Source organism: Protopterus annectens, chromosome 5.part0 (assembly GCF_019279795.1).
Source record: "Protopterus annectens isolate FY-2018-M chromosome 5.part0, PAN1.0, whole genome shotgun sequence".
Taxonomy (NCBI): Eukaryota; Metazoa; Chordata; order Ceratodontiformes; family Protopteridae; genus Protopterus; species Protopterus annectens.
This window is the reverse complement of record NC_056735.1, coordinates 1508523047-1508595135: the sequence shown is the minus strand read 5'-3', so window position 1 is coordinate 1508595135 and position 72089 is coordinate 1508523047.

Below are 72089 nucleotides of genomic sequence, written 5' to 3'. Positions count from 1 at the left end.
TTACCCATGTCAAAGAAAATGTTACATAACCCTTTTTTATCACGTGATATCAAGTTCTCAGTTCCTGTTCACAGTTTATCTAGAATAACTGCCTACCTTATTCTGTTACCCTGATCTATGACCAAATATACAGTACTTCCTTTTGTCCCTGATCTGCAAAACAAATCTTGACAATAATATACTGTAACCTAGTCCCTGATCTAAAACAGAAAAAAGGCAAATTCTTCCTACCTGAGCCTCTGGTATTGAACTGCCCAAGTTCCGCTTTTCGGCCACAGATCAGAAAGTGGCCAGCCTCTTTACACACGACAATTCAGTCGGAGGACTTTTCACTCAAGAAGAACTATTTCGCTAACTTCTCCTGTGCAGTATTCGACCACCGATACGCTCTGATCTGCAGCTTACCAAGGGAATTCCGTCTACGAAGGACCAAACTGTTAAATAAAATTAAGAATTCAATACACAGGAGGTTCAGATTCAAATGTTTACTAGTGTACACCAGGAGGCAAAAAACGTACAAGTACAGAATTTTGCCTGACATGAAACAGGAAGCACACAGTTTTATATAGGTTTAACATTTAAGCTATGCCCACCTTACTGACGTGATATGTCACAGGGCATCTACATCACTTTAGCTTACAGTCCTTTATTCATTAAATCTGCTGATGCTGTATATTTTAAAAAACTTTTCCTCTAGATACAATACGGCCTTGCTATCCAGCTGGTCAGACATAATGTCTTTCTGTAAAGTTACTACTTCAAGGTTTCATATCAGTTTGAATACAATAGCAGCTTCAGTCTTTTAATACACGTCTTTGTTCTCTGTTACACTTTCTCACACAGCTGCGTGCTATCTCAGTAACACATATACAAGGCCAAATCATTCCAACAGGAAAGAGCAGAAGATTTCATTATTTCACACATTTAATTTCCTGACCCAGCAGATCATCACTTGTGAAAAGCATAAACATTAAAACTTGCTAAGCTAGCATTCTGCCGGGGTCAGAGATCAGCTTTGCTTCAAGCCACACTGCAGTTTCAAAACTACTTACATTTACACATGAATTAATCTGTACTGTTATATGATTAATAGAATAAAATGCATTATATACTACTTTGCTTTTAAACTAGCATTTCTCATATATTCAAATACATATTTTTCTAACACCCAGACCACATCGGGTCCCTATCAGATTATCAAAGTTTCAAAACTTTGAAAGTCATATAGTTGGGAGCATATGATTAAAGCTTTGAAACTTTGAACATTTTAAATGGAGATTGCTGTACAGATAGGTTGTGTGGGAAATGTACCCTTTTCTGCAATGTAGTGCAATCTCAGAGTTGGTATATTTAATTAGTAGGAGCTTTGGGGGTGCAGGCGGACTTGCCCCCCTGCAAAAATGTTAAAAATAGAATTTTTTTTCTTTTTTATCTTTTTTTAAGTTCCATAACTTTGATCATATGGTCTCGGTCATACGAATTTTGAAGTTTTTGAACTTCAGTAATCTGACATAGATCCATACACACACACACACACACACACACACACACACACACACACACACACACACACACATATATATATATATATATAAAGAGAGAGAGAGAGAGATTCATAGATAGATAGATAGATAGATAGATAGATAGATAGATAGATAGATATAGATATATAGATATATAACCAAATTCGAATCCAACAATTCCAGTAAAAACAGCAAATAAAATACAAACTGGAAGCAGCAGTCAGACAAGATGTAAATTCCATACCCGTTTATTTGATAAAATCATATAAAAAGCAGGTTAAGCACTTTCGTCTTGTTCAGTAAAAGACATCATCAGAACCTGAATTTACACTACCAATACACCATTTAAGTACTGTTTGCAAGACACTTTGACACACCTTCATTAGTTACTACAGTCTCTGAGGTCTATGACTGATGTGTTCTCTTTAAAATTTACATTATATTTAAAAATTATAAAGTGATTTATCGCAGGAGACTCAAATTTGCAATTTGACTTTGGCGATTTTATATATGTATGCATATGGGCAACATTTAGGCATGCTAATGTCTGAGGAAGCATGGTATATGAATGCTTATCTGCTGCATTAAATGTGCATTGTTGTTACTTTTAATGTGTATTATTAAGTTGTACTGTTTGTGAGTCAACGAAATATGGGCAGTTAGAAATTGATGGGTGGCAGAGAATACACGGATCATAGCTAGAATTTGGGTTTGAGAAATAGGAATCTGCCACTACACAGTGAACAAAAATAGCTCTATCACTAACCCAGTTTCATTTTTCAAGCTAAAATGCAAAATGCAAAATGATATACAACATTCCCATATTGTTTTCCTGAAGGATTTTTATTAATCCATCAGACGCCAGTAGTAAACTGAAATGTCAATTCAAAAATGCTGGCTTTATCAACATGCAAAGAGTGAACATTTGAATGAGATATGTCATTGAATTTCAAATGACTTCTCATTCTGCACTGGCACTTTAAAACAGCATTATTAGTAATAAGTTTTATACATGATCCATGAAATTGTGCTCAGTATAAACAATATTTTGTTTTTTTAATTATGGAACTTCACTTTTGACAATTTTCACTGAAGTGATAAATTGTTGACATAGATCACACTCTGCAAACAGTATACTTTCATCAGTGCTGTAGTCTTTGTACAGCAAGTATGATAACTGAAGACAGTGGGGTCCTGTTTATTGCTCAGACTGAGGTTAACTGAATAGGAAACTAATTTAGGAGACAGTATAGCATCAGACTGTCAGATGAAGAAGGTTTTAAGTGTGAAAGTAAGAGAGCTTGTAAAGCATGCTACTGCACCCAACTTGTGCATCAGTTGCTTCAGGATAATTTCATCAGCTTAGAATCTCTGTTAAAACTGCATGTTTAAATGCCAGTCACTATATAGCTAATGAGTTTATATGATCTGTATGACATGCACAGGAACACAGATTGCTATTACTTTCTGGGCTTTATGAGTATGTAGCTTATGGCTTTGCATTGCAACCTGGTCTTTGAATTATACAGTTGGAAAGATGTAAATTTTAAATGCAGAGTTATGGAAATATGCATGGTACATAGGTTCATAGGTTCAAAGGTAGGTACTAGGCTATTGGCCCTAGGGCCTGTATAAGCCTAGCCAAAAGGTACCCTGGCTTTTGCACCCAATAAAATTATTTTCCTGTGCCCCTGTCGAGCAGAGCCACAGAAGTGATCCCCGGGGTGAATTTCCTATCTCCCATCCAATCATCAAGATTTTTCTTGAAGAGTGCTAATGAGGAGCTTTGTTTGCTATAGATAAGTAGTTTGTTCCAGAGTATGGGAAGTCTCTGGGACAGGAATCTATCCCCCCAGCATGTTCTGTTTATTGTGGTGACAAGGTTTTGGTCCCTAGAGCATGTAGCTCGCTGGGATTGGGATTTCTTTAAGTGGAGCATGTCCAGTAGCTCTGGGTTTGACATAGCTTTCTATGTTAGGCAGAGATCACCTCTGAGTAGGTGATATGTGACGGAGTAAAGCTGGAGTGTTTTGAGATGGTCTGTGTAGGGCATCTGTTTGAGGCTGGTAATCCTCTTTGTGAGGTATTTATGAGGCCTTTCCAGTTGTTGTAGATGTCTTGTGAGGTACATACCAAAACGGGTGTTGTACTCTGTAATGGGTCTAATGAGTGACAAGTAGAGGGGGGCAATGACCTCTTTTTTCCTGGATGAGAAACCTTTTCTGATGAGGTGTGCCACATAGAAGGATTGTCTGACTACTGTGACATTGTGATTATCAAAGGAGAGACTACTGTTCACCTGTGTCCCAAGGTCTCATCACACTTTTGGTGTTAAGTAGACTACCGCCTATGTGGTAGTTCATGGGTACAGAGTTTTTACCAAAAGGGATGACAATGCACTTTTTGGCATTGAGCTTGAGGCCATGGCTTTGACACCAGGCATCTATCTCAGTGAGACCCTTTTGCAGGATGTCCACATCTGCATAAATTTGTTGTTTTCCACATAGTCCCATGACCAAAATAGTACTCTCTTAATAAAGTGGATGAACAATCAAAAGTCATCACATTTATGTATGTGAAGCACTGTCTGTATGAATATTTGTTTTGCAAATAAGCAGTCATAAATTGCTGCTAGAACCAGATTACACTCTACATGCAGTATCCTTTTGGAGGCATCATGGCCCAGAATTTCACAGGTCAGAAGAGCTTCCTGATCCTAATGGGACAGGCATTAACTGAAAAATGTGATTTATTTTCTTGTAAAATTACAAACATATATACCATATACTGATATACTTACCACAGCAGGGCTACTTACCTACCAACAGCTGTATACCTTGGCTCTAGATGATTGTCACTATTGAAATAACATTCTTACCCTATGAGGAAAAATGGGTTGTGGTATCAAATGAAAAGTTACGTTACGGAGATAAAACACCAAACTGATAATTAGAGTTTACCTAGAACTATGTTGATAAAATTTACATTTATTTGTCAATAAAAGATGCAAATATGCATAAATATCATATGTTGGTAAAAATGTCACATGCAGAGTAACATAAAAGCCACTTTGCTGCAAATTGTAGATGGCATATGTATGAACAAAAAAAAAAACTACTTATGGTGCAGATGTATCTACTTTGGTTTGACAGATTAAGAGCTGTTGAAATAATTGCAACACAAATTAATTTCTGTGCAATTTATTGCTCACTATAAAATCAACTTAATGTTTGGCTGACAAACTGATATAACCATTGTGGATGAGGACTGTGTGCTGAACTTAGTCTCTATCATAACCAACTTATTATGTGTTCAAGACATATATGCCAAGAAATTCACATTAAGAGCAAAGCTTGAGAGGTTAGTCGTGGCATCCATGTTGAGAACAAATAATTAAGGTTTTTGATTGATGATCTGGTCATAGCTCAATAACTCATTGTAGTGCATGGAGCTTTATCTCATCCATGTGCTCACAATCACAGGAAAATAAGTGTTGCAGAACAAAGTGCATTACTGGATTTCAAAGTCATTGAAGGACAATAAATATTTTGGTGCTGTCAATAAACAACAAGCACAAAGTGTCTCTCTGAAGAAGTAACGGTTTTAAAAGCAATTAGACACTTTGGTCTGCCACACCTTTGAGAAAGAGAAAAGATCTAACAGCTTTTAAAAGCTGTTTTTCCTCCTGCTGCTGTTCTTTCCAGGTTGGTATTGCCTGATCTTAGGCAGTAAACCAAGACTGAGCTTAGTGCTTAAAATGCTTAACAAGCTTTTGTCAAATACTTTCTAGCACTGCTAAGATCAGGTTGCATACTAGGAATTAAGTTACATTTATATTTTTCCTAATTTTGAAATGTAATCAACACATTCCATGCACTACAGTTTTCTTATCTGTGCTTTCTTTTTAACTTTTATGGCCCTCAAGACATTTAGATTGTCTTAAGAGGCAGGTATCAGAACTATATTTTCAGGATATTAACTCAGACGAAACTACCAGGTGAGAAACCCTGCAGATGTCAGGGGGAGTTCTACTCCTGCTGCTAGGTGGGAATTAATAAAAAATAAGTATTTTTTAATGTTCTGTAGTTACTGAAATTATATTTGCTCTACTCCTCGCTGATGATTTTTTTCATGGGGTATTGAAGGCATAGATTTACTGCAGAATACTTAGGGCATGACATTTATGTAATTTTGCTAATATATTGTTTGCAGTTTTGTGTACTGTTCAGATTTCTTTGTTTAGATAAGGAGATGGAGAGCTACGAGGAGCTTGTTTTTTTGGGGCCCACTTATGGACATATTTGTATGAGCTCATTGTAACTATGGATAAGTTGCATTTTGTAAGGTCTCTGTGCCTTTACAGATGGCATGTAATCACTCAGTTTCTTATCAATTTTCATATAGTACAGTATAAGTACTCTTCTGCATGGGGTTGGTTTGGGTTATGCAGGGATGATACTTTCAACTGAACAGATTTTAGAAAAGGGAGGAGCTTTAGAGCTATGTACTGAGAAGTTAGGATGTGTATAAATGGGCAGGGGAAGTAATAGCCTCTATGGGGTATTACAAGGCAACATACTAGGGACTGGTATCTGTTAAAGAAGGATCATTAAATGTAAGAAATTGAACTGGGAAGTGGATGGAGTATCATTTTTGTAATTCCGCTAATGACTTATGACTCTCTGCTAGTGTTAAACTAGACAAATAGCAAGATTAGAAATATCAAGAGAAAGACGGGGACAATTTTTAAGAGATTCAGGAAGTTACTGAGGGGCTGGGGGGACTCCTATGAAATATTTAAATGGGAATATAGTTAAATAATAAAGAGTATATGGGGGGTCTACTCAAGGGGAAGGAATCAAGGAGAAGTAATTATAAGTAAGACCCTTGTAGTCTGTGTTTCAGGTCATATGGAATGTGGGAGGTGTTTGGTGGTGACTGGTGGTGATTTACTATCAAATGGGCAATTGGACTTTGTTTGATTTATGTTAGTCCAAACATCCGATTCAACAGTATTGAAAAAATGAATAAATAAATGTAGAAATGCACAACAGTGAATGCACTACAGCATTTGCTGTTGTGAATTTCTACATTTTAATCCAGATCGCACCCTCACTGTAGTGAGTTCTCAGAGTTTGTATATATATATATATATATATATATATATATATATATATATATATATATATATATATATATAGCAGGGGGTATAGGTGGAGCAGCAGGGTTGCACAATAATAGCAGTTGCGGAAGTGTGGTGAATGTTAGAATTGTGTTGAATTCGAACATTCTCCACTTTTGTGTTCGACTTTTTTTGTTGGTTGTTATTTTGTTTTCATTTCCCTGGTTTGTAGAAACAATAATTCACCCATAGTGCAATCACTGAAATGATAGTAAACCACTGGTGGTCACTATTCTTGGAAAAACATGGAATTTATCTTTTGATTATGATCTTAAAAAGACGTTGAGTGATGCACTAGTTATGTATAGTATGAGAGCAATATAAAAGACATTCTTGAAGCACCCTTTACATACAACTTTATACATTCTAGGACAATGTAGTTTCTGTAAATACATCAGAAATGGGCCTTATGTCAGTACAGAAGGCTATGAAAGGATTATTCCATGTCTAAGTTGTTTTGATTGAGGCACCAATGCAGGTGTTTATGTAGACACGTGTATCACATGCAGAGTTTAGCTATGATGAGAAAACTACTAGGAAATTAAGGGATGGAATTAAAGAACATACCTATGACATCAGAAAATGAAAGAACACCAATACTTCCAGAAAACACACTGAGGTTTGTTAAACCTTCAAAAAGTTTATCCCTGGGACTTAATACGCTTTTTTTTCCATGTAGGAACAGTGTAGCCGCTCCTGCATGGAATACGGCTGCCGAGCGATCCGGTAAACTACTGTTCTGACATGCATGAGCATGCTTACACTATTCCTGTATGGACACCACTGCATAATGCTAATTACCTCATTTGCTGGTGAAAACCATGCAAATGAGCTGAATTAGCGATTCAGCAAGCAGGCAGACAATGTATTTGGCTACTAGCCGAATTCATTTTTGCAAAAATTAAAATGGAGGCATGACAGCTCAAATAAAAGCATTTATTATAATCTTTAGGCATTCCAATGGCCAAATATATGGCCATTGGGATGGAAAAGTGTTTCATTTTTATAAAAATAAAATTTTTTTTTGGCCAATCTTGGTTGTTTAAGCATAGAGCAACAGATTGCAAATGGGATCATACCAAAAATAAAAAAAAATGTGAAAACTCAATTTTAAGGGAAATGTATATTTTGCCATTATAGTCTATGGCATGCAGAATCAAAACAATACCAGGGAACAGTGGTTGTTAAGGTGAAAGGCTCTGGGGTAGTGCAATAACTACGGACTAAGGCAATGGGGTATGCAAATGAGGGGAAATTTACTGAAAGTGCCAAACTGCACCTAACTGTGAAGGTGCTATAACATGATTGTGTAAGCAGCAGGAGCAACAGACATGAAAAGGGGGTGTGTCATGCATGGTGTAAGCACATTAGAGCTCTATGGCCCCCAGATAACTTTAGCTAAGCACAGCTAAGCAGGAGGGTGTGTCTGAAGCTGTATTGATTTATTCCATGAAATGAAGAGTGTTTGCATCCAGGGAGGGCCATTTCTTAGTGTTTACATTAGACAAATGGGTTTGCGCGGTACGCACCAGGTCTAAAAAAAAAAAAAAAACTGGAACCCAGAAATAGCAGGACTGTTTACATTTGGGCACCAGATTTGCACGACATGCCTCAGGGCTTAAAAGGAGTGGAAATGGGAAGGTAAAAAAAGGAAAACAATGGAAAATATCAGAATAAAAGCAATCAAGAACAAATTACACAGCTAGCAGGTGGAATGCATCATAGTCAGCCAATCATACAGGCAGCATCTGCAGCACAACAGTATAAACTATGAAAACACCTTACAGTCAGTTTTTTTCTGCAAACTCTGCACCATTGGTGTACACATGCGGGGGAATTTTAACCAGAAAAATGCTAGGGGCTGCCATTGCTTTGATCTATCAGTATGTGCTAGAGGCTGAGGGTGGTGAGGAGGATAATGCTGACAACCGCCACAGACCGAGGAGGAAGAGAAGAGTGTTCAGACCCAAGGTAACTTACTAAGGGCTACATGCTCTGGAGATATTAGAGCACTACAGGGTGGGCAGAGATATACTTCAGGAAATCATTGAGCTCTGCCAGCCTCAACTCAGACCTAGAGCTAACAGAGGGGAACCCATCCTACTGGATACCAAGGTATGTGTAGCCTTAAGAATACTAGCTACAGCTGCTTTCCAAAGACTTACTGGGGGCATCATGGGGGTCTCACAGGCATCTGCATCCAGGATAATCCACCAGTTCCTGGATGCCATGCTACCACATGCTGGTGAGTACATTTACTTCCCCAACACCCGTGAGGAGATGACCAGCAATATGCATCTCTTCTACCGTGTAGCAGAATACCCAGATGTACTGGGTGTGATAGACTGCATGCACATCCACATCAAAGCACCATCCAGTGAACAGGGTAGGGTCTATATAAACCAGAAGGGATTCCCCTCCATCAACTGCCAGGTCATGTGCAATACCCAAGGCATTATCATGAATGTGTGCGCTGGCAACCCTAGAAGCTATCACAATTCCCAGATAAGGCATTCATCACAGCTGTACCAGGCATTTGCCAGTGGGGGCATCTCATATGGCCATCTGGTGGGGGATGCTGGCTATGCACTGGAGCTGTGGATGATGACACCCATCAGAAATGCACACACACCCACACAAGAATGTCATAATGAGGCACATGCACAAACCAGGATCATTATAGAGCATGTGTTGGGATACTCAAGTCACGGTTCCACTGCCTTGACATAGCTGGTGGAGCCTTGCAGTACTCTCCAGCCACATGTGCACACATGTTCATAGTATGTGCCATGGTATACAATATGATCCTGTGGAAACAGCTTCAGCAGGAACAGCATGGGGATGGTCTGCACAACCCACCACCATTGCCAAGGTCCCACAGACACAGAGGGACTCAGAGGATGAGGCCTCTGAGCCTGCTCCTGTAGCAGAGGCATGCCCAGTATGCTCAGGCCTTGGCAAAGAGCCAGTGCATAGCACACACACTGACACTGTAGGGACCCCAAGGAATGGCACTTCTCTATGACTCGCACACACAGTATAATGGATGACACACACATCACATTACTGTAACTTACCATGTATAGGCAGTGTACTGTGTGCATGCAACACAGGAGGCCTTCAAGAACTGTTCTCACAACTGCCATAGGCACAAGGTAAGTCAGTCTTCTTAACAAGAAATGAATGGATTAGTATGTTTTGGTAGCATATCTATGGTAATGCTGCATGCATGCAAGTGAATGGGATGGCCTACAGGGATAACAGCAGACAACTGACAGCTATGTGGGACACCAGAAAATGTCTGCCCAATACTGGCCTCCCCACATTATGCAGTAGTATGCAAGGTGGCAAATCCCACTGCAGTATATTTGTGGGGACAAGAAACTGGGAGGGGGGGGGTCATAGGTCACAGGCATAGATGTCAGTTTGGGGTCCCATACACACCCCTCCACCTACACAGCAAGTCAGCTGTAGAAAATCAGAGAAAAATGTCTGGAAAAGTCCTGCAAATGGAGGCAATGTTGAATTACCCCCCTACAGACTCACAGAGTGATAGCACAGCAGGACTCACAGTTGCAGTAAGGCTATGAAGGGTAAGAAGTCTGAAACTCAAATGCATGCCATTACAATCTGACCTGTGGTCTTTACTGTTATGACTCTAGTCCCCAAGACAGGGCACAATAGTATGGTAAATAGAACCAAAATGTAAAGCAAATATCAGCACAGTCTGTGCAAATGTTGACAGGTGTGCCCCACATATACCCACAGAAATGCAGTAACATGTATGTTTGCAGGTAAATAGCAGCATACCACACATTGGTAGGGCTGTCCCAATACACATGAAAACATGTTGCCTGTCCACAGTATGCAGGGGTCAATGAGCTTTGTGTATGTGTGGTTAATACTGTCAGGATATGGTCAGCACGTTCTCCTGGCAGTCGTCTTGTAGTGCCCTAGGTACAGTTGCCGTCTTTGACAGGGCCATGTGCAGATAACTGCAGTGCCAACTATTATGCATATTAGTGACCCACTGCTCTGCCACTGACATACCTGGAAGTCACAGTGCTATGTGGAATATACTACACATATAATGGATGTCTTGAAGGCAGTGTAGCCGAGATGCTAAGGCTTTTGTGAATATAGTGCTTTTTGGTACTGTTGCCAGTGGTTATTTTCAATAATCTATTTTTCGTATGTTTGCTTTTAATATATTGGAAATGACTGTACAGTAGAATGCATTCTGTACCTATACCCATAACTCCCAACCTTTGACAGCAAGACATCTGGACAAGGGCAGAGATAAAAGTGGAACAAAGGCACAATGATAGGCATTTGTTGTAAATATCGCCCTTATGTACTGAGAAAGTTGGAAGGGTGAGGGTTTTTCAGTAGTGGGAATTGTCTGAAAGTTATGTAATCTGAAACAGTAATGTCTGCCATTATTTTGTAACATCACTCTTCAGTTATATGTAACTAACTTGCCATAAAAACACAAGTTTACATAGACAGGATGTAACCTCTAGCCAAACACCTGGACAACCTGCCAAAAATGTACAGGTGAGAGGTATGGCTACACAAGGATATGACATCTCAGATTAGAAAGATACCACACAAGCAGGAGATCCTCAGCCAGAATATCACCAAGTTGCTGGGCTGTTTACATAGCACGTTATCACTCAGCTGGCTGTAGCCACACCTCACAAATAGCCTTGTTGGGCAAGAATGTACATAGCTGCCCTCATAATATTGGCCTATGCATAATACAACTAGTTTTCCTCTGGTAAAGCACTGTGTTGATCTGTGGATGTCTGGCACTAGGTAATGACACAATACATTGCAGAGTCAGACTACAGATATGTCAGAAAATGTCTGCTAAACAAAAGCAGTACCCTGAGGAAAGTTCTGTGTACTCCTGAGAGGTATGGCTGTAGCACACAAAACCATGGAATGGAGTACACCTATTTCTGGAATGAAGTCCCACTCTAACTATAGAAGGTCACACTGGGCATGCTCCTACACTTAGAGAATCACAGGACATGTTGGAACCCACATCAGACTATATGACTGTATTGTCTATATATGTCTGTTCATGCAGACAGCTATGTACACCATAACTGTCTCCACACACACATCAGACAGGATTACCCTCAGTCTGATGTAGGTGGCCCATATGTGATATACCTGCATCTGTTGTGTGAGATACACAGGCATATATATGGGCAACAGATAACATAACTCAAGCATACACACACATAGACATGGGGAAGTGAAAGACAGACAGTGATAGAGAGAGAGAGACACACAGGGTTACACAGACAGTGTGTGTCACACACATGGGTACCCTGAATGGCATACAGTCCCTAGATAGGTAGGGGTTCATATCTCAACACTGGCAACTTTGTGTGTTTGGGTTGATAGGAATTCTAATCTCAGCACTGGCAACTGTGTGTGTTTGGGCTGAGAATCATATTGTGTGTGAGTTATACTATTTTGAGTTGTGTACCACCCTGTACACTTCCCATCACCCTACTTTACAAGGCCTGCTGATGTCATTCACCTTATAAGTACCTTGGGGACAAGGTGAAATCATATAATCTCTGCAGTGCATCTGATAACTGTGTAACACTATAGTAGATATAACTAAATAGATAGGGGTTGGGTTATAATCTCAATACTGGCATGTGTGTGTGTGTGTGTGTGTGTGTGTGTGTGTGTGTGTGTGTGTGTGTGTGTGTGTGTGTGTGTGTGCGCGTGTGTGCATGTGCGCATGTGTGTGTGTCTGTGTGTGTGTGTTTGGGTGAGAATCATGTCCTGTGTGGGTTATACTATTTTGATGTGTGTACCATCCACACCTCCCGATGGCATTACTTTATATAGCATGTTAATGGCATCTGCCTCACATGCAGCATGTTAAACCATTGTACAGGCCTTACCAGTCATCTGTACAGATGTTTATGGAATATTTGGATGTTTGCAACCTATATGTGGTCTGTGCCCCTTACCAATGGCCATGTATGTGATATTGTTGCCGAATAGGTCAGAGTTAGTGTACTGACACACATGCCAGCATCAGATATAATACCTGACTAAAACATCATGCTGATACAATGTCTGTTACCCTATCACTTGTCCAGGCTTGTAGGAGCAATAGATGACTCCTGTTGCTATTTCTGGTGTGCTATCTCACCATCCATGAAAGCATTCACAACATTACATGTTGTAAGAGGTAGTGGGTTATGTCCCATGCATATAATCTATGTCATGTATTATCTATGGGCATGCCATGTGTATGTAGCAGACAGAATGTTATATACATAGTTCTATGTCAGCACTGCACCTAATACTATGTAGGAAAAACAAACTGCAGGCTGAAGAATAGAATATTAAATCATGTCTCTGACATCAGGCTAGGAAATATGTATAATGCACTTTTTCAGCATATATAATTGAAGAAGGGGCACACTTTTTATTCATGGTGTTACATGTGGTGAACAGGAACATTCAAAAAGGTGATTTGGTAAACCATAATGAATACACTGAAATTAAATGGATCATCAGACCAGGAGCTGATAGAGCTCCAGGTCTTAATGGGGTTGTCCCTTTAAAACCTGCCTTGAAGAAAAGGAGGGTGCAGTATTGAAATTTGATTGATTGTTGCATTCTTTTAAGTTCAGTAATTGTTTTTTAATGTGCATTATCTGATGAAGAATTGTACCCAAAAGCGCTCATAGTGCACTTTTATTTTTTTATTGCTCTTTAATAAAACTGCTGTGCTGTGACTTGGCCTGGTTATTTCTACTGATATATAACATGAGGCATGAGAAGTCATGTGATAACTTTTCCCACTTTTAATGTGACCTATAACCTGTGCAATCCAATTAAAGAACAAAGACATCGGTTAGGGGTAACGTGTAGAATTTGAAATATGTACAATAGGCTGGTTGCATGACTGTGCACACCCTTAAACTAATACTTTGTTAAAGCACCTTTTGATTTCATAACAGCAGTCAGTCCTCTTGGGAAGGTGTGTATAAGCATGGCACATCTCAACTTAGCAATATTAGCACACTCTCCCTTGCAGAAGCCCTCCAACTCTGTCATATTTCGAGGGTATCTCTTCTACGCAGGCCTCTTTAGGGCACCCCACAGGTTTTCTATTGGATGTATGTGTGGTCTGTGTTTGGGCCATTCCAAAATGTTGATTGCTTTCTGGTGAAGACATTTTTTTATGGATTTTGATGTAAGGTTTGTGTCATTGTTGTGTGGAAAGGTGTAAGTCCTCTCCATCCACAGATTTCTATCAGACACATGATGATTGCGGGCCAAAAGGGACTGGTATTTTCAACTGTTCCTAATCCCCTCAACCTTGACTAATGGCCCACTTCCAGCTTATTAACAGCAACTCCAAAGCAGGATGCTGTCATCACCATGCTTCACCATGGATATGGTGTTCTTTTGCTGATGTACAGTGTTGTTATTGTGCCAAACAAACCTTTTGTTATTGTGTCCAAAAAGTGCAACCTTGGTCTCATTACACCATAACACATTTCCCCACATGCATTTGTGAGAACTGATGTATTTTTCTTGATGTTGTTCTTTGTGTGAGAAGGCTTCCATCTTCCAAACCTACCCCACAGACCAGACATGGAAAATATGGGAGATTGCTGTCACATGCAGTACACAACTGGTACTTGCCAGAGATTCCTGCAACTCCTGTAGTGCTGCTGTAGGTCTCCAGGCAGCCTCCCTGACCAGTTTGGGTATTGTCTTTTCCACACATTTGGAGGGATGTCCAGTTCTTTCCAATGTCACTGTTGCCCCATATTTCCACCACCATTTGATGACTGTCTTCACTGTGTTCCATGGTATATGCAATGCTGTGTAAATGAGCGTGTACCCTTCTCTGGGCTGATACCCTTCACAAATGAGATCCCTTTGCTGCTTCATAAGCTGTATGAAAACTATGACTGTTGCTGTAGCAGGCAACTGAGTAAGTTTTGGATAATCCTGGTAGGACAACTGACCATTAATTGATGGCAGGCGTGTACACACAAAGATGTAATGCTGTAATAATATCGAAAACTGCTTCAGTACAGTATTAGCTGCTTCAGCCTGTGCACACATATGCATCGAGCTTCTTGTATGTTTTTTATGTGTCATAATTGTTCCCCTAACAGATTTGTTTGCCTTACGATTGAATTGTACAGTTTATAGGTCACATGTAAGGTTGGAAGGGTTTGGAAATGTTTTATTGTGCTCTCATTTTTGTATATCACAAATACCTGGCATTCTAACAGGTGTGTGTACACCATTTATATGCACTGTATAACACTAATTTATAAAATATGTCCCTAGTGTTGCGTCTTCCTCCTCCCATTTTGTCAGTCTTTGTCCAGATTTCTTGTAATGATAGGTTGTGAGGTATGCTACAGATATGTGACATCTCCTGAAAATAAGTCCCTGTGATGACCACTGTGATGCAATGCAGTTAACCCCACCACAAGTGAACATGCAGATGTTGGAAAATGGCTGAGAGTAACAGTTGTGTGCATGGTCACATGCATGACCTTAACATGCCTGGGGTACTGGTGAGCCACAACAGGAAAATCCCATACTCACCAGCTTCAGAATGCTGTCCCACATCCAGACCACAGGGACCTATGTAGTTGAGGGGGAGAGGTATTGTCAGCAGACTCACATTTGGCATTGGTACAAGATGAATGATACATTTCTGCACAGGTACACTACAAGCTATGATAGCACACAATTTGCTGTCCCTCACCATAGATCTGCACATATTCTAGTACCCGTGTCTGTGTCAGGGCAATGCAACAACCAGTAGTTGTAGAACTCTAACTCTGTTAGATGCACAGAAACTAAGATTACACACATGTACAACATTTACAGCTTATTTACCCGATGTATTCATCCCATGTCTGTTGTTATGAGGCAGCCAGGTACACCTACTCATACATACATTTGCACAGGTAATACCTGATATACATTTCTGTTCTGTCAGTATGGTACATTGTATTTACACTGTTGCTGCTCAGTCATTTCTGTCAACCTGTTAGAGCAGGACATCTGGAGGACACCACACATACATGGGGCAATGGGCCAAAATTAGTGACCTTTTTCAATATTGCTGTAACACATTTAATTCATTTGATAGCACAGTAGCCTTTGTATTCACAGACGTACACTGGAGGATGTCCGATGCTCATAGGGCAAGAAGAGAGGAGAAAGGCTAGAAATGTTGTAGTGAGGGTAGGAACTTTTAATATTGGCAGGATGACTGGTATGGGGACAGAGCAATTTGATATGATGGACAAAAGGAAGGTTGATATATTGTGTGCAAGAGACTAGATGGAAGGGTTGTAAGACTAAGTCTATCAGAGTCAGGCCCAAATTGTGCTATCATGGTATGGATGGGAGGAAAAATGGTGTAGGGGTTATCCTGAAAGAACAGTATGCAAAGAGTATTTTTGGAGGTAAAAAGAGTGTTGGATAGAGTGATATTTATATATCTGGAAATTGATGGTGTAATGATGAATGTTGTTAGTGCATATGTTCCGCAAGTTGGGTGTGTGATGGATGAGAAAGAAAAAGTTTGTAGTGAGTTGGATGAAGCAGTTATGGCTGTACCCAAGAGTGAGAGAGTGGTGATTGGAGCAGATTTCAATGGGCATGTTGGTGAAAGGAACAGAGGGTATGCGGAAGTGATGGGTAGGTATAGTGTTAAGCAAAGGAATGCAGAAGGCGAGATGGTGTTGGAGTTTGCAAAAAGGATGGACATGGCTGTGGTGAATATGTATTTTAACAAGACAGAAGAGCATAGGGTGACATACAAGAGTGGGGGAAGATGCACACAGGTGGATTATATCCTATTCGGGGGGGCTAGTTTGAAAGAGATTGGAGACTGTAAAGTGGTGACTGGGGAAAGTGTAGATAGGCAGTATAGAATGTTGGTCTGTGGGATGATGTTGGTGATCAAGAAGAGGAGGAGTAGTGTGAGGGCAGCACCAAGGATCAAATGGTGGAAATTAAAAAAGGGTGTTTGTGAGGCTAAGTTCAGGGAAGAGTTAAGTCAGGCAGTGGATGGCAGTGAAGACTTACTGAATATCTGGGTAAATATAGCAGAGCTAGTAAGGAAGATGACTACAAAGGTGCTTGGTGTGACATCTCAACAGAGGAAGAAGGACAAGGAGACCTGGTGGTGGAATGAGGAAGTACAGGAGAGTATACAGAGAAAGAGGGTGGTGAAGAAGAAGTGGGATTGTCAGAGAGATGGAGAAAGAAGACAGGAGTATAAGGAGATGAGGTGCATGGCAAAGAGAGAGGTGGCAAAGGCTAAGGATGAGGCATATGAAGGATTGTATCAAAGGTTGGATGCTAAGGATGGAGAATAGGACCTGTACCGATTGGCTAGACAGAGGGACTAAACTAGGAAGGATGTGCAACAGATAACGCTGATAAAGGATAATGAGGGAAGCATACTCACAAGCAAGGAGAGTGTGTTGAGCAGATGGAAAGAGTACTTTGAGGGGCTGTTGAATGAAGAGAATGAGAGAGAGAGAGAAGGTTGGATGATGTTAGCATGTTGAATCAGGAAGTGCAACAGATTAGCAAGGAGGAAGTAAGGATAGCTATGAATAGGATTAAGAATGGAAAGGCCAGGGGACATGCCTGTGAAAGCATGTAGGTGTATAGGAGAAATGGCAGTGGAGTTTTTAACCAGATTGTTTAATGAAATCTTGGCAAGTGAGAGGATGCATGAGGAGTGGAGAAAAAGTGTTTGGTTACTGCTTATAAGAATAAGGGTGATGTGCAGAGCTGTAGTAACTACAGAGGGATAATATTGATCAGTCACAGCATGAAGTTATGGGAAAGAGTAGTGGAAGCTAGGTAAAGAAAGGAGGTGATGATTAATGATCAGCAGTATGGTTTCATGTAAGAAAAGAACAATAAAGATGCAATGTTTGCTCTAAGAGTGCTGATGGCGAAGAACAGAGAAGGTCGGAAGGCATTGTGTTGTATCTTTGTGGACTTAGAGCAGCATATGACAGGGTGCCTAGAGAGGAGTTGTGGTATTATATGAGGAAGTCAGGAATGGCGGAGGAATCTGTAAGAATGCTACAGGATATGTACAAGGGTAGTGTGACAGCAGTGTGTTCTGTGGTCGGAGTGACAGATGCATTTAAGGTGGAGTTGGGATTACATCAGGGATCAGCTGTGAGTCCTTTCTTATTTGCAGTGGTGATGGACAGTATGACAGACAAGATCAGACAGGAGTCCCCGTTGACTGTGATGTTTGCAGAAGACATTGTTTTCTGTAATGAGAGTAGGGAACAGATGGAGGAGACCCTGGAGAGGTGGAGATATGCTCTAGAGTGGGGAGGAATGAAGTTCAGCAGGACTAAGACAGAATATATGTGTGTGAATGAGAGGGAGGATAGAGGAATGATGAGGATGCAGGGAGTAGAGCTGGCAAAGGTGGATGAGTTTAAATACTTGGTATCAACAGTTCAGAGTAAAGACGAGTGTGGGGGAGAGGTGAAGAAGAGAGTACAGGCAGGATGTGGAGGGTGGAGAAGAGTGTCAGGAGTGATTTGTGACAGACGAGTACCATTAAGATTAAGAGGGAAGGTCTACAAGAGGGTAGTGAGACTAGCTATGTTATATGGGTTGGAGACAGTAGCAGTGACAAAAAGGCAGGAGTCAGAGCTGGATGTGGTAGAGTTAAAGATGTTAAGATTTGCACTGGGTGTGATGAGGTGGACAGGATTAGGAATATGTATGTTAGGGGGTCAGCCCAGACGGTTTGGAGACAAAGTCAGGGAGTAGTGGGATTATCTTGGTTTGGACATGTGCTGAGAGGGGGATGCTGAGTATATTGGGAAAAGGGTGGTAAGGTTGAAGCTACCAGGTAAGATGACATGAGGAAGGCCTAAGATAAGGTGTATGGAAGTGGTGATAGAGGACATGCAGGTGGTTGGTGGGACAGAGCAAGATGCAGAGGACAGGAAGAAATGGAGACAGATGATCCGCTGTGGTGACTGCTAACAGGAACAGCCAAAAGAAAGAGAAGGAGATATTGTATTGTCAGTCTTCATAGGTTGCTAATGATTTGCCAGACATAACACAACTCTATGAGTAAATGACTACAAATATGAAGCACACATATGGTCAGTGTCATAACACTAAACAGTTGAATGGTATGAGCTTAGTATATCACATGCATTTCAACATATACATCTGCAACAGTAGTTTACTATGCAAATACCCTGTATAGGACTCTCACATTTCTCAGACAAACGTGTATATCATAATTGTATTCACAATTAAAATATGGATATCTACGACATGTCTGTAGCTGGTCTAGCAGTGTAACAGTAAGTATTGTTCAACACACACTCCAATAATAGTCACATGTAAACCATCCTTTCCTGGGGTGACTCAGGGGTCTGAGCTGTTATCTATGTCACTGCAGACAGACCTAGATGCTATGGCCATAGATTCTGATCAGCAATATATCAGTACAGCATGTCTTGTTGAGACATATTTGTTGAACTTCCTATTGCCCATTATTACATACCCCTACTGCATTCCATTACATGCTTACTTGTTTGACATACCTTTTCTTTCCAAGTATGGTTGGTTTGATTCCAATATGTGTTGTTTGGTTTGTCTGTCTATCTGTCTGTCTCTCTCTCTCTCTCTCTCTCCAAGATGTTGGGTATACATCTGTTTTGCATAGGCCGCAGCTTGCCTTTTGGTGATGAGTAGTTGATGGCCTGTGCACAATTGGTGTCCCCCACTTGCTAATTGCATACAGAACAGCTGTGTTGTTATTCCTATAGCCAATGGCATGGCAACACACTCATATAATTGAGTACTTCATGTGGACATTGCCCCTTTTCCTTGTCTGTGAAGAGTTTAGAATTGAATTTAATTTCTATTCAGACTGCAGGACTAGAAATATAGTCTAGCTTAGTTTTAGCCAATATTGTAAAGTTTTTTATGTGGGCAAGACTAATAGAATGCTCAAAGAATGCATTTTAGAACATATGAGGGACATAGTAAACAAAAAGGAGAGTAGTGTCATAGCTAAACATGTAGAAGCTGAAAGGATGCACCATGTTTTTAAATTTTTAGTTGTAGAAGTTCTGGAAGAAAATATCGGAGGGGATGACATTAGAAATAGAGCAGAAGAGGCTGAGCAAAAAATGGATTCTGCAATTAAATGCAGGCAACCCTCCAGGCATTTATGAAACTGTTTATTTGAAACCAGTTTTAAAGGCAAGAGCTTTACAGCACTAATTCCCTTCTACATGGTTCTATAGGCATCCACATTTGAACTCGCATACTGTTTTTAACAGTTTTATGCCTATTAATGTTTTTTCTACTATTTTTAAATTAATTGAGTCTGATATAAATATTTAATTGTTTGTCTTAACTGATTGGTTACTTTGAAAGTATATATATCAAGGAAGGCATGGGATGTTTTATTAAGTCTGATGAAGTGACCTGGAAGGTCGTGAAAGCTCTCACTTTGTCCTTGCCATAAAGAATTTTCCTACTACTGTGGCAGTTTGACTTTTTATACATACTATTGGCTCTGAGGTGAAGACCGAGCTGTTCATCTGGTACTTGTGTTTTTGTCTTTCTCTCTGTCAACAGAAATGTGTTGTCAAGCCAATTGGACAGGATTACATGTGTCTAATGGACACGTGTGAAATGGACAGCTATGTATGGGGCAAAATTTATGGGGGAACAGATGCCTTTTTCTTTTTTTTTTTTTTTTTTAAGGTAAGAGGGGGATGTTGGGGAAGGATTGTAGGTATGTCTGGGGAGGTAGGTTGAGTATGGAGACGGACAAGACTGACAAGACAGAAGACAGGGCTGTATATGACACATGAGAGGGGTAAACACATTTGAAGGGGAGGGTGGTTGGGAATCTGAAGCCCATGAGCCCCCATATGGTTACAGTGGGACTGAGATCCCCATCCATGGGCAGTCACCATGGCACCTTCATGGCCCCAAATGTGGCTATGCTAGGGGCTGGACAGGAGGGGTGTCCTGCAACTCAAGGTGCAACAGGCAGCCCTCAATCTGGTGCAGCTGCTCTCCAAACTTGGATCGAAGGGTGCTGCCTACCAAACCTCACACCTAACTGTGGGTAACAACCTCCTGTCCACACCCACTCCTGGGGGGGAAAGGCCCAGTTCCCTGTAGCAGTTCCACCCAAAGGTGGTTCAGGACCAGCAGATGAGAGAGATCAGGGTTGGGTCCTAAGACGTGTTGGGGCCCGTTGCCACAGCCAGATGAGGTGAGACAGGTGGATCCACTGGGATCTGCATTCTCAAACGTGCTATTTTGTTGAGGTTTTACAAGATATGTTTGTTAGTCATGAACAACACATTTCAAGATTAGTTATAGCAGCATGCATAGGTGTTCCAATTAACCTCATAAAACAGATTTGAAACAGTTGCATAGCAAACAGAAGAACATGCATAAATGGAATAATACTATGTATCTTAACAGCATGCCAGTAACATTGACAGCAACAGGTCACCAGCAATGGTATTTGAACAAAATATGTTAACATGCAAGCAATCAAACATATTAACAATAATGGTTGTTTTCAGTTGTGGTTTTTGAGGTTTTTCCAAATATTAACAATAATTTAACACAAGTCCCAGTATTAGGGTTGGAGCACAAAATACCCGTAGTATATGAGTAATAATTATCGATGCAGATGAGGGGTGGGAGGAGAGACAGAAAATCCAAAAACAACTGTTTATGCTTCTATTTTCCACAACAGTACTGCCCAATACTCTATGGGTCTGCCCTCACTTTACATCTACCTATGGCCATAGCTTCTGTAGTACAAACATACCTATTAAACTGTCAGCCTGGAATGGTATGAGGCAAACTGTGGCAACTCTGGGTACATGATCAGAGGGGATTCGTACATGTCAGGGTTACATATCTGGCACAGGAGGGGTACCCTGAACTGCTGCTATGTGAGTGTGCTACTGGCATAGGTTTATAGGTTCATAGGTAAGTACTAGGCTATTGGCCCTAGAACCTATATAAGCCTAGAAAAAAGGTTCCCTGGCTTTTGCCACCCAAGAAAATTATTTCCTGGGCCCCTGTCGAGCAGAGCCACAGGAGTGATTCCCGGGGAGAATTTCCTGTTTCCCATCCAATTGTCAAGATTTTTCTTAAAGAAGGCTAATGTGGAGCTTTGTTTGACATGAATGGGTAGTCTGTTCCAGAGCATGGGAAGTCTTTGTGACTGGAATCTATCCCTCCAGCATGTTCTGTTTATTGGGGTGACAAGGTTTAGGTCCCTGGAGCATGTGGCTCAGAGGGATTGGGATTTCTTTAAGTGTAGCATGTCCATCAGATGTGGATTAGACATGGCTTTGTATGTTAGACAGAGGTTGCCTCTGAGTAGGCTATATGCAATGGAGTAGAGCTGGAGTTTTTTGAGGTGGTCTGTGTATGGCATCTGTTTGAGGCTGGCAATCCTCTTAGTGAGGTATTTCTTGTGAGGTACATGCCAAATGGGGCATTACACTCTATAATGAGTCTGATGAGGGATGAATAGAGAGGAACAATAACCTATTTTTTTCTAGAGGAGAACCCCTTTGTGATGAGGTGTGCCACATAGAAGGATTTTCTGACTACTGTGGCGACGTGATTATCAAAGGAGAGACTACTGCCCACCTGTGTCCCAAGGTCTTTTATCACACTATAGGTATTTAGTAGGCTACCACCTATGTGGTAGTTCATGGATATGGTGTTTTTCCCAAAGGGGATGACAATGCACTTCTTGGCATTGAGCTTGAGGTCATGACTTTGACACCAAGCATCAGTCTCAGTGAGGCCTCTTTGTAAAATGTCCACATCCGTAGGTGATTTTATTACGGCTCCTAGTTTTCAGTCATCTGCAAACTTCATCAGCCAGAGACCAGCTTTATTAGCCTGGACTTCTGAGAAGTAGATACCGAACAGGAGAGGACTCAGGACCGAAACCTGTGGTACTCCACTTGTCACTGGCCTAAAGTCGGATTTGGAGTCGGCTACTTTTACAGTGTGGGTTCTGTCAGTGAGCCAGTTGGCCACCCATCTTGTGACATAGGGATTTATGCCCACTCTAGTGAGTTTATCTATAATACCAGAGTGGTGGATGGTGTTGAAAGCCTTGGCGAGGTCAAGATAGGCTGTGTGCACCACCTTACCCTTGTCCATGGCTCTGTTGACTGCTTCAAAGACGTCAGTCAGGTTTAGGAGGCACAATTTACCTTTTACAAACCGAAACTGAGTGGGGTCCAGAGTTTGGAGGTTGCCTATGTTTTTGTTTATAAGCTTCAGGATGATGCTTTCCATGGCCTTCAAGATCAGGCTCATCAGGCTAATGGGGTGGTAGTTCCCGGGGTCCATGATGGCACACCCTTTGTGGAGTGGGATAACCATCACTGTGTGCCATTCAGTAGCCACAAAGCCTGAATGGTACTTAGGTCGGATGCCACTTCATTCTGTAGTTCATGCAGAACACAGTCTGGGATGTTGTCTGGACCCATTGATGCTATGTTCTTGGCTTTGAAGAGTGCAGTCTTTACTTGTGCATCCGTGATTACAGGGGGTTTGCATTATTCTGGGATGGAGATGGTCCCTTTGGAGGGTGGGGAGGTAAAGTTTGCACTGAACCTGTCTGCCAGGATGTTGGCAATATCAGTTGGTTCTGTAAATCTAGTGTCATTGTGCTGTAGCTCAGAGTAGATCTGAGTGTTGCCATTGAGATTATTGACATAGCTGTAGAATGCTTTGTGGTTGTCTTTATAATCAGTGGCAATTTTATTTTTGTAACTAGCTTTGGAAGATTTTATGAGGGATCTCAGCTTCTTTCTGAGGCTGACCAGGGAGTTTCTGCAATCATGGGATTTTACTCTTTTTTTGCAACAGCTTCTTCCTTCTGTTATAGAGTTTGTTTATAGCAGTGAACCACCAGATTGGCTTCCTTTTTTTGGAGGATAGCGTCTTGGTTCTGTTGGAGATGGCACAGTCCATGCACTCGTGTATGTGCTTATACAGTGCATTTGTAAAGGATTCAGCAGTCATGCTTCTATTTTCCGTCTGTATGGGTGTTGTGAAGTTAGCCACTTCTGTCTTAAGAGGTAAGAAGTTGGCTTTGGGGAAGTTCTTTATGGTGGTTTCCTTAATGGGGTGGGGGCAGGATATGGATGTCTAGGATGATTAGCTTGTGGTTGGATCTGACCAGTGAGGAGTTGACTACTGGTATGAAGCATCGGTTACCCATATTGGTAATGACCAGGCCCAGGATATTGCTGCCCCTGGTGGGGGTATGGACAAGCTGATCCAGGGCATTGGAATTTATGAATTCCAGAAAATGTTGAACAGAAGAGTTAGTACATGAGTAGTTTTCCCAATTGGTGGAGGGGAAGTTGAAATCTCCCATTATTAGGGTATTAGGCTGTACCTTAATATTATCCAGTATGTCAAGAAATGTGGAGTGAGTGTCCTGGGGCATGGTGGGGGATCTGTAACAAGCTACAACCTGGATTGCAGTCTTGCCCAGTGTTAATTGTACTTGGATCATTTTGAATGCATTATGTTGAGCTACTAGTCTGGCAGTGTGGATATCCTTTATGAATATGGACATTCCTCTACCTTTAGTGTTTCAGTCCAGGTTAGGTGGCCAAAAGGTGTGGTATGAATTATAGCCTGGTAATGCAGGTGTGCTCTCTAGAGCCTTGAACCAGGTCTCAGTCACTGCACAGAGTGCATTTTGAGGTTTAGACTTCTAGCATTGAGTAGCATTATCCTCAAATTTAGCTTGTTTGTAGCTGCTATGGTGGTGAGTTTGATGTTTGAACCTTGCCTAAAAAAGGCACTATAGGGGCAGCAAGAGCCTTAGCCAGTATCTGGAATACCAGGGGTGACAGGTGCTGGCCATCTCTGGCAAAGCATCATGGTCTGTCGGTCATGTCATCCGAGGCAGACAGATACTGGATCCTCCTTGAATAACAGCAGACGCTTAGCCAATTGTTGAAGTCAATAATTTTCTCTTTGTACTGTGGTATCATTCTGGGCGATGGCAGGATGCTGCTCATGGCTAGGGTCATAGCTGCCTGGGCTACATGATCTCAGAGCTCCTTCATTTCTCTTTTCATTTAGTCCAGGAAGGTACATCTCAGGTTATTCACTCCAACATGGACAATGACAGAGTCATATTTGTAGTTGTTGTGGAGTGACCTGAATGCGTGCATTATGTGGTAGATCCTGGCACCCGACAGGTAGCTGACAGTAACTTTCTCCTTGTTTAGCCTGGTGAGAGGGAAGTCAGTGTGCCTGACTATAGAGTCGCCTATGACTAGTGTTGAGTATGTTGTGTTGCCTTATGGGCAGAGGTTGAGTGGCGCATTGATTTTGTGGGCTATGTGTCATTTGGGTAGTGTTGGGATGTGGTGGTTGCTTGCATTTCAGCTTTGGAAGTGTCTGTTGTTTGGGCAGATTTTTATTGAGACCCTCCATGAATGTAGGTGTGTGTTTTGTGTTATTATGTGTGGGTTTAGGTGGTGCAGGTTTTGGTGGACTATGTGTTGAGTGTGGTGTGGTGCAGGTGTTTACCTTCTCCCCTTGACTGTCTAGTCCAGTCTTGGCTGGAGAGAGCTTGGTTTTCAGTTTGGTTCATAGGTTCATAGGTGTCTGCAGACACTGAAATACTGGAATAATATTAGAGAACTTCTCTAATATTATGCCATATCATACGGCACTTTCTGAGTGTAGGGGGCATGTTCAATGTCCGTGTACTTGTTGAACATGCACCCTACACTCGTTCATGATTCATGTCTGTGTAGGTTAAGCAGCAGCATGCTTTCATGAATATGCAAGGAGCAGTGCTGTGCTATATGAACATGAACCACACCATGCAGGAATAGTGCTATTTCTGCAGGGAGTTTATTGAATCCCAGGGTATATCTTTTGTTATAGATAGACCCTGGGATTCAATAAGCTTTTTTTTCTCCATGCAGGAACAGTGTAGGTGCTCCTGCATGGAATATGGCCATTGAGTCATCCATTAAACTACTGTTCAGACGCGCACAAGCCTGCTTACACTTTTCCTGCATGGGCACCACTGCATAATGCTAATTAACTCATTTTCTGATGAAAACCAAGTAAATGAGGTGAATTAGTGATTCTGTGAGCAGGTAGGCATCCATGCAAGAATAGTGTTAGTTTCAGAAATGTATTTGGTCACTAGCCGAATACATTTCTGCAAAAATTAAAACAGAGGCATGACAGTTCAAATAAAAGCATGTATTATAATCTTTAGGCATGTGGATGGCCAAATATATGGCCATTGGCATGGAAAAGTGTTTAATTTTTATAAAAATAGAAGTATTTTTTGGCTGATCTCGGCTGTTTAAGCATAGGGCAGTGGCTCGCAAAAGGGATCATGTCGAAAATATGAAAACTCAATTTTAAGGGAAATCTGTATTTTGCCATTATAGTCTATAGCATGCAGAATCAAACCAATACCTGGGAAAAGTGGTTGTTAAGGGGAAAGGCTCTGGGGTAGTGCAGTAACTACAGACTAAGGCAGTGGGGTATACAAATGAAGGGAAATTTATTGAATCACAAAAATATTTTAAGTGTCAAACTGCATCTAACCTTGTAGGTGATATAACACAATCGTGTAAGCAGGAGGAGCAACAGACACAAAAATGGGGTGTATCATGCATGGTGTAAGCACATTGGAGCTCCATGGCCTCCAGATAAGCTTAGCTAACCACAGCTAATCAATGGAGTGTGTCTGAGGCTGTATTTACTTATTCCATGAAAGGAAGAGCATGCTCTCATCCAGGGAGGGCCATTTTTTAGTGCTTACATTAGCTAAACAGTTTTGTGAGGTGCACACCAGGTTTAAAATGAAAACAAAACAAACAAAAAAAAAACAGAAATAGCAGGGCTGTTTACATTTGGGCAATGGGTTTGTGTGGTGCGCCTCAAGGCTTAAAAGGGGCAGAAATGGGAAGGGAAAAAAGGAAAAAAAGGAAAATAGCAGAATAAAAGCAATCAAGAACAAATTACATAGCTAGCAGGTGGAATGCATCATGGTCAACCAATCATACAGCCAGCATCTGCAGCACAACAGTATAAACTATGGAAACACCTTGCAGTCTGTTTTTTCCCACAAACTCTGCACCATTGGTGTACACATGCAGGGGAATTTGAACCAGAAAAATGTTAGGGGCTGCCATTGCTTTGATCCATCAGTACGTGGTAGAGGCTGAGGGCGGTGAGGAAGATAATGCTGACAACCGTCACAGACCGAGGAAGAGGATAAGGCTGTTCAGACCTAGAATTACTTACCAGGAGCTACATGATCTGGAGATAGTAGACTGCTACAGGGTGGACAGAGACATACTTCAGCAAATCATTGAGCTTGTTCAGCCAAAACTCAGACCCAGAGCCAACAGAGGGGAACGCATCCCAGTGGATACCAAGGAATGTGTAGCCTTAAGAATACTAGCTACAGGTACTTTCCAAAAACCTACTGGGGACATCATGGAGGTCTCACAGGCATCTGCATCCAGAGTACTCTACCAGTTCCTGGATGCCATGCTACCACATGCCAGTAAGCACATTTACTTCCCCAACACCTATGAGGAGAGGACCAACAATATGCTCCACTTCCACAGTGTAGCAGAATACCTGAAGGTACTGGGTGTGATAGACTGCACGCACATTCACATCAAAGCACCATCCAGTGAACAGGGTAGGTCCTACATAAACCGCAAGGGATTCCCCTCCATCAACTGCCAGGTTGTGTGCAATACCCAGGGCATTATCATGAATGTGTGTGCTGGCAGCTATGGAAGCTGTCACAAATCCCACATCTGGCATTCATCACAGCTGTAGCAGGCATTTGCCAGTAGGGGGATCCAGTATGGCCATCTGGTGGGGGATGATGGCTATGCACTAGAGCTGTGGATAATGACATCCATCAGAAATGCACACACACCCACACAAGAACAACATAATGAGGCACACACACAGACCAGGATCATCACAGAGCATGTGTTTGGGATGCTCAAGTCATGGTTCCACTGTCTTGACATATCTGGTGGAGCCTTCCAGTACTTTCTAGCCACATGTGCACACATGTTCATAGTATGTGCCATGCTATACAATATGATCCTGTGGAAACAGCTGCAGCAGGAACAGCATGGGGAAGAGCCACATTGCCCAACACCATTGCAAAGGTCCCCACAGGTACAGAGGGACTCAGAAGAAGAGGCCCCTGAGCCTGCTCCTGTAGATAGATGGAGGTGTGCCCAGTATGCTCAGACCTTGGCAAAGAGGCAACACATAGCACACACACTGACACTGTAGGGACTCCAGGGATTGACATCTCACTCTGACTCGAGCACACACACACACACACACACACACACACACACACACACACACACACACACACACACACACACTAAAATAGATGTCACACACATCACATTACCTGTAACTTACCATGTATAGGCAGTGTACTGTGTGCATCCAACATAGGTTGCCCTCAAGCACCGTCCTCACAACCGCCGCAGGCACAAGGTAAGTCAGTCTTTTTAACAATAAATGAAGGGATTGGTATGTTTTGGTAACATATCTATGGTAATGCTGCATGCATGCAAGGGAATGGGGTGGCCTATTGCGATAGCAGCAGACAACTCACAGCTATGTGGGACACCAGGAAATGTCTGCCCAATAATGCCCTCCCCACACTATGCAGTCATACCCAAAGTGGAAAATCCCACTAGAGTATAAGTGTGGGGACAACTAACTGGGGGGTCATAGGTCACAGTCATGGATGTCAGTATGGAGGTCCCATACCCACCCTTTAGACCCACACAACAAAGTCAGCTGTAGAAAACCAGAGAGAAATGTCTAGCAAGGGCCCTCAAATGGTGGCAATGTTGACTTATCCCCTACAGACTCACAAAGTGATAGCACAGCAGGCTTTGCAGTTGCAGTAAGGCTATGAAGGGTAAGAAGTATGCAACTCAAATGTATGCCATTACAATTTGACCTGTGGTCTTTATTGATATGCCTCTAGTCCCAAAGACAGGGCACAGTAATATGGTAAATGGAACCAAAATGTAAAGCAAATATCAGCACAGTCTGTGGAAATGTGTACAGTTGACAGGTGTGCCCCTCTCCCCATATACCCACATAAATGAAGTAAAATGCATGTTTGTAGGGAAATAGCAGCATAGAACACATTAGCAGGGCTGTCCCAATACACATGAAAATGTGTTGCATGTCCACAATATGCAGGGGTCAATGAGCTATGTGTTATGTGTGTTTAATACTGTCAGGATCTGGCCCCCACATTCTCCTGGCAGTCATCTTATAGTGCCCTATGTACAGTGCTGTATTTGACAGGGCCACGTGCAGATAACTGCAGTGCCAACTATTATGCATGTCAGTGGCACCCACTGCTCTGCCACCAACATACCTGCAAGCCACAGTGCTATGTGGAATATACTACACATGTAATGGACTTCTTGAAGGCTGTGTAGCTGAGGTGCTAAGGGTTTTGTGAATATAGTGCTATTTGGTACTGTTGCCAGTAGTTATTTTCAATAATTCTTTTTTTTATGTTTCCTTTTACATGCAATGGACAAGCCTGCACAGTAGAATGCACTCTGAACCCACATCCAATAACTCCCAACCTCTGACAGCAAGACATCTGGACAAGGCAGAAATAAAAGTGGAATAAAGGCACAATGATAAGCATGTGTTGTAAATATCACCATTACATACTGAGAAAGTTGGTAGGGAGAAGGGTTTTGGAGTAGCGGGACATGTCTGAAGGTTATGTAGTCTGAAACAGTAATGTCTGTCATTATTTTGTAACATCACTCTTCAATTATATGTAACCTACTTGCCATAAAAATACAAGTTTATGTAGACAGGATGAAACATCTAGCCAAACACCTGGGCAATCTACCAAAAAATGTACAGGTGAGAGGTATGGCCACACTTGGATATGACATCCTTGGGGAGAAAGATATCACACAAACAAGAGATCCCCAGCCAGTATATCACCAAGTTGCTGGACTGTTTACACAGCATGTCATCACTCAACTGGCTGTAGCCACACATCACAACTGGCCTTGTTGGGCAAGAATGTTCATAGCTGCCCTCATAACATTGTTAAAGCACTGTGATGATCTGAGGATGTCTGACGCTAGGTAATAACACAATACATTGCAGTGTCAGACTACAGATATGTCAGAAAATGTCTGTTAAACAAACCCAGTACTCTGAGGAAAGTTCTGTGCACTCCTGAGAAGTATGGCTGTAACACACAAACCCTGGACCGGATTACACTTATGACTGGAATGAAGTCCCACTCTAACTATAGAAGGTCACACTGGGCATGCTCCTACACTTAGAGAATCACAAGACATGTTGGAACCCATATCCGACTATATGACTGTATTGTGTATATATGCCTGTGCATACAAACAGCTATGTACACCTTAACTGTCCCCCACACACACACATCAGACAGGATTACCCTCAGCTAGCTGTAGGAGGTCCATATGTGATACAGCTGCATCTGTTGTGTGTGATACACACACACACACACACACACATATATATATATATATATATATATATATATATATATATATATATATATATACATATGTCAAGCATACACACACAGATGTAGGGAACTGAGAGAAGACAGTGATAGAGGGAGACAGACAGGGGGATACAGACAGAGTGAGTCACACACATGGATACCCTGAATGGCATACAGTGATGCCCTGCTGTGGACAGTGACATACCAGTTGTAAAAAGTTGCATGTGCCAGCATAAAAGGTGAGCCCCACTGTGTAATAATACTGAGGTTGGGTTTATATCACATCACCTGCCTGTGTGTGTGTGTGTGTGTGTGTGTGTGTGTGTGTGTGTGTGTGTGTGTGTGTGTGTGTGTGTGTGTGTGTGTGTGTGTGTGTGTGTGTGTGTGTGTGTGTGTGTGTGTGTGTGTGTGTGTGCGTGTAAGTGTGTCTGTATGCCTAAGTACTAGGAGACTTTTCCCACTCACCACACTTCACATTGTTCTACTTCACAATATATGCTGCTGTCATTCACCTTAGAAGTACCATTGAACACCTATCACCCCTATAAGCTCTGTAGCACATGTGATAACTGCATAACACTGTAGTACAAATACCAAGATAGGTAGGGGTTCTAATCTCAATACTGTCAACTGTGTGTGACAGTTGTGTGTGCGAAAGTGATGGAGTGTGTGTTTGCTTTTAAGTGAAACAGTTTTAGGCCATCCCACCCACAAAACTTCTCAGTGCCCCACTTTATCAGTCATGCTGATCTCATTCTAGTTACCAGCACCTCTGGCCAGTTGTCAGCCCAGTAAGCTCTGTAGCATGTATGATAACTGCATTACACTATAGTACAAATCACTAGATAGGCAGGGGTTATACTCTCAGATCTGGCAAATGTGTGCGTGGGTGTATGTGTGTGTGTGTGTGTGTGTGTGTGTGTAAGTGTGCATGTTTGTAGGAAGATGTATTTTGATAAGTTTCCCACCCAGTGCCCTACTTTATCAGTCCTGCTGATGTCATTCCCCTTACCAGCAAATTTGGCCAGTTGTCAGCCCAGTAACCTTTGTAGCGTGTACGATAACTGTGTAACACTATAATACAAATCACTAGATAGGCAGGGGTTTTATTCTCAGATCCAGAAAATGTGTGTGGGGGTGTTTAAGTATGTGTGTATGTTTGTAAGAAGAAGAAGTATTTTGATAAGTTTCCCACCCAGTGCCCCACTTTATCAGTCCTGTTGATGTCATTTCCCTTATCAGCAACTTTGGCCAGTTATCAGCCCAGTAAGCTACATAGCATGTGCAATAATTCTGTAAGACTATAGTAGAAATAACTGGATAGGTAGGGGTTCTACTCTTAAAACTGGCAACTGTCTGTGTGTGTGTGTGTGTGTGTTTAGGTTGAAAATCGTATCATGTGTGGGTTATACCATTTTGAGTTGTTAAACACCCTATATGCTTCTCAACACCCTACTTTACAAGACCTGCTGATGTCATTCACTTTAGAAGTACCTTGGGACAAGGTGAATTCATATAAGCTCTGTGGCACATCTGATAACCACCTAACACTATAATAGAAATAACTAGATAAGTAGAAGTTCTAATCTCAACAATGGCAACTGTGTGTGTGTGTGTGTGTGTGTGTGTGTGTGTGTGTGTGTGTGTGTGTGTGTGTGTGTGTGTGTGTGTTTGCTTGAGTTGAGAATCATACTGTGTGTGGGTTATACCATTTTGAGTTGTGTACCACCCTGTACACTTCACATCACTCTACTTTATAAGGCCAACAGATGTCATTCACCTTAGAAGTACCTTGGGAAAAGGTGAAATCATATAAGTTTTGTGGTGCATCTAATAACTGTGTAACACTGTAGCAGAAATAACTAGCTATATAGGGGTTTTAATCTCAATACTGGCAAGTGTGTGTGTGTGTGTGTGTGTGTGTGTGTGTGTGTGTGTGTGTGTGTGTGTGCGTGTGTGTGTGTCTGTGTGTGTGTGTGTGTGTGTGTTTGGGTTGAGAATCATATCGTGTGGGTTATAGCATTTTGAGTTGTGTACCACCCTGTACACTTCCCATCACCCTACCTTAAAAGGCCTGCTGATGTCATTCACCTTAGAAGTACCTTGGGACAAGGTGAATTCATATAAGCTCCATGGTGCATCTGATAACTGCATAACAAGATAGTAGAAATGACTAGATAGGTAGGGGTTCTAATCCCAATACTGGCAACTGTGTGTTTGGGTGAGAATCATATCCTCTGTGGGTTATACTATTTTGATGTGTGTGCCATCCACACCTGTTTACCACCCCTGATGGCATTATTTTATATAGTATGTTAATGGCATATGCCTTGCATGCAGCACGTTAAACCATTACACAGGCTATACCAGTTACCTGTATAGATGTCTACGGAATATCTGGATGTTTGTAACATATATGTGGTCTGTGTCCCCTAACAATGACCATATATGTGATATTGTTTCCAAATAGGTCACAATTAGTGTAGTGACACACATGCCAGCATCAGATGTCATACCTGACTGAAACATCATGCTGATACAATGTCTGTTACCCTATCACTTGTTCAGGCTTGTTGGAGCAATAGATGACTCCAGTTGCTATTTCTGGGGGGTTATCTCACCATCCATGAAGGCATTCACAAAATTACATGTTGTAAGAGGTAGTGGGTTATGTCCCATGCATATAATCTATGTGAGACATGTCATGTGTATGTAGTACTATAGTACATTAAAGTGGATATGTAGGTTTATGAATCTGTCTATTCCCAACTGTGTTTGTGTTACTGTATGCACATCCCCTGTGTCAGTCTTTACTGTGTGTATGCAAAGGATATACCATTTTATCTGCCTGTCCCACACTGTGAACTCAGGAATACATACCACAAACCTGTCATACACAGTACTATGCATGCCCTCACCAACTGCACCAGGGTTGAGTGTATGTGAAAGAAATGTCAGGGGCAACAGATGTTGACACATGAATCTGTTGCAGTCAATCTAATGATTAAGCTTGTGAGGGACCTACTGACAGTACTCCAGTAACCTGTTCTGTATGTATGAGCCTGTGGTACTACACAACACTGAGGTGACATGTCTGAAGGCTACTTGTCTGTGACAAGGGGTATGTATGCAAGGTCGCACGGTCTGACAACAGTGTCCATTACACACTGTTGCATGCATACACACCTGGTAAACGTACATATAAAGCTGTACCTTGGCTATGAAATTACAGTGTATTTCCACTCTGTCATACTCCATGTTGGTAATGTCTGCAGGGCCACAGCCTGCAGACACACAGACACCTGGAACACAAACAGAATACAGTATGTCAGACTACATTCAGTCAGCGGTACTAACAGCAATAATGTATCATGGCTAATAAGGTACATACACCTTTATCTGTACCCATAACAAATACCAGCAGAAAGCACCTTACACGGTATTACATAGCTACCCTGTACTATATTCACCCTGTGCATCAGACCCATATGAGCATGTCTCTGCATCGATGGTATGGATGACAGGATTGTAGCACAGTTATCATCATATGCACAAGGTGTGGTGTGGGTTTGCCAGAAGCCTAGGCTGGGCTATACGGTTGACATCCATGTGTGTGTGTTTAGAGGGGTATCCTATAGATGGGCTGTGCAGAGGTGCTGTGTGTGTCTTTAGGTGACCTGCTTGTGATACAGATGTGTGTGTGTATGTATACACACAGTCACCTCATGTGGCTTCCCTACACAGGGATATGTTGGACAGCTTTGGACCGTACATGGCAGGGTGTCCAATTCACCATCTCTGGCCATGGACACATGAACTGGTCCTGCCAGGGGTCTCAATGGCACCACCAGGCCTAAGGGCAGATGGAGTACTGCTAACTGCTGTCTGCTGGATCCATGTCCCTGTCAGGACTGGCCAGGACCATGCAGCCATAGCCTGCTTCATTGTGATGTGGACAGCAACCCCCCTTTGGTAGTGCTGGTGTCACTGCCACTATGGGAGTGTGAAGGTGCACTGCCCGTAGACTCTCAGCTGATGTTGGTGCTGACCTACATCCATGTGGCTGACACCCATCTCCCACCACATGCTCTAGCACAGACATGCCATGGTTGAGGATTGCCAGGGCCTCATGCCACTGTCTATTCATCACCTCAGTATTTTGGCATGTGGCGTCAACAAGGTCATGTATGTCGCCACGTAAATCAGGAAGTGTTGCATCCAACACCCTGAGTATTTGTCTGGTGTTGCATTCATGACAGCCTAAAACATGCGTCTGATGACACCTGCTGTGGCACTTGTGACAGCAGCTTGACATGCAGCAGTCCTCCTGTGATCACCCCTGTCCATCTGCCTGTGTGGGATCTCACCTGCACTCTGGCTATGGCCAGTGTCTACATTCACTCCTGCCATAGTCACCACAGTAGCCTGTTCCATGCCACCACCTGCTAACTGTCCATTATCTGTGGCTGCTGGGGATGGGGCATGTGTGGGCATTGTGACTCTGTGCGGGGATATTGTGGATAACTGCAGGATGTCAACCGATGGCACAGATTCAGCTCCTGACATCAGCCCCTGACAACACCACCTTTACCTGACTATGACCATCATCATTGCCAGAGTCTGCAGAGACACTATCAGATTCTGAGTAGGAAGGACTACAACCACTATGACCACTTGTGGGGGAAAGACAACATATGTAAATTAATACCTGCACTATACCGTTTGCTGCTACATGCAACACACACACACACACACACACACACACACACACACACACACACACACACACACACACACACAGAGGTGGCAGACATGCATTACACAGACCTCTCAATAGCCAAATGGTGACATTCACAACACAGTCAGACCACTACATACACACTGTTGAGAGGGACTCAACATCATGCAGTGCCGGCCTTTCCAGTTAATGTTACTATTTATATACACCTCTGTGATATGTGAACAGTGTTAGTAAGTAATGGGCCTTCCATTAGCACATACTGCACCTATGTACACAACAGTGCAGAGTGTCACTGAATGTCTACATGTATGGCTCATATTTCTGGTCTGTTCATCATAAATCCTGTGTTTGTCTGATACATTACTGGGATGATATGAGGACTGGAGTCACTAACTAATGACATATTTTGAGTTTTACACTTCAAAAACTGCAGTACATGTATGTTACAATAGAACTGGTTACACTAACAACCTTCTAAGCTTACAGTGGATATTAAAAGTGTAGACACCCCTGTTAACATGCCAGGTTTGTCTGATATATAACATGAGACCACAGAAATCATGTGATAACATTTCCCACCTTTAATGTGACCTATAACCTGTGCAGTCCAATTGAAGAACAAATCCATCAGTTAGGAGTAACATGTAGAAGGTGAAATATGTACAATCGTCTGGTTGCATGACTGTGCACACCTGTAAATTAATAATTTATTAAGCACCTTTTGATTTCATAACAGCAGTCAGTCCTCTTGGGAAGGTGAGTATCAGCATGGCACATCTCGACTTAGCAATATTTGTAGACTCTCCCTTGCAGAAGCCCTCCAACTCTGTCAGATTGTGAGGGCATCTCTTCTGCACAGACTTCTTCAGGGCACCCCACAGATTTTCTATTGAATGTAAGTGTGGACTGTGGCTGGACCATTCCAAAACATTGATTGTTTTCTGGTGAAGATATTCTTTTTTGGATTTTGATGTATGGTATGGGTCATTGTCATGTGGAAAGGTGTAATTCCTCTCCATCCACAGCTTTCTAGCAGACACATGAAGATTTTGGGCCAAAAGGGAGTGGTATTTTGAACTGTTCCTAGCCCCTGCTACCTTGGCTAAAGACCCACTTCCAGCTTATAAACAGCAACCCCAAAACAGGACACTGCCATCACCATGCTTTACCATGGGGATGGTGTTCTTTTGGTGATCCACAGTGTTATCATTGTGCCAAACAAACCTTTTGGTATTGTGGCCAAAAAGTGCAGCCTTGGTGTCATTACACCATAACACATTACCCCACATGCTTTTGGGAGACCTGATATATTTTTCTTGAGAAATTCACCAGACCTAGATATTGTTCTGTTTGAGTAAAGGCTTCCATTTTCCAACTCTACCCCATAGGCCAGACATCTGGAGAATACTGGAGATTGTTATCATATGTAGTACACAACTGGTACTTGCGAGAGATTCCTTCAACTCCTGTAGTGTTGTTGTAGGTCTCCTGGCAGCCTCCCTGACCAGTCTGGGTCTTGTCTTTTCCACATATTTGGAGGGATGTCCAGTTCTTTGAAATGTCACTGTTGCTCCATATTTCCATCACCATTTGATGACTGTCTTCACTGTGTTCCATGGTATATGCAATGCTGTAGAAATGTGTGTGTACCCTTCTCTGGGCTGATATATTTTACAAATGAGATCCCTTTGCTGCTTCATAAGCTGTATGTGAACTATGGCTGTTGCTGTAACAGGCACCTGAGCAAACTTAGGATAATCCTGGTAGGAGAGCTGACCGTTATTTGTTGTTAATCAAAGAGTCTCTGTAATTGATGGCAGGTGTGTGCCCAAGAAGATGTAATGCTGTAATAATATCAAAAGCTGCTTCAACACAGTATTAGCTTCACCCTGTGCACACGTATGCATCTTTATAGGTTCATAGGTTGGTACTAGGCTATCGGCCCTAGGGCCTATACAAGCCTTGCCATAACAATTCTCTGGCTATTTCTTTTCACACTATTTACTTCCCTGGATCCCTGTCTGCAGGGAAATAATCAGCCCTGCCAAGTCTCAAACCCAGGACCCTGTACACTATAGTGAGAGCAATGTACCACTACACCATTTGAGCTGTAAAATAAATAGCCTCTGCAAGGCTCAAACCCAAGCCTATGCACACCATACACAAAGTGATGTACCACTAAGCCACACCAAATATACATCTAGCTTCTTGTACTTTTTATGTCTCATAATTGTTCCCCTAACAGATTTGTTTATTTTACAATTGAATTGTACAGGTTATAGGACACATGAAAGGTTGGAAGGGTTTGGAAATGTTTTATTGTGCTCTCATTTTTATATATCACAAATACCTGGCATTCTAACAGGTGTATAACACTAATTTATAAAATATGTTCCTAGTGTTGGACCTTCCTCCCCCCATTTTGTCAATCTTTGTCCAGATTTCTTGCAATGACAGGTTGTGAGGTATGCTACAGATATGTGACATCTCCTGTTTTTGAATTTCTCCAAATCATTTGGGTTTCTAATAACATGACGGGAATGGACCTCATTCCTAAGTCAAAGTACGATTAAAGTTAATGAAATTAGTATTGTTTCACTCTGTGATGTCAGCCAAAAGTGCTCTTCTCAACACCCGAAATGTGCCCAGTAATGATTCCTTCTGTAATTCATACGGAGTTGCATGTATTGGTAGCTTATTTAAATATGATGGTAGACTCTTTTTTTATAAGACCTGTTGCTCTTACTACAATTGGAACTATCCGGGTATCCTTCTTCCACATGGCTCTCATTTCTACTTGCAGATCCTGATATTTTATAACCTTGTGTCTCTCTGTACGCAGGACACTGTAACCACTGGGTGTGGCTATTTCAATGATCAATGCTGTCCTTGTCTTCTTTTCTTTGACTACTATATCCAGTTTTCTAGCATCTGTCTTTTGAACTGTTGGTAATGGATGATCTCATGTGATGAAGACTTGATCATTTTCTATGATGCTTTGTGACTCATGGTTCCAGTGCTTCTCAACTACTTCATAACCATAATGTTTGCATAATCTCCAGTGCAACAGTCTTGCCACACTATTGTGCCTTTCAGTGTACAGGCCCTCTGACATTAGTATATCACAACCAGCAACAAGATGTTTGACTGTTTCCAGTTCGGTTTATAAAACCTACATTTATCTGTTTCTCCCACATGTTCAATGGACTTTTTACAGCAGCGTGTGTGTAGACCATTATCTTGGGCTGCCAATTATTAACCTTTCATCTCTCAGCTTAAATTCACCTCTACTTAACCATTCCTGCATTCGTTCCTGCAAATAGGCCCCTGTGATGACCACTGTGATACAATGCAGTTAACGCCACCACAAATGAACATGCAGATATTTAAAAATGGCTGAGAGTAACACTTGTGTGCATGGTCACATGCACGACCTTAACATGCCTGGGGTATTGGTGAGCCACAACAGGAAAATCCCATACTCACCGGCTTCAGGCTGCTGTTACACATCCAGACCAGAGGGACCTATGTAGTTGTGGGGGAGAGGTATTATCAGCAGACTCACATTTGGCATTGTTACAAGATGAATGCTACTTTTCTACACAGGTACAATACAAACTATGATAGTACACAATCTGCTGTCCCTCACCATAGATGTGCACTTGTGTGCATTACTAAACCCCACCCACAAATGCAGTTTGAACTGACATATGTATCTAGCTACTCTATAGAAGACACTATGACTGCTACATGATTAAATTGATGTGCACTGTGGCCTTACCTGGATGCTCTTCGCCTGTTGCCTGAGTGCCACCCACCTCCATGACTTGTGTTTCATGTGTTGGCTGTTGTGTGGGGGCTGTCCCAAGGTTGGCAAGGAGCTCCTCTGTTGCGATAAGTGGGGCCTGTGTGCCTGGCCCCCCACCTGTAGCAGTACGGTCCCTGGCCATGGCAGCTACCCTTTGCTGGGCATGATGTATCCGGTCAGTTGCCCAATACCTGACCTGATCATATGTGTGGCCATGATGGACCAAGGTGTTAATTCTGTGGACAAGGTCATCCCATAAGGCAGTCCACTCCTGCAGATTTTGTCGGCTATGGCCAAACAGCAGTGCATGGTGCTGGATTATTGCATCGGTGATAGCTACATTCTCATTTGCAGTATATGCTGGCTGACACTGCATGCCACCTGGAAGACATAAAAAATGGAAACACATCACAGGACCTCAGACATTGCACTGTGCTATTTACAGAGCCAGCGTATCAATAGCCACCACTTACAACCACATCATACCCCTGTCATCTATCAGCACAGTATGAACCTGCATTGTACTCCTGGTCCTGATGTGTCATCCCCCTCTCCCCCCAGTGCAGGCTAGTACATTGCATAAACTAACATTTATCATTCATGTTTGTGTAGATGGATGACAGTAGTTGTCTTCCTTACAGATGGGATGTCAATGGTGCTCAGGCTTTGCTTGCATACAGTGTGTAATAGAGCTTGAAGCATATGTCTGAGTTCATGTAGGATGCAGACAGGAATATTATCAGGTCCCATAGAGACTTGCTTTTGTTTACTTTGATTAGACAGTATGCACCTGCTCTCTGATGATGAAGGAAGTGGTGTGGGTGCTGTCATATCCACCTATACTGATGGTGAGGCAGGGGGATGATGTTTGCCCTAAACCTGTCTGCAGCACAGGTTGGCTACAGCTATGGTGTGTGTGTATGTGGTGTGATTGACCACCATTACTGGGTGGGTTGGGTTGTTGCCTCTGAGATTGCAGACATATGTGAAGACGATCTTGTGATTGCCCTTGGTGGATGTGTCCAATTTGTACTCATAGTCAGCCTTACAGTAATCCACCTGTGACCTTATATGCTAATTTAGACAAAGGTTGACTTGCTGCCAAGTTGGTGATGCTCCTACTTTGCCCTGTACAGCCAATATAGTGATCAATTATTTGGACTGTGTATTACTGCTCTCCAGCAAAAGGGATTACTCTACCTTGGTGTAGACAGGTTTTATAAGTAAGGTATTGCTAAGTCCATACAGTTATGTAGATGGTCATATAGCTGTTTGTAGTAGGCATGGATACAAGGTCATAACACAGTTGGACACCACTCCAATTTCAACCTGATAATCATGCACATTCTAATACCCATGTCTGTGTCAGGGCAGTGCAACAACCAGTGGCTGCTAGAAATCGAACTCTGTTGGATGCACAGAAACTAAGATTACACACTTGCACAACATGTAAAGCTTATTGACCTGACGTTTTGCATCCCATGTCTGTTGGTATGAGGCAGACAGGTACACCTACTCATACATGCATGTGCACAGGCAATAACTGGTATACATTTCTGTTCTATGTCAGTATGGCACACTGTACTTACACTTTTTATGCTCAGTCATTCCTGTCAACCTGTTAGAGCAGGACATCTGGAGGACGCCACATATACTTGGGGGGCGATGGGCCAAAATTAGTGACACTTTCTTAATATTGCTGTAATACACAAGTCATTTGATAGCATGATGGCCTTTGCATTCACAGACATACCCTGGAGTATGTCTGATGCTCATATGGCAGGAAGAGTGGAGAAAGGTTAGGAGTGTGGTAGTGAGAGTAGGAACTTTTAATGTTTGCAGTATGACTGGTATGGGGACAGAGCTAGCTGATATGATGGACAGAAAGAAGGTTGATATATTGTGTGTGCAAGAGACCAGCTGGAAGGGGGGGTGAGGCTAGGTGCATTGGAGTTGAGCCCAAGTTGTTCTATCCTGGTGTGGATGGAAGGATAAATGGTGCAGGGTTTATCCTGAATGAACAGTATGCCAAGAGTGTTTTTGGAAGTGAAAAGAGTGTCAGATAGGGTGATGTTTATGAAGCTGGAAATTGATGGTGTAATGATGAATGTTGTTAGTGCATATGCTCCACAAGTTGGGTGTGCAATGGATGAGACAGAAACACTTCGGAGTGAGTTGAATGAAGTGGTGGTGAGTGTACCCAAGGGTGAGAGACTGGTGATTGGAGCAGATATCAAATGGCATGTTGGTGAAGGGAACAGAGGGGATGTGGAAGTGATGGTTAGGTATGGTGTTAAGCAAAGGAATGCAGAAGGTGAGATGTTAGTGGATTTTGCAAAAAGGATGGACATGTATGTGGTGAATATGTAATTTAACAAGACAGAGGAGCATAGGGTGACATACAAGAGTGGAGGAAGATGCACACAGGTAGTTTATATCCTATGTAGGAGGGCAGTTTGAAAGAGATTGGAGCTTGTAAAGTGGTGACAGGGAAAAGTGTAGTTAGGCAGCATGGAATGTTGTTCTGTGGGATGGTGTTGGTGATCAAGATGAAGAGGAAGAGTGTGATGGCAGCACCAAGGATCAAATGATGGAAACTGAAAAAGGGTGATTGTGAGGTTGAGTTCAGGGAACCATTAATACAGGCAGTGGGTGGCAGTGAAGAGTTACCGAATATCTGGGTAACCACAGCAGAGCTAGTAAGGGAGATGACTGGAAAGGTGCTTAGTGTGAAATCTGGACAGAGGAAGGAGGACAAGGAGACCTGATGGTAGAATGAGCAAGTACAGGGGGGTATACAGAGAAAGAGGTTGGCGAAGAAGAAGTGGGATTGTCAGAGATATGAAGAAAGTAGACAGGAGTATAAGGAGATGAGGTGCATGGCAAAGAGAGGTGGTGAAGGCTAAGGATGAGGTGTATAAAGGGTCGTATGAAATGTTGGACACTAAGGATGGAAAAAGGACCTATACTGATTGGCTAAACAGATGGACCGAGCTAGGACATATGTGCAGCAGATAAGGGTGATGTGCAGCAGATAAGGGTGATAAAAGATAATGATGGTGATGTACTCTAACAAGCAAAGAGCAGATGGAGGGAATACTTTGAGTGGCTGTTAAATGAAGAGAATGAGAGACAGTGAAGGTCGGATGATGTGAGTACGGTGAATCAGGAAGTGCAACAGACTAGCAAGGGGGGAAGCTATGAAGAGAATTAAGAATGGAAAGGCTGTTGGTCCAGATGACATACCTGTGGAAGCATGGAGGTGTTTAGGAGAAATGGTAGTGGAGTTTTTAACCAGAATGTTTAATGAAATCTTGAAAAGTGAGAGGATGCATGAGGAGTGGAGAAAAACTGTTTGCTTACAGATTATAAGAATAAGGGTGATGTGCAGAGCTGTAGTATCTACAGAGGGATAACACTGATCAGTCATACCAGGAAGTTATTGGAAAGAGTAGTGGAAGCTAGGCTAAGAAAGGAGGTGATGATTACTAATCAGCAGTATGGTTTTATGCCAAGAAAGAACTCTACAGATGCTATGTTTGCTCTGAGAGTGTTGATGGAGAAGTACAGAGGTTGGAAAGAGTTGTGTTGTGTCTTTGTGAACGTAGAGAAAACATATAACAGGGTGCCGAAAGAGGAGTTGTGGTATTGTATGAGGAAGTCAGGAGTAGCAGAGGAATCTGTAAGAGTGCTACAGGATATGTACAAGGTTAGTGTGACAGCGGTGAGTTCTGTGGTGGGAGTGGCAGATGAATTTTAGGTGGAGGTGGGATTAAATCAGGGATCAGCTCTGTGCCCTTTCTGATTTGCAGTGGTGATGGTCAGGTTGACAGACAAGATCAAACAGGAGTCCCCATTGACTGTGATGTTTGCAGATGACATTGTGATCTGTAGTGAGATTAGGGAACAAGTTGAGGAGACCTTGGAGATGTGGAGATATGCTCTAGAGTGGGGAGGAATGAAAGTCAGCAAGACTAAGACAGAATATATGTGTGTGAATGGGAGGATAGAGGAATGGTGAGGATGCAGGGAGTACAGTTTGCAAAGGTGGCTGAGTCTAAATACTTGGGATCAACAGTTCAGAGTAATGAAGAGTGTTGGGGATAGGTGAAGAAGAGAGTACAGGCAGGATGGGGAGGGTGGAGAAGAGTCTCAGGAGTGATTTGTAACAGACGAGTACCATTTAAATTGAGAGGGAAGGTCTACAAGAGGGTAGTGAGACCAGCTATGTTATATGGTTTGGAGACAGTGGCACTGACAAAAAGGCAGGAGTCAGAGCTGGACGTGGCAGAGTTAAAGATGTTAAGATTTGCAGTGGGTGTGATGAGGGTAGACAGGATTAGGAATATGTATATTAGAGGGTCAGCTCAGTTTGGACGGTTTGGAGACAAAGCCAGAGAGTAGCGGGATTATGTTGGTTTGGACATGTGCTGAGAAGGGATGCTGAGTATATTGGGAAAAGAATGGTAAGCATGAAGCTGCCAGGTAAGGGGAAAGGAGGAAGGCCTAAGATAAGAGTATCTGGATGTCGTGATAGAGGACATGTAGGTGGTTGGTGTGACAGAACAAGATGCAGAGAACAGGAAGAAATGGAGACAGATAATCTGCTGTGGTGACCCCTAACAGGAACAGCCAAAAGAAAGAGAAGGAGATATTGTAATGTCAGTCTTCACAGGTTGCCAATGATTTGCCAGACATAACACAACTCTAAGAGTAAATGACTACAAATATGAGACACACATGAGAGAAGTAAATATTGTGGGAAGAAATATCCAGGGAATTGTTATGGCTAGGCTTGCATAGGCCTTAGGGCCGATAGCCTAGTACCAACCTATGAACCTATGAACACATATGGTCAGTGTGAATAACACTGGACAGTTGAATGGTATTAGCTCAGTATATCACATGCAGTTCAACACACAAATATGCATCAGTAGCTTACTATGCAAATACCCTGTATAGGTCTCTCACATTTCTGAGACAAACATATATATCATAGTTGTATTCACAATTAACATATGGATATCTACGACATCCCAGTAGCTGCCCTAGCAGTGGCACAGTAATTATTGTTCAACACACACTCCAGTAGTAGTCATATGTGACCCATCCTATACTGGGGTGACTCAGGGGACTGAGCTGTGATCTATGACACTGCAGACAGACCCAGATGCTATGGCCATAGGTTCTGATCAGCAATATATCAGTACAGCAAGTCTTTTTGAGACATATTTGTTGAACTTCCCATTTCCCATTATTACACACCACCTACTGCATTCCATTACATTCTTACTTGTTTGACATACCTTTTTTTCCCAGGTGTGGTTGGGTTAACTCAAATTGCCTTTGCTGGATTGTCTGTCTGTCTGTCTGTCTGATTGTCTCTCTCTCTCTCTCTCTCTCTCTCTCTCTCTATCTCTCTCTGTCTCCAAGATGTAGGGTATACATCTGTTTTGCATAGGCAGCAGCTTGCCTTTTGTAGGTAATGCCCATGACATGGCAACACACTTCTATAATTGAGTACTTCATGTGGGTGTTGCCCATTTTCCTTGCCTATGAGGAGAACTTCATGGAGGTGTGTGAACAACAGCAGCACAAAGGGTAGTTGGAAATACCTCTTACAATGAAAACTGTGGAGATAGCCAAACCATCTGGGAAGAATGTTCCAGACATAGGGACAGAACGTAAGTATTGCTGTTATACAGTTGAATTAATGCTAGTTTAACAGGGTTTGTGTGGACATAGCCTTTCTGTGTTATTTTAAGTTTGACAGTATTATGTGGTTGACATAACTCTCAACTGTAGGGCTATCCGCAGAATGGTCAGAGTTTGGAGTCTTATGTTTGGTGTGCTCCTCAGACATTTGTTGTCTTTGGAAAATCAATAGCATATTCTGGGGATTGCAATCAATAAATGGTATCATCCATTTGTGTTTCTGACTTCATATCCCTCAGAAAAAATATGTTATAACAAATCCTGTTACACCAGCAACTGTCTCGGTTTATAACAACAATATTTCACATATGCCCCTGGTTTTGGGCCTCTGTCCACCAAGTATGTCAGGCTTTGTCCAGATGGCATGCAGTAAAAGGTTGATAGGTATGGTATATCTTATCTAGTGCCTTTATTCCTGATACCATCCCAGTTATGTATCAGAATGCCAGACATGTTATGTGGAAGAGGCCTTATATATGAGGAGAAGGCCTGGACATTCTGTGTGACTCTGTACAGTTGAAAGGTCTGCGTATTTCTGGTGATTGTTGACAGACTGTCAGGACTGTGTAGCAGTGTAGTGTGTAAATGTTATTTGGCCTGTGTAGGGAGGGGGTAGATGTAATTGTTATGGCTCCTTTTCTATTTGATTGTGCATGCTGCTCCAGTTTCTGGTGGTCTATTGGCTGTATATGTTTATAGGGGAAGACTGAGACATGTCCCGTACCATGGTCAGGTGTCATACTACAATGGCAAACATGATGGAAAGACAGGAGGGTGTTACTGCATGAACTGTGTCAGCTTATCTACTACAGTATTTCAGATATGTCACTATTTTCATGGCTTTCTCTGTACTTTGTCAGGCTTGGTCCAGATTTGTTGCACTAAGGGGTTCTGAGCATACCTGTTGACTGGCCAGAATGTTTCAGAATGTCCAGGTTTATTGCTCATATTTCTATTCTGTTCCACAGATATGTTATTTTTATTTCCCTGGTAAATCACTGTGAAGATCTGAGGATTTCTGTCAGTCAATGATGACATACATTTCACTTTCAAAACTCGCATCCTTCAGAACATGCATGCTGAAAAAAACCCTGTCACTCTAGCAAAATTCTACATTTATAAGAGCAATATATAAAATATGCTGCTAGTTTTGGCCCATTGTCCCCCCATTTTGATAGACTTTGGCCAGATGTCTTGCACTAAGAGGTTGAGAAGTATGGTTCTGAGGTATGACTCCATGACTCCACTACATGTTATGAGTATATATATATATATATATATATATATATATATATATGTGTATATATATATATATATATATATATATATATATATATATATATATAGATCTACTTCAGTAGATCAAACTTTTACAAATTCAAACCACATATGGCCGAGACTATATGTTCAAACTTGTAAAAGTTTGAACACTGAAGAAAAAACAAACAAACAAAAAAAAAAAAAAACAAAACTAAACATCTGTAGCAGGGGGGTTAAACCCCCCTGCACCCCTTACTTAAATATACCAACTCTGAGATCGCACTACATTGTGGAAAAGGGAAATCTTCCCATTCCGCACTGTACAGAGATCTCCATTCAGTCTGATCAAACGTTTACAAGTTCGAACATATGTTCTCGGCCATATGAGGTTCGAACTTGTAAAAGTATGATCTACCGAAGGTATATCTATCTATCTATATATATATATATATATATATATATATATATATATATATATATATATATATATATATATATATATATATATATATATATATATATATATATATATGTATATATATATACACACACACCACACACATATTTTTTCCTTTATATATATATATATATATATATATATATATATATATATATATATATATATATTTTTTTTATATGTATTCAAACCATCTAAAACCTGTAACATCTAATTTCATAACACTGAGACCAGAACATCTAAAACCCATAACATCAAATGTCATAACATCTAAAATGTACATCAGAACATCAAACACTACAAAGCACAAGAAAATAACACCCCCTTCACATATAACAACACCGAACTACCAAAACCACTTTTTGCTACGTTTCTGTGGGGGGGGGGCAAGCCCCACTGGAGCCCCCTACACCCCTTGTAAATTAAATATACCAATTCCAAGATCGCACTACAGTGGAATAAAATTTAATTTCCTAACCCCACTGTATCAAGCCCCCCTGCAGAAACATAGTAAACAGTGTGTTTGGTAGTTTGGTGCTATTATCTGTGGAGGGGATGTTATTTTCATGTGCTTTGTAGTGTTAGGTGTTAGGAAATTCAATGCTATTGGTTTTAAATGTTTTGTGTTTTAGATGTTCTGGACTCAATGTTATGAAATTAGATGTTATGTTTTTTAGATGTTTTGAAGTGGACCCATATATATATATATATATATATATATATATATATATATATATATATATATATATACACACATGGTTTCCATACATTAGTTTGGAAGTTACCAATGTCTTTGTTTATAAATTCCATGATGATACATTCCATGGCCTTGCAGATGAGGCTCGTCAGGCTAATAGGGCGATAGTTCCCAGGATCAGTGGTGGATTCCCCCTTTGTGGAATGGGATAACTGTTGCTGTGCTTCATTCAGTGGGCACAAACCCTGATGTGAGGCTATGATTGAACATGGTGTTTAGATGGGGAGCCAGTTCATTCTGAAGTTTATGTAAAATGCAGCCTGGGTGCTGTCCGGTCCCATGGATGCTGTGTTTTTGGCTTTAGAGAGTGCTGCTTTTACCTGTGAAGTTGTGATTACAGGGACTCAGCATTCTTCCTGTATAGATATGGGCCCTTTAGGGGGAGAAAGCGGGGTAGAGTTAGCATTGAGCCTATCTGTCAGGATGTTGGCAATATCATTTGGTTCTGTAATTTTTGTGCCATTGTGCTGTAACTCAGATCTGGGTGTTGCCATTGAGATTCTTGACATAGCTATAAAATGCTTTGTGGTTGTCCTTAGAATCAGTGGCAATCTTGTTTTCATTGCTAGCTTTGGAGGATCTTATAAGGGATCTCAGCTTCTTGCTGAGGCTGACCAGGGAGCTCCTCCACTCATGGGATTTTACTCTATTTTGCAACAATTTCTTCCTTCTGTTGTAGAGTTTGTTTATGGCAGGGCACACCAGATTGGTTTCCTTTTTTTGGAGGATAGCATCTTGGTTCTGTTTGGAATAGCACGATCCATGCACTTGTGTAAGTGCTTATAGAGTGCATTTGTGTAGGATTCAGCAGTCATAACTATATTGTCCATCTGCATGGGTGTCATGAAGTTCACCACTTCTGTCTTAAGAAGCATGAAGTTGGCTTTGGAGAAAATCTTTACCATGGTTTCCTTAATGGAGGGTGGGGGCGGGATGTGGATATCTAGAGGGATTAGCTTATGGCTGGATCTGACCAACAAGGAGTTGACTTCAGGTGTGGAACACTGGTCACTCATGTTGGTAATGACTAGGTCTAGGTTATTGTTGCCCCTGGTGGGGGTGTGGATAAGTTGATCCAGGGCATTGGAATTTATGAATTCCAAAAGCGCTGAGTGAAGGAGTTGGTACATGAGTAGTTTTCCCAGTTAATGGTGGGGTAGTTGAAATCGACCAATATTAGGGTGTTTGCTTGAACCCTAATATTTTCCAGTATATCAAGAAAAGAGAAGTGGGAATCTTGGGGCATGGTGGGGGATCTGTAGCAAGCTGCAATTTGGATTGCAGTTTTGCCCAGAGTTAGTTGCACTTGGATAACCTCGGCTGCATTATGCTGAGCAACTAGCCTGGAGGTGTGGATATCCTTAATGAATATGGACACACCTCCGCCTTTGATGTTCCAGCATGACACATGGTACATGAGGGGGGTAAACACATTTGATGGATAGCATGGCTGGGAATCCAAAGCCAATGGGTCTCCATATGGTTACAGTGGGACTGAGATCCACACCCGTGGGCAGTCATTACTGAACCTTCACGACCCCAAAGGTGGCTGTGCTGGGGCTGGACAGGAGCGGTGGTCTGCCCCTCGAGGTATGCCAGGTGGCCCTCAGTCTGGTGTTGATGCTGTCCAAACTCAGATCGAAGAGTGCTGCACACCAGTCCCCAGACCTGACTGTAGGTGACAGCCTCCTGTCTGTGCCCCGATCCCGGGGGGAGGACAGGCCCTGTTCCCTGTGGTGATTCCACCTGAAGGTGGTGCAGGACCAGCAGACAAGGGAAATCTGGGTTGAGCCCCAGATGTGCTGGGGCCTGTTGCCACAGCCAGATGAGGTGGGACAGGCAGATCCCAACCTGCCTTCCCAAATGCGCTATGGTGTTGAGGTTTTTCAAAATATGTTGGTCAGTCATAAACAACACCTTTCAAGATTAGTTATAACAACATGCATGGATGTTCCCATTAACTTCATAAAACAGATTTGAAATAGTTGCATAGCAAACAGAACACATGCATAAATGGAATAACAGTATGCATTGTAACAGCATGCCAGTATCATCGATAGCAATAGGCGACCAACAATGGTATTTGAATAAGGTATGTTAAAATAGAAACAATCAAATATATGAACAATAGTCAAACACAAGTCCCAACATTAGGGTTGGAGCACAACATACCCATAGTATATGAGTAATAATTATTGATGCAGATGAGGGGTTGGGGGGGTGACAGAAAATCCATTAACAACTGTTTATGCTTCTATTTTCCACAACAGTACTGCTCAATACTCTATAGGTCTGCCATCACTTTACATCTACCTATGGCCATAGCTTCTGTAGTACAAACATACTTATTAAACTATCAGCCTGGAATGGTATGAGGCAAACTGTGACAACTCTTGGTACATGACTAGAGGGGACTCATACATGTCAGGGTACATATCTGGCACAGGAGGGTACCCTGAACTGTTGTTATGTGCTTGTGCTACAGGCATACATCTACTGGTTTCCTATCCGTGTACATGATTGTTTGCAGCAGTGACCACTAGCCATGACAGCATGACATTTGAGAGACATGTATCGGGAACATACCTCTCAACCTCATAAAGCATGACATCTGGACAAAGCCATACATAAGAGTGGGACACAGGCCGATAAATATGGACAATTTTTAGATATTGCTCATACAAACTTAGAAAGTTGATAAATAACAGGTTTTGCATTTGCATGGCTTTTCTGATGGATATGATAGACACTTGTATGTCTATCATTATTTTCTAACTTCAGTCTATAATAGTTTGCCACTGATTTGCCATGACACAACTACTTTATGTAAAACAGACTAAAAATCTGAGACTAATATCTGGGCATTCAGTAAATATCTGTACAGTCGAGAGGTATGATTAAGGAAGAGTGCATATTGTATGTATCTACACTGGTGTCATTTGCAGGCATGTGGTCGGACAATTGAACAGTTGTACACAGTTTATTAGTATACCCTTCATGCAGCTACTGGCAACATTTACTTACCGGTGGGTAAAATATCTGTTAACACTACCTGACTGTTTTTACATTTATTTATGATTCCTTGTGTATAGATATGCACACATCTTAGTACCACTCCCTGGATTTGAACCATGTCTGGGTGTACAAAATTAACGATTAAGCTATTCCTCATTACATTGAGCTACTGGGGAACTGTTGTCATTTTTTCACTGGTTTCTGCCTAATAGTTTCTTGGTTAGACAGTTTGAACTTGTAATCCCATGATGCATGCATGACAGATAATTATTGTACTGTGCATTACTCCTTTGGATTACTACAACCTGGAAAGCAATGGTTAACACAAGGCAATGCTGCATGGTACAAACATTGATACTTTACATATTACTATTCAGGGTTCAGAGCTTAGTGCAGTATATATTTCACATTTAATTTATTTCTCATTTTACAGCTATACCATCTACGGTTTCTCCTAACAGCTTGTTCACAGATGAACGTCAGTTAATATATGCAGTCACAGCCATATTTGCTGTGAAGAACCTGTATACATTTTATATATTTCTACAACAGCATACCAGAATAAACACAACAGTTTTTTAAGGGTCTTTATTGTACTTCAATATTCATCATTCAGACTTTTTCTTTATTCAGTTCACACAGTAACAGTGTACCTGCTAGCAGTAAGCAATGTACTCCTTATTAGCTATTTTAACAATATACTGCAAAATAGATTTGGACTCACCAGCCTGTCGGCACAGTCTCAGCAGTCTGTCACCATGGGCTTCGATGTTCACAGCCCTCTCTGCTGCAGCTGTAGGGGAGAAAAACACACATTATGCATATCTATCTATTACATTCTCAGGCTAGAATTTGCTACAAACTACTTGATAGTGATACTTACACACTACTGGAATATTCCAGTCCCATCCATCTTGGATCCACTTGTCCAAGATCACCCCTTCCTATGCTTTAGGGCAGCATAGTGGTGCTGTACCTGCTCACCAGTCCAGGGGATGCCAGTAGCACTGGTGAGGTCATATGTGAGATGGTCTCAGGCCTCCACTTTGTATTGGGAGCCCTGGTACTGGCCCTGCAGCAGTCTCTCCTCATGGTTTTTAACTAGGCATTCAGCCATTACTCTGGACTCCTGAATGCTACAGCGTTGCACCTGAAAGTACACTCCCCCTCCTATGCCAGCCATTGTATCTGCACAAATGGACTATAACAGATTATGACTGTATTTTACGCCTGCACCATTTAAGTAGTGTGATATTCCTGCCCTTTTCTGTCATTGAACCATTTTGAAAAGGTTAAGCTCTGCTAATCAGTGTGCAAATCCGCTAAGCCGGTTTTAACACAGCTTAAACAGGAAGTTGTTGAGCAGTGTTTAACAGTGCACAAATTCACTTAGCTGAGCTACCTGCTGCTTAACATTCACATCTTAGCAATGGTTACGCCTGCTAAGCATAGCTGAGCATTGCTAGCCAATGCTCACTTTTAATTTTTTTAAATATATCAGAAGACTGACTTCATTTATTAAGTGTATATGATGTACTTTACATGACATCCCTCTATGTGCTTTCTTTACATTGGCAAGGGGTGTGACTATACTGTATGGGACACTTGTGTGTACACGGGTGGTTTCACATGTTATATGCACTCACAGTTACATTGTACACCAGCTACACTACCCTGGTTGACAAAAAACAGTTACTACATAATTTAAGTTTAAAAAAAAATGTAACACTGTTTTTCCATATAAAAATAACTTGCTTGTTTTGGTACTTGAACCATGAATGCCTTTATGTAAATCTGGAATTCTAACCACTACACTATCTCAGCTTGGAGATTTCACCTATATATTTGTATCTATCTCCTATGGGATGTCTAAGTTATAGTGAGCAGAGGGCCATAACGAGCACAACTGCTTAGCTATGCTTAAACATTCCTTATTCTAGAAAAAAATATATTATTATTATATTATTATGTTATATAGTGAGTATTGTGGTGTTCTGACAAGTCATTGAGGACTGCAATCAGGAAATAATGGCATACATTTGGTTTTCAGGCTTCTATCCTTCAGAGATTCCTGATAATTTATTTTATTTATTTATTTATTTAACATTTGTTGACTGGGCTAGTCTAGCTGGATATATGTCCATTTTCAGTAGAGGCCCGGGGAGAAAAGCTCCACAAAGAACAGACAAAATTAAAAACAAATTACAGTTACAAAGCATTTAACTCCAGTGACAAATCCATTAAAGTTTAGATAAGATAAAATACAGATAAAATACCAAATCCCTTATTTTCGAGCTTGAATCAATTTTTTTTTCCTTAGAAGGAGAATAACAAGAAGGAAGAGGGAAATTATTAAAATAGGGTCTTAGTAAGGAGTTGGGAAAGAGGCAAGTAATAGAGGAGAATATAAAGAGGAATAGGTGAGAGAAGTAAAGTGAAGTAGAGCAGGAAGCAGGAGGTGTATCTATTAAGTCTAGCTGGATAAACTAAGTCAACTTTCAGGTAAAGTGACCTTTGTAAGAACTGGTGTTTTATCTGAATAATAAAGGATTTTTTGGGAGATAATTAGTTGCTGAAATAAAAACTGATTGTACAGTTCAAGCCAACCGAGTTGTTTTAAATTTAGGCAGTGGTGTGTTCTAAATGGGGAGCTGGTAGCAAATCTGGCTATACTGTTATAGGAGATAGTCAACTTATTCAGGTTAGTTTTAGAGAGATTAGTATATATAGGTGAGGCATAGAAGAGAGTAGAGATAAGGTGGGTGTGGGCAATGGTAGTTCTGGCTGTAGGAGTGAGGAAGGGCTTGATTTTATACAGTGAGCCATATCCTATTTTCTATCAACTTTCTAAGTGTGTGTGGGCAATATTTCAGAAGTGTCCCTATTTTTATTGTTTTGTTCCCACATTATTTGTGCCTTTGTCCACATGGACTGCTGTAAGAGAATATTGGAATACATTTGCTTTCAGAGTTCTATCCTTCGGTAAGTCATGCTAATGCATGACCTGTTTTCTATCAACTTTCTAAGTTTGTGAGGGCAAAATGTATGATGTGTCCCTTTTTGAGGGATTTATCCCCCATTATTTGTACTTTTGTACACATTTCCTGCTTTAGCAGATTGCAGAGGTGTTGTATGGTACTTTTACAATGCAGGGGCTGTGTCACAGAACCTGTCACACACCCCCTGTATTGTTTCCTGCTGTTGTATCTATTTCAATGTCCGTGGACACTGAAATGATAATTTATTTCATTTCTGTGTCGGTGGACACTGAAATACTGGTATGATATTAGAATAATTCTCTAATATTATGCCAGATCATATTAGAAAGTGCCATATGGCACTTTCTGAGTACAGAGAGCATGTTCAATGCCCGTGCACTTGTTGAACATGCCCCCTGCACTCATTCACAGTTTATATCCATGTAGGCTAAACACCAGCACCCCTTCATGAATATGCAAGGCACGCTGATGCGCTATATGGACATGAACCACTCAGTGCAGGAATAGTGCTATTCCTGCATGGAGTTTATTGAATCCCAAGGAGAGTATTTTACAGTGAGAGGGGCAGTGATGTGCTGCTGAATTTGTCATATAAAGAATTAGTATGGCAATTAAAATTAAGTGCAGTGATATCACCAGGTATTAATAATCATGTATCTTTGACTAGTGTCCTAAAATGCAGAGCTTAGGTATGCTAGTAGTTTTTAATGTATATATTTTTTTAAATATTGGCTTTACATCATAGTGCTTTATGAGGAATTTTTTTACGATATTACAGTGCTTTAAGGCTGAGTTACCAATTAATTAAATTAGGATTCATAGGATTATGATTGGTTGATTCTTATTTTAAATATAATGTTTTTCAGGAAGTGTGTTTTTTCCCTGATGAAGTTCCAGTTACTTGACAGATAAAAAGCACTTAGTAATATTTTATAATAAAAGTTTTTTTTCCTGCACTTTTGTAGTTCTGACTTGTTTTTGTGTGTGTCTTTTTTCTTCTCGTTGATTACTGTTTGATTCACTCCAAGTATGCAGGCTGGGGATTTTATTACATATGCTCTGGGTATTTTGATGAAGGAATTTTAATGTATTTATGCTGGTTGATTGTTTGTAAGAGTGATTTCCTTTATCTAAGATATTCTGAAAATGTATGCAAATTCATATCCTCAAGCATCTCATGATATCAACCTTTACTTTTGACCACAACATGTTTTTTTTCCTCCCACAGCAGAGCTACACAATTCTTACTTTCACAAACCAAGTGTGTCTACACAAGGACTCTGGTACCTTAGTTTCCTTACTGTTTCTAGAGCTATAAAAGGCACTGATAATGTATCCCTTAAGTTACTTCTACACAAAATTTCTTTACTAAATCTAGATTTCAATGCCCTTTTCTGGTTCCACAGCAACCTCTTAAACAGATGCCAAGCAATATCATGGATTAATGAATACTCCTCTCTCTTACCCATCCCAGTGGAAGTTCTACAGGGCTCCATACCAGGATCCATCCTTTTCAAAATTTTAAAACTTTTATAAATGATTTTCACACAGCATCCAAAGAAGCCTCCCTAGTTAAATATGCAGATGATGCCAACTGTACCTCTCAACCTGTCAGTGGAAGAAATCCGGATAAAGCCTGACATAATGGGGGGACAAAGGCCCAAAAATAGGGACACATTTTAAATATTGTTCTAATAAAATTAGAACATTGTTAAAGTAAGAGGATTTGTGTTAACATAGATTTTCTGAAGGATGTGAAGTCTGAAACGCAAATATATGTCATTATTTCGTGACTTCAGTCCTTGGATAATCCCACTGATTTGTCAGAAAACTACAAATTTTATGAGGAAAAGACCAAAAATATGATGCAAAAATCTGGGATTTCTGTAAAAATCTGGACAGTTGAGATCTATGTGCTGCACTCATCTGATTTGCCAATACACCAGTTGAAATCTATGTGCTACACTCATCTGATCTGCCAATCTTCTTCTTTTGGCTTTTCCCGGTTAGGGGTTGCCACAGTGGATCACCTGTCCGCTCATGATTGGCAGTGAAGTTTTATGGTGTCAAGTTGCCAACCCGGCCCCCAAACTTCCACAGAAGGCACACACACACACACACACACACACACACACACACACACACACACACACACACACACACACACACACACACACACACACACACACACACACACACACATGCACTCATGCCTAGGGCCAATGTAGAGTGTCCAATCCAGCTACAGCGCTACAGCATGTCTTTGGGATGTGGGTGGAAACCAAAGCACATGGAGGAAACCTGCGCAACCACAGGGAGGACATGCAGACTCCACACAGAAGGCACCCCAGCTGAGAATCGAACCGGGGAACCTCTTGTTGTGAGGCAGCAATGCTAACCGCTGCACCACTACGACCGCCCACTGATCTGATCTGCCAATACACTAAATTAATTTCACGGAAAAAAATCACATTTTCTGCACTTAGTCCTGTTTCAAAAATACAACCTTTTGTAAAATGCTAAGGTAAAATAAATAAATAAACTTATGCTATTCGTACCCCAGGCATTCAGAAACTTAAAAATCACTTTTCTAGCAGCCCAGCCAACAACTCAGTAACTGAAATAGTCTCCCACACAAAATGACTTGGTGTCACCATTGATGATTATCTGAAGTCGTACCTCCAAATGCATCACACTAGCAATAAAAATCACCTAAACTTGATGTATTATATAGAAGTAAATATCCCATAATTTTCAATGCCAAAAAACTATAGTGTCAGCATCCTTCTTGTCTTTATTGTTATATACTGACCCTGTACTCACAAACCCTCCAGAACTCTCTCCAAACTAATACTTCAGACAAGTTCAAGACAATAGGTTCCTGACCCAGAGACTCCCCAGACTCTGGAATAGACTGCCCATACATGTCAAGCAGAGCACCTCTTTGGCCCTCTTCAAAAGGAACCTTGACGATTGGATGGGAGAAAGGAAATTCACCCTGGGGATCACACCAGTCTCCCTGCTAGACAGGGGTTCGGAGAAGTAAATAGTGTGGGAAGAAATAGCCAGGGAATTGTTATGGCTAGGCTTGTATAGGTCCTAAGGCCGATAGCCTAGTACCAACCTATGAATCTATGAACCTAAGTCTTCAAAATCTAAACAATCAGATCCAAAATTAGGCCCAATAATTCACTGACTCTGTCTTTGGCTCCCAAATAGTTCCAAGGCTGGAGGAACACTGAGCATGGACCACTACTTACACTTGTCCTCTGAATCCAGAGCTCATGCATCCCATTTACATTCATGATTCTCCCCCAAAAGTTTCTGCTTCTAGGCATTTGTCAGCTCTTTCTGCCCAATCATTCAGGTGATTTAACAGTATGTCTGAAGCTGATTTGAGTCATTTGATGTAAATGTTCTGAAGGATGCAGATGAAGATGTGGGTCATTCCATCACCCTCAGCTCAGAAGATGACCAGATCCAGAACAATTCCATATATTATTGCTCCCTCATTAATCCAACCTTTGGCCCTAGTTATCTAAGACATATAAAAAGGAACACTCAGTCAGAGCCTCTACTCCTGATACTGGGTATGAGGCTAAAGAGGATTCCACACCTTCCCCTCTCAAAGATGACTCATTTGATGAAATTCTACAGCTAATAAACCAGAGGGGGATCTTTGCCCATAGAACTGCTCTCTCAGTGTAAGGAGGTATTAGTGCGGCCTACATTACAACACATTTTATGTGCTGGATGATCCCCCCTTGCCTAGAATTTAATAGAGTTAGCAGTCAGGTGGTCTTGGTATATTCCCAGCACCTGTGGACCAGTTCCCGACAAGCTGGATAAAATGATTTTCCCTCCCAAAACATCAGTAGCACTGGGCCAACTCAATGGTAAAAATAGTACTCTCCAAAGATTCTTCATCTATCCATCTTCCCATCAAAAATCTAGAGCAATTGAAAAAAGACTCAAAGGCTGAGGAGGTCCACAAAACCAAGGACTTTCTCTGACAGGAAGGCCCAGAACCCCGAAGGTCTGCCAAACCGCTCCAATCTGGAAGCAGTTGGGGTCATCTCTACCTCTTCACCAGATACATGGGTTGCCATCACCTGAGACAGACAAGTAAGAAGGAAAATATCCAAATATTTTTTCATTCAATTTTTGGAAGTTCCACCCCATCTTAATTTCTGGTGTTAGATGTCCCACCAAATGAAGCAAATGTAACATAAAAAAGAGATTTCTTCCCTTCTTTCCTTCTGGTAAAAAGAGCTAGCCAGGAGGTCCCATCAGGTTAGATCCAGTCAAGATTTTATTTCATGTTTTTTTTTTTTTTTTGATTGCATAAAAAAAAGAAAAAAGAAACCCAGGCCCATTTTGGACCTCAGTCTTCTGAATACTTATGTGAGAAACACCCAGTTCAGGATGGGCACATAAAATCAATTCCACCATGCCTGAGGAAGAAGAATGGATGTACACAGTAGAGATTCAAAATGTTAATCTGTATATAAGATAATACAGGAGTCTATCAGATTTTTAAACTTGATTATTATCTAGTCATTACCAATTCAGGGAGCTGCCAATTAATCTCACCACATCCTTGAGGGTGTTCACCAAATGCATGTACACTGAATCAGCTCATCTACAACTTCAGGGGTATAAGACATTCCCTTACTTAGATGACTGGATCCTGGCTGCTTGCTCAATGGAGTCACTTCAACAAGCCAGGGATTACCATATTCATCTTAAAAATACCTGGACATTCCTGTGAACATTACAAGTTGAATCTGATTCTTTCCCAGAAGCTAGTGTTTCTGGGATGGTAACTAGATAACATTCTCTCAATTGTCTGTCTTCCACAGAACAAAAGATAGACTCTGCAGTCTCTGGTCAGGCTACTGCTATGCATCTCTCATGTAACAGCAACCCTGACTCTCAGTGTTCTAGGTCTGATATCCTCTTTAATTTTGATGGTGATTTATCCCACTATAACATGATAATATTACGGTCACTGTTTCAGAGCCAGTGGTCTCAGGAGTCTTCATCCGCTGTCCAAGACAATTATCATTAGCAGTTTATACAGAAAACATATTCAGTAATGGTTACACTCCCTTAAATTTGAGCAAGCCATTTCAGACACCAATACCAGTGACAACAATGACCATGGATACATTTTCTTTGGCTGGTGGGGCATTACATAGTGATAATGATCCAAGGTATGTGAAGGGATAATAATGCCAATTTTCTCATAAATGTCTTATAGATGTGGGCTATCCTCTTCATGCTGTAGGAGACTCAGGACTTCCTTCCTCATGGCATGATATCCATTCAAATGAACAACATGACTGCAGTTTGGTATATCAATAAGAAAGGGAGAGCAGATCCTATCTTTAATATTGTAAAGCAAGGAGGGCCTGCCAATAGGCATTGGTCTCACACCCCTTTCTGACTACAATACAACATTCCATGGGGTTTTCAGTTGACTTGTAAACAGGCTCAGCAGAGACCTTCTAATGTCTTATGAGTGGTCCCTCAATCCAATAACAGCCACAAACATTTTTAATCACTGGGGCATCTCTTACTGTGATCTATTTACCACCCTTCACAATTACTTTCCCTTGATACCCTCTCTTGGATGTTCACCAAGGGATGCACTGTGTAAACAATGGCCACCACAGATTTCTTTATGCATATCCCCTTCCTCTACTCCTACTTTGCAGATTTTTGTAGAAGGCTCTCAGGTGCAAGGCAGCAATCATTCTGAAAGCCCCCCATTGACCCAGAAATTTGTACTTTCCCTTCTAAGGCTTCATTTAAAGGAGCCACCTTGGCTCTTGCATCACACTCTGGATCTAATCTTTCACCTGGACCTTCACAATTCGAAACTAACTGCTTGGTTCTTCCAATTTCAATGATGCCTAAGGATGATTAATTTTCTAAGAAGGTAGTTAGAATTGTAGCATCCTCTCAGAAAGCCTCCAACCAAAAGATCTGTTACAGCAAGTGAACAAGATTAATTTCTTGTGCTCATCTGCAAAAAAAAATCATCCCTATCTCCACCACAATGTGATACATTCTGCAATTTCTTGCTTTCTTTTTGCTTAGAGTTCTAGGTTTTCTGCTATCATGGCCCAATTGCTAGCTATTTCCTCCTTTCATCTGTGCACTCAAGGCTGCTTTCTAGCTTCTCATAAACAATACAATGTGTTTCTCAAAGGAACCTTCTTATTGAGGCTGCCAGTTTGAGATCCAGTTCCTCCTTGGGACCTACAATTTTTAACTGGAGGCTCTCACTAAACTGCCCTTTGAACTATCTTCTTCAGCAGACTTTAAATATCTTTCATGGAAATCTATTTTTCTAGTGGCTATTACATCTGCAAGATGAACTTCAGAGCTCCATTCTTTGTCTTCCTCTCTTTCTTACTTTATTTTCCATAAAGACAGGGATTTCTTAAGGAAAAATACATACTTTATTCCCAAAGTAGCTTCAAATGCTAATATTTCTCAACTTCTTTACTTGCTAGTCTGTTTTCCTAATTATATGAATATATATTGCATACCCTGGATGTACATAGACATTTACATTTCTACCATCACAAAACAGAATCCTCCAGAAGGAATGAGCAACTTTTTGCTTCATTTGCTCACAACAAGTTGGAGAAAAAGGAGTCTTAAGTCTCTCTCTCTCTCTCTAGTTTGTTGTTCACAACAAACCATTTTCTGTTAAACCAAGAACTCATTCAGAGAGCCAAGGCAACTTCAATGGTCTTTTTCAAAGTCTTAACACCACATCACTTTTGGGGTGTATATCACTTCACTGAGGTGACTAACTGTCAAATCCCTATTCTTCTAACTTAATCCATCGAAAGCGAAATCCGACAAAAGTTCACTTATGCTTATTTTTTCCCATGGGAAAAAAACATAGTGGGCCAAACTAATGACCATCACAACAATTAGATCATTTCAAACCCACCCAGGTGGGGGGGCTGCACCACCCATTGCCCACAACTAAATAAACCAACTCCGAGATCACATTACAATGGGGGAAAAGGCAAATTCCTGATGATGGCCAAGTAGTTTTTTCCCTGGAAAAAAATTGCATAAATGAATGTTCCACAGACATAGCTTTCGATGGATTAAGTTCAACAAATAGGGATTCAATGGTTAGTCACTTCAATGAAGTGAAATAGACCCAACTTTTGGGAAGCCACTGTTGGGTGTCTTTTTTTTTCCAAAAACATTTTTATTTTGTTTTCATTATTTCATTAAACATATGTAAATGTACATATAACAAATACAATAAAACAATAACAAAAACTATTTACAATATTTACATTTATGCATGATAAACAATCATTTTATCCATGAGAAGTTATCAGTATTTGTTCAAAAAGTTTCCCAATTTTTGCCATGCTATTTTTTATGAGTAATGCTATGAGTTATATAACAAATGGTTTGTAGTTCTTTTTTAGAAATAACTTTTGCTAAATTAATACATTCTTTAAGCATCAAATCTAGTTTACTTTTTCAGTTCAAAGTATTAACTTTTCTGGCAATTGCAAGAATTGACCAGAGTAACTGAATCTGAGATTTAGGTATTACATTAGGTATAGGAACATTGAATAGGATTAGTGAGTTAGAAATATGACAGTTATCAGACCATAAATCCTTTACAAAATATCTGAAGTCTTTCCGGTATTGAACAACATTTCTACATTCAATGAACATGTGAACCCAGTTGGCCTCCAGTAATGCATCACATTTTCAATATTTACTTTCACTCTTTTTGAGTATAAGATTTATTTCATGTGGAGTATAGAAACTCTTATTCATAAATTTCCATGTATACAGTCTCCACTATAATGAAGAAGAGGTACCATACTTAGATTTCAATAACAGTTTTTTGAATTCATCAGATATTTGTTCTCCATAAATCTTTACATAGTAATTCCAAAAACCTGAGTCAAAATTTAGAGTGTCTTCTCTTAGTATCTTATAGATAGGTGAGATACTTAATTTTTGATCATCTGTCTTTTTAAGACACCTAATAAAAAGCTGGATCAAACTATGTATAGATTCAGTCTCTAGGTTGATTGTACTCTCATTTTGTTTTCTATAAACTGCCGTAATGAGTGTATAAACAACCAACTGTCTTGACTATTATCAAAAATACATAGAAGAGAGTTTAATGGTTTAATACTCTTATTTTCAATAAACTGATGTCAGAATAACAAGTTATTTTCCTTTAATTTTTGCATTGCATTGATGTTGAAAGAATCTAGACAATCAGGGGAGTATGCAATAGGGATTATAAGAAATAGGAATTGTTTAATGCTGTAATCACAATCAATTATATTTCTAAAGTTATTAAATAATTGATTAATGCCATAAGAAAAATGATCAAACTTCTCATTAAATAAACAAAATTCACGTAAAAGCCAATACACTCTACTTATTCCGTATTGTTCCTTAAATTGATTTTCTATAGCTCTGACATCACTTATATGAATCTCATGTAATATTTTCCAGCCAGATATATAGGTAGGTGATATCCAATGTAATATTACATTAATTATAACTGATTTGGAATAAAGATCTAAGCTAGGGAATGCTATCCCATTACTGTTCCAAGCTCTAATGTGCCATTTATCTGCAATCTTAGGTTTTAAGGGGAATCATAAAAATTTAAGTAGAATAGAATCTATTTTTTAAAATAAGTTTTTGGGAGGAGGTAGTATCAAGATTGTATATAAAACAAAATTTTATGTAAAATTATAATTTTAATTAAAGAGAGCCTATCCTCCATTGTGAAGAACATTTTATTTCATGTTTTGATTAGTTCACTAATGGTGGTTATTAAATTATTGTAGTTTAGTTTAACAGACTCTTTACATGTAATCTTTATACTGACACCCAAATATTCTAGTACATCATTCTCCCAAGAAAACAGGCTATTCTCTCTTATGTTTTTGTTGATCGTTTGTTAATTAGTAATGTTTTGAATTTATTATGATTAAATTTAAGCCCTGAAACTCTTTCAAACTTGCTTAAGGTATTTATAAAACCATGCAAAGAACCATCAATATCACCCAATGTTAACAAAATATCATCAGAAAATAATTGTATCTTAGAGCAATAGTCCTTATTAACTTGAAAGCCTTTTATATTTTGCTTGTTTCTGATATAAGTAGCAAAAGGTTCCATTGAAAGAGCAAACAATTATGGTGACAAAGGACAATCTTGTGCAGTTCCCTTGAGGATTTCTAGTGGTGAGGATAGACACAATCCGATTTTCATATAACCTTATGCTCCACTATAAATTTTCATTAATAAGTTGACAAAACCTGAGGAGAATTCAAAACCAATCAGAATTCTTTGTAGATAAGACCAACTAATAGAATCAAAAGCCTTTTCTATGTCTAGGCTGATAATAGTTAGTTGTTTTTTGTATTTGCATGCTATGTCTATTAATGATAGCAATTTAATAATGTTATTTTGCACTTTTCTATGAAAAATGAACCTTTTCTGGTCATTATGTATTAGATTAGGTAATATTTTCTTTATCCTATTAACTAATATTGTCATGAAAATTTTATAATCAGTGTTTAGTAATGAAATTGGCCTATATGAATCATAAGATTTGGGGTCCTTACCTTGTTTTAAAATGGGGGAGATAATTGAATATTTCCATGACGTTATACATTTTTGCTTAACCATAGTAAAGGTACTCATCATTTTCTTTATCATATATTCAGGAAAAATCTTATATAGTTCAGGAATTATTCTATCCAGCCCTGGAGCTTTATTATCTTTTAAATTTTTTATTTGCTCCATCACTTCTGTTAGTGCTATTTCTTTATTTATTATGCTATTTTATTGCATTGACACCTTAGAAGTTATATTTTCTTGAATAAAAGTATTTATTACATTATCTGTTTCCAAAAGTGGTGTGTTATTATTTATATCTTTATAGTAGTTTTTGAACACTTCTAATATACCCATTAAGTTACTTATACTCTTAAATGAATTATCACTTTTATATTTAATCTCATTAATAAGCTTTTGATTGTTTATTTTATTTTTTTTTTTTTGGATCTTACCGCTATTTTATGTAGATATTTAATATTTACAGCATAAGATTGTAATTTCATTTTTTTCAGGTTTATGGCTACCTTATGATTCAGAACTTCTAAGTATTTTTTATTTAACTTAGTAATATCATTATGTGCTACTTTGTTATTTGGTTTTGCATCCAGTTTATCTTGTCTATGTGTTTTTGTAACTCTAAAAGTTCTTTGTCTCACTCTCTCCTTTTTTAAGGTACCAAGATTTTATTCTACCTAATATATAAACTTTAAAGGTGTCCCATAGTATAGTATCAGTCACTTCACCATTATCATTTGTTTCCATAAACATGTCTATTTCTTTCATTATCCATTCCCTAAAGTCTTTTGTCCTGGTCCCCTTCAAGAAACACATCACACAGAATGACATTTGATGACCTTTATTAGATTTCCATAAACATAAATGTTAACCAATATTTATTCATTTCAACCAAACATGATACAGGTGAAATAACATCCATGTAACATTATCATAGGACAGGACAGTGTAAACCTGCTCATCCTGATCAGTAAGCAGCGTCCATACCTCCACTCACTTACTTAGGAAGCAGCGTACCGGCTCACTTCCTTTACCATTTAATGCATTATACCATCAACCAATAAGCAGCTTCTTCCTCTTGCTTATGTACTTATCAAACAGCATAACCACTCACTTTCATTACCATTTATTGCATTATACCATCAACCAAATAAGCAGAGTCCTCCGCTTACTTATGCACTTATCAAGCAGTGTAACTGCTCACTTTCCTTTCCCAACTTATTGAATTGACCATCCAACACCAGGGGGGGGGAAGAAGAGGGCAAGCCTGCCCCTCTTCTCAGCCCTATCCAAACCACACATAATGACATACCCACTAATAAAAAGGGGGAGGGAGGGTGGGTAGCTATTTCACACCAAAATGTGACTCTTACTCCAGTTACACTTGCCTAACATCCTTTAAGCCCCTCCCTACCCCTACCTCACTTCCTCCCAAACCTCATCCATTCCTATTTAACCCTATCCTCCCCCTATCCTTCCAATTCATCCTACTCTATTTATCTAACCCCCACCTTGAAGATGTCCCTGGACATATTGGTCTGTTCCAAACCTCATTTGTCCCGGTCCCCTTCAAGAAACACATCACACTGAATGACATTTGATGACCTTTATTAGATTTCCATAAACATAAATGTTAACCAATATTCATTCATTTCAACCAAACATGATACAGGTGAAATAACATCCATGTAACATTAGCATAGGACAGGACAGCATAAACCTGCTCATCCTGATCAGTAAGCAGCATCCATACCTCCACTCACCTACTTATGAAGCAGAGTACCCGCTCACTTCCTTTACCATTTAATGCTTTATACCATCAGCCAATAAGCAGCTTCCTTTGCTTGCTTATGTCCTTATCAAGCAGAGTAACCACTCACTTTCATTACCATTTATTGCATTATACCATCAATCAAATAAGCAGCTTCCTCAGCTTACTTATGTACTTATCAAGCAGTGTAACCGCTCACTTTCCTTTCCCAACTTATTGAATTGACCATCCAACACCAGAGGGTGAACAGAAGAGGGCAAGCCTGCCTCTCTTCTCCACCCAACAGCCTGACCAGGCTGTTCCCCCTCTCTCCACCAAACTTCCATCATCTAGACACCATTAGGGGATAAGGCTAAACATCATTTGGTGTACAATAATTACCAGGACATTACCAGCGCCTGGCAATTACCTAATGATTACCAGGGCATGACCTGCCATGGAAGCAGGAATACTCAACCCCCAATCACCAAAACCACACTTCCCATAGCACCCCATTTACTTGCCCGATGACATGTAGAAACAACCTGAAAACTTTCAAATACCATTTAACAGCAACCTTGCCAGCAGCAACTACCCATTATAAACAGTAAGGCACCTAAATCCCATGATAGCTTTAGCAATCTGACCCCTCTTAACTCTATCAGTATCATTGAATGCCACCAGCAATATACCAAACTTGAAAATTCCCTATGCCACCTGGTGGAAACAAGATTAATGACATGCCAACTCCATCCAGAATGTAGAAAATAAACCATACCCTTTCTCCTTCAAGTACAGTAAATCAAAGCCACACATCCCATGCAAGGACACCCCATCTAACTCACCACCTGAACCCACTTACTGAATGCAACCCACTAATCCCCTACCCTTGAATGCTGCAACCCTACCTGAGCCAATCCAAGAAAAATAACAGCTACTAATAATACAGTGTAAATTCACTCCTGATGCTCCCCACCCAAAACAAGCAAAACAAACCATTACATTGCAACTATTGGGAAGAAAATATAACAAACAATTCCACATGTGGGTGCCTTGCTAGAAGACCATGAACTCTTTTCACACCACTCCATCAACCGACATCATCCACGACCCCCTCTCTCGCCTGTTGAAGCCATCTTCCTTGTACCTGCCAAGTAATGTCCAGTCAGCCGTTCTCCATTTGCAACCTCTGAGGGATCCTTAAAAGAACAACTGTAAATACTTAATTCACACATAATCGCAACTTCTTAATGATAGTATGCACCATCACTTGCATATCCCCTTCATCAACTGCATAAAATGCATCTACTACCACATACAAAACACCGATGAAACTTAAGATGTGTTAACAAAAATAACCATAAGATTTCCTCCACATCTCACAGAGTCACAATACAACTGATACCCATGTGAAATAAAACAAAGGAATGCATTAAAAGGCCTATTCTATAACTTCCTTTGGATATGGGTAACAATCACCCATGTCCTTCTTAAATAAGAGCAGCATGCAGTACACACTGTATTAAAGAATCTTACTTACCTGAAGCTAGCTAATTCATAAAAACCTTAGAGCCATTAACCTAGTAACTACACCCGCTCCTGAAATTGGTGCTGCTCCTCCCACCAGTAAGAACCCCAAACTACCCCTAAGCAAATATCAAACCCTACAATAACTTGCTTGCCCTTAACATCCTCCATTGGCCGTACCCTACCCACCTTGAAATGCCTTAATGAATACAAAACAAACACTTGTTAACATAACATCTACCAGACATCAACCCATCCGCCCACAGCATAATACCTTACCTCCTAGTAACTACCCCCGAAATAAAATGAATATAGATAAATTTACTTTTTAGGGCTCTAGCACCAGTAACCTAGTGACTTCCTATGCCTTTAATTACTGTGCATCCACCCCACCTGTGGAAACCCCCCAGACCCCCCCATAACAGATCCACAACCCTGCTTTACCCAACCCCCAACATACTCCTGTACTTGTCGATACACTACCCAAACTGCACCAAGTTAGACATATCTTGCTAAACAGCAAATAAAATAAAATTCCCCGTGACCCTTTTGTACACAACTTCAAAAACTGGAACGCCCAGCCACTCAATATCAACTACCTTTAACTACTTCCTGCAGGAATGTGACCGTTTACATTACACCCACAATCAAGCACATTTATGCACCATTACATCAATGGCAACAGCCACTGGTACCTGCACCATCACACCCTTAGTCCTACCTTCCTTGACCCAAACATAGCTCCTTATATAACTCCCTATAAACCACGCCAGTAGCAAAATCCACAATCCCATTATACACTAGTCCAACCATCAAAATTCACATAAAGCATCCATTACCTTTCAAAGGCATTTAATGAGGGTGCTGACCACTGGTCACTCAGCACATGCCCATCTCTGGCCTTCCTGTGCACACCCAAGCAGCAGTGGCATCCATTAAAATGGCTCCAACACCTCCGACTCTCCTTTCCTCTGATCAGCAATCACACCCATTTGATTACGTACCTCCACAATTTCATCAGTAACTGTTGCTCACTTGTGCTCCCCATGCGTAACTTCCTCGATCGCCACTGCTTCCATCATCTGCAAATTCAGTGTATATCACCACAACTGGTACTCAGCACACCACCATCTATAAAGAAAAGGACAAAATTAAACCCTCTAATATGTAAAGAGAAGGCTCCATCTTATACCCACCCATTCCAAATTATAGCCACAGCATTCCAAGACTGCTAGCGTTTCAAGATCCCATCAGCAAGAAAGAAAAAGACATGTAAAATATCCAAAATACATACACATTCCAAGACATCTTCAAGGACAACCTAACCTGCCAACCCGGGAAGGAATGTACCACCGCCACTCACATCTATAACAAAGCAGCCATGGACGAACAACAATTTTGTTTAGTTTAGTTCTTTCACCAATTTTAAAAGATCCTTCCAATTTCTCTCTTTCCTTTCCACTTTATTTTTAACTATCTGGACAATGACACACACCTCCTTTATCACAGCAGATGCTCTCATCAATCTAATGATTTGCTTATTGTGCCTTGCATCTGTTGTGTCATTTATGTACTTACCTGCCCTAGTTGTATCAATGGAATAACCATCAGAAGTGGTTTCTTTCACCTTAGGGGCCCTGTTAATAATCTCTCAAGAAGTTACCAAGCATCGTCCTGATCATCTACTGTTTGTTCCTACAGTGAGGTATTGCTCATTTATATTACTGCATGACATAAGTAGAGCTATAGAACTGGTAGAATACATATGTCTTTTATCACCTTTCCCTTTTCAGGGCTCTCTTGCAATGCAACTATACATTTTTTTGGCAATAACTGGTACTGTAGTAATGACATTTATGACATTTATGACTCAAATCTGAAAGTGTTGTTTTTTTTTAATCTTGGCTTAATCTTCCAATAGATAAGAAACTTTATCTCTTAACCAAGTAATGTGCATACATAAGGAGCAAAAATGTATCCTATAGAATGTGACAGGAAAAATTGCAGTAAAGCAAAGACCTCATTTTATCTTCCCCATCACATATTCCTAACTCCTGTTTTGCTTGTTTAATGACTTCTGTTTGTCAAGATTTGCTGTTTGCTTTATTTTAATTTAGTGTCCTAACCCTATTGTCTACCAATGCTATAAAAGAAATATCTTGCTGATAAAAACTGAGCATTCAGGCTACTTTAGTATTTGTGCTTTGTGAATTTAGAGAAGAATAGAGTCACCTTGGATTCCTTCCTGTAAGAAACATCCTCTTTCTGTTAAAAACTAAGATTTTGCTATCTTATCAATGTTTTGTTTTACTATAGGGGTCATTGACCGGTGGGAAAAAAAAAACTCACATCAAGTTATAAACCACTCAAGCAGGGAAACAACAAAGCACATGACCAGACTGACACAACACAGGCAATCTCCACCTGCAGCCATGACTGCTGTGCCTCTAAAAAGTCAAACTGACTTGAGCAATTGCCAGCTACCACGAAGCAGACATTGCGGGCCCTGCAAGGGAATTCATCCACCACATGTCCCCAACTGTACCAACATATTCATGTGCAGGTTCACTATTTTCATTTTGCAACACATGGTACAAACCCAAAATACTGAACCTGGCTTTGTTTTATTATATGCCATTTTAAAGAGCTACTGCTGTTTCAAGCATGAATCCCACAAGATTCAGATTTCATTTCAGCAGGTTACTTTATGCACCACTTGGGCAGGTTCTTAAGTCATCAATGTTTATATTGCAGCTAAAGTACTCTTGGGTGAGAATAGTATTGAGTGGTTCTCTGAAATAGCCAATGTAACAGTCAATCACTGGACTAAACTCAGATAAAGAAAACACTCATTAAAAGTGCAGTCTGACATTCCACTTGTAATGAAAAATCCTTTAATCCTTCCATAAGCTACCTAGTTTAGTAAGAATTTCTGAACAAGCTTGTTACTTTTGATAATTGTAAGCATCTGACTTGCAGAACCTTGATAGATAGCCAAGCATGTAATAAAATTTTTTACCATACTAGTAACCTCCAACGCTACTCCGCACATGTGCCTTTTTCTTTTTCAAACAAGAAATTTAAATTGGGAAGTTGAGGCCATAAAGGAAACTTTTGCTTTTTTTTTTTTGATGAGTAAGGAGTGGTCAGCAAATTGGATGCATGCGGTTCCCTGTATGATTGTATGGTAACTTGTATTGTTTAAATACAGAAATGCTGAATTAGTACAATACTCTTTTCTAAAACCAAAATGGCAGCTAATATGAAAAGCAAAGAGTCCAATGTGTTCCTGAAGCTGCATGGATACAGCATTCTCTAAAACTTCGGCACAGTGAGAAAAGAGGACAATAGGTCCCTTTCAAATCCCCTAAAATGAATCAGGGCTAATACTAAAGCTATTCTTATGGACAGGAACAGCATTTTCACATGACTGAGAATGTGGCAACACTGACTGACCCCAAAGAAGCAGTCCATTTCCGTCAGTGTAGGTCTTTTTCTTCTTTGTCAATGCTACTCCCGCATGTACAGCAGCAACTTTCTCCCCTCAAAGGACTCAAAACATGTGAAAGGACCATAACAGCTCCTTCCAGCCAACAAAACTCTTCATCAGCAAGGTAAGCCAACAAAACTGTCCATCAGCAAGGTAGGAAACCTTAGCTCACAAGTCCGCTAACCAGAGGCACTAACCGAGAAACACTAAACCACCAATGAATACCAAAACCACACGGATAACCTAACAATGCACAGCCTGCTACCAACTGCCTCCCCAGGGAACCGGCTATCACCTACTACTGCCATTACTATGTTTATTTTACACGCATTAAATTTATTATTTAATGTCATTCGACTATACCAAATCCAAATGCAGATTATACTATAAAGTATTATAATATAAAGTATTAATAAGAGTAACCCTAAACACTCCCCAAAATCTGAATAAAACAACCAGACATACCAACCCTCTCCTACTCTTATAAATCCAGAAATACCTACTTACAACCCCCCTGCCACCAACCAAGCCCTAGAGGCCTACCTTTCTCCTGACATATCTACAGGTCATCATGGGAAAACCCTGCCCTTATCAAATTCACACCAAAATGTGAATCCTACTCCAGTTACACTTGCCTAACATCCTTTAAGCCCCTCCATACCCCTACCTCACTTCCTCCCAAACCTCATCCATTCCTATTTAACCCTATCCTCCCCCCTATCCTTCCAATTCCTCCTACTCTATTTATCTACCCCCCTTGAAGATGTCCCTAGATAAATTGGTCTGTTCCAAACCTCATTTATCTTACTTATGTAAGCAGGAATTCTCTGTAGAAATCTTACATCATCTGTATGTGTAGTTAATGTAAAGTTTATAGCATTATGGTCTGAAAGTGGACAAGTCATTATAGATACTTCACTTATTTTTAAGAGCATATTATTTGATATAAAGACCTTATCAATGTTTATTTGTGTACCAAACCGATATGAATAGTGAGTATAGAATAAGGAATAATGTTCTCTTAAACCATGTATATCTTTAAGGTTCATTTGATTTGTAAAGTCATTTACCTTTTTGGCTTAAGATGTTAGTTTTATTTTACCATTTTCAGAAGTATCATTGCCTGATAATAGGCAGTTAAAATCAACTGTTGCTATAATTTCCCCGTTTGCATTTAAAGTAATCAGGTCTAGATATTTGTCAACATATTTAGTACTTAGTCCTGGTATCCAGTATGTATTAATCAAAGTATAATACTTCCTACTGATTTCCAAAATAACCATACTAAGCATCCCATCTTTATCTGAAACTGTATCTATAATTCTTGGCATAGTATAAGTATTTTTCCATAGAATAAGAGTACTCCTTCTCTTAGCCATAAAACATGAATCAGCCAGAATGGTATAACCATTACATAAGTATTTTTGTAGGTCTTTTTTAATAGATGGCTTTCCTGTAAAAAGATTATCTGGGCTTTATGCATTTTGATATATTTAAGCAAAGAAGCTCTTTTGACATTATTGTTAAGCATTTATAAGCCATTGACTAGAATGTGTATGCTGTTACTTACTGAAAGTCATTTCTTCCGTGTTGACTTGAAATTTACTGAAAACCTACTTATCATGGATGTATAATGTGTATTAAACACTACTTTCAAAAACCCAAAACTATTTACAAACACATACATGAAACATAAAGTTTCTGGTTTAGTTAAAACTTAACTAAACCATCCATCTACCACCTCCCCAACACCACAAGACCCAAATTATTCATCTCTGCTTAGAATATAGTATTAAAACAAAAAAAAAGAAAAGCATTATGAAAGCAACTAAAGAAATCTGAGTCCATGAAATATACATTAAAATGAGATTATCCAATATAACTGAAGCTATATGAATATGTCACATATAATAATAGCACCTCTGATAAGTAGTTATGTCAAAAATGCACATCAGATCAAAGTATGTATAAACACTAGAAGCTGAAGGTTAAGAAGATTGTCAATATTTCCAAGACTTTTCCAGAAACATCAGATGTTTTAATCATTTTGTCAGTCATCTATCTAACATTTTTCATGTAAGGATCTGTTAAATATATATATATATAACACTTATTTAAAAAAAAGCCTCACAACCCTCTGTTTAGTTACTAAAGGTTTAGTTATGTAACGTACATCCGATGTTAATATGCATAATGAATTTTCTAATGTAGCTACAAGTTCATTTGATGTCATTTAGTTAATAAAAGTGTCATTTTAATCTGAAGAATGCATGCATCTGTAAAAGACCATAGGTATTTTCAAAGGAGTTAAACACTTTTATCAGAACTAATTATTTAACATTTAAAGTATCTAAGTGAAGAATAACACAATTTCAAGAGAAAAGAATTCTAAATACAGCCATTCAACAAGTTTAAAAGGTCAAGTGATGTCATCACTGCTGTTTCCATAAGCTGCAGCTTCATAAATGTGTTAATAAGTATCTAGCAAAAGTTGTCTCTAGTGAGGAAAAAAC